General features: G+C 35.5%; 3 protein-coding genes and 1 pseudogene across 8 annotated transcripts in view; 3 read left to right on the plus strand and 1 right to left on the minus strand.

The window, feature by feature from the left end:
* The first annotated feature begins 17,069 nt into the window (after positions 1-17,069).
* Positions 17,070-20,971, plus strand: LOC147279905 (uncharacterized). 4 transcript variants are annotated; one of them, XM_086251041.1, is made up of 9 exons: positions 17,070-17,206; positions 17,658-17,708; positions 17,989-18,070; positions 18,237-18,304; positions 19,311-19,426; positions 19,731-19,837; positions 20,220-20,269; positions 20,368-20,450; positions 20,557-20,971. In XM_086251041.1, exons 1-9 carry the CDS (start codon positions 17,201-17,203, stop codon positions 20,669-20,671), a joined length of 678 nt encoding a protein of 225 aa, XP_086107167.1. In that variant the 5' UTR covers positions 17,070-17,200; the 3' UTR covers positions 20,672-20,971. The 4 variants fall into 4 exon arrangements, with proteins under 4 accessions (XP_086107167.1, XP_086107168.1, XP_086107170.1 ...); XM_086251042.1 differs by having other exon boundaries at positions 17,086-17,206; positions 17,665-17,708; positions 17,983-18,070; XM_086251044.1 differs by having other exon boundaries at positions 17,092-17,206; positions 17,665-17,708.
* A 5,589-nt stretch (positions 20,972-26,560) lies between these two features.
* Positions 26,561-29,848, plus strand: LOC147279906 (Pentatricopeptide repeat (PPR) superfamily protein). Its single transcript, XM_086251803.1, has one exon. It carries the CDS (start codon positions 26,707-26,709, stop codon positions 28,750-28,752), a length of 2,046 nt encoding a protein of 681 aa, XP_086107929.1. The 5' UTR covers positions 26,561-26,706; the 3' UTR covers positions 28,753-29,848.
* Positions 29,849-39,153: 9,305 nt separating this feature from the next.
* On the plus strand, positions 39,154-41,299 carry LOC147279907 (small ribosomal subunit protein uS14m pseudogene; annotated as a pseudogene). The gene is made up of 2 exons (XR_015123481.1): positions 39,154-39,594; positions 40,901-41,299. The product of XR_015123481.1 is annotated as a small ribosomal subunit protein uS14m pseudogene (transcript).
* Positions 41,300-43,959: 2,660 nt separating this feature from the next.
* Positions 43,960-52,053, minus strand: part of LOC147279908 (S3 self-incompatibility locus-linked pollen protein) — a 14,231-nt gene continuing 6,137 nt past the window's right edge. The window contains exons 8-15 of one of the 2 annotated variants that reach the window (XM_086250545.1): positions 51,846-51,929; positions 47,079-47,195; positions 46,650-46,735; positions 46,456-46,562; positions 45,663-45,754; positions 45,502-45,578; positions 44,301-44,625; positions 43,960-44,215 (exon numbers count right to left, since the gene is read on the minus strand). In XM_086250545.1, coding sequence (XP_086106671.1) covers positions 44,208-44,215; positions 44,301-44,625; positions 45,502-45,578; positions 45,663-45,754; positions 46,456-46,562; positions 46,650-46,735; positions 47,079-47,195; positions 51,846-51,929 — 896 coding nt within the window. In that variant the 3' untranslated portion in view covers positions 43,960-44,207. Of the gene's footprint in view, positions 44,626-45,501; positions 45,579-45,662; positions 45,755-46,455; positions 46,563-46,649; positions 46,736-47,078; positions 47,196-51,845; positions 51,930-52,053 lie in introns of both variants that reach the window. The other variant, XM_086250544.1, reaches the window with a different exon arrangement.

Below are 52,053 nucleotides of genomic sequence, written 5' to 3' on the forward strand. Positions count from 1 at the left end.
TAAGGCACGACTTAAGAAACTTTACGGTATGACTTTAAGGCATCAAAATATGACTTGAGATTTAAAATATCACTATATACAATATGAAATGCATCAAAGGTACAAAACATTTAAAATGCCTCTAGCTACGAATTGAGATTCTTAAAGAACAATTTGGAATGCCCTAAATAACGACTTGAGATTTCCTAATGAACGACTTTAGAAACTCAAGGGTATGACTTTGGAAGCGTCAAAACAAGACTTGGGAGGTCACTAAATAGTAGGTACAATTTGAAATGCATGATGGGTATAAACATTTAAAATGTCTCAAGCTACGAACTAAAATTCTCAAGGAACGACTTGGGATGCTCTTAGCAACGACTTGAGATGCCTTAAGGGATGACTTGAGAAACTCTAGGATATGACTTAGGAAGCATCAAAACATGATTTGAGATGTCACTAGGTACAATTTGAAATGCATCAAGAGTATAAACAATTAAACTGGCTCGAGTTACGAACTGGAATTCTTAAGAAATAGGCAATTTAGAATTAGATTGTCCAGAACTAGGCCATTCAGAAGCCAGTCGTCCAAACGCTCATTTGCCTTATGATATATTATTCTGGCCTAGGTGCAAAATATTATCTCAAACTATCCTAGAATTTGAAAATGGAATTAGATGACCTAAGTAAGAAACGAAGTATAATAGAAGGACCATTGATATAATTAACCTTAATAATTTTTCAGCAAAATAGTAAGAAATTAATTATTATTTTTTAAGTCATAAATCAGGTAAGAAGTGCAAACTTTTTGTTGCTGATTGATTAGAGAAATTTCAGTATTTTGGATGAAACAAGATCTAATGGAAATTCAAGTTGATGATATAGAGATTTAGAAGAAAAATTAAAGTAAGAAAGAGTTTTTAGATGATGAGAAAATTTGAGAAAATGTGAGAAAGTGTAGATTAGAGAGAAGTTAGGCCTAGATAGGCTCTTATACAAGAGTGGGTAGGCTATAAAAAAGCCCAGCCCTCAGCCCAAACCCCTCTACTCTCTCCCTCACACTCGTTGGTGTGTTTCGTTCTCTACGTGTGTCTTCCCTCTTCTCAATTCTCATTTCGCTTTTCTTTAGTTCTTCCTCTTCTTCTTGTAAGCCTCGCAACCTCACTCTTTCACTGACCCATGTATTCCTTTTTCTCTTCTATAATTTCTGAAGTTTCCAATTTAGGATTTAATTAAGATTTTAACTTTGGGTTTATTTAAACTGGGTGTGGTTTGATTTTCTCAGCTCCTCAACATTTTAATTTCCTTTGTGTTCCATGTAAAATTGAGAAGCAAATGCAAACTCTTAGCCTCACTTTGTCTCTATGTCTCTCTCATTGTCAAACTTTGACAGATAAAAGCAACAGAGGTGATATTACCAACAAAGGGACGCTGTTAACGAGTCTAAGAGTCGTTGTTGCCGTGACCACCGCTGGTAAGTCTTCTCTTTATCTCTAATTTTTCATGAATTTCTTTGTTTGTTTGTTTGCTGAGAAAAATATGCAAAATCAGAGAAAATCAAATTGCACTAATACAAGTTTGAGTTTGCAATTTTAATGACTCTAATTTCTCATAGATGATTACTGGGAAGTGTGTGTAATACGATAAATTTAAATTTTGTTAGGTCTTTTGATGCAGGGTAGCACAAGGTGGGTGTTACTTGTGATTATGGTGGGGGTAGTATGATAGAAATTTTAAGAAATAGAATATTTTTGGAGAACAAATTGGGTTTATGGCTGCTGTAAGTTTAGAGAAATAAGAGGAATTGAGAGTAATAGGAAGGTGAAGATAAAGTAAGTAGGGAAGAGATCTCAATGCACCAAGCCTTCAACAACACTTAATTTCATTTTTCCAAATCTGAATTTGATGTACATAAAATAGCCTTGTTTATAGGCTTTAATACATCTCCGAGAGACTCATAAAAATACCAAAAGACTTGCTAAAATACTAAAAGTCTCATTAAACACTAAAGACCCATTAAATTACAAAAGAACCTAAAGACGTTGAATAGACTCTTAATAGCACTGGAGTGAAAAAAAAAAAAAAATACTCATCATAAAACTTGACATTAACTCTTAAGTTGACTCTTGATTTATTGATTTATATATTTTGTATTGACTGACTCTTAAACTACCATGGACACTTCTCTTTCGACCAAAAAGGTCTTAATTTTAGAGTTGCGTCAATGAGCTTAGTCTTTGGCTTCCAAAGAGGATATTTCTTTTCTAACCAAGTTGTAGCTACTGCATCGCTCTCCCCATCCAAAAGGAACTCAACCTGGTCGAGTATGAAGTTGGACCAAGTATAGAATCATCAGCTTCGATCAATGTGTTTAAGGAGGAAATAGTCTTCTGTCCTCTTGAGCTTTAAGGGCTGCAAAGCTCTAATAGGCACAAGCTTAAACTCATAACTCCCATATGTAAAGGAATATGTATTTTATAGCTAGTGTTGCACCTTCTTATCAAGTAAAACATGACCCTTTCATAGGTAACACACAAGGTTCAAAATATCAGCTGTGGGATATTATCGAGACTCCAAAATAAGAAAATATCGATATCGGCCACCATTCACAAAAACAACATATATTGGTTTGAAAACACATAATTTTTAAATGAAACTTCAAAAAATGTTGAATCAATCATCAATGCATGTATTAAACATATAAGTGTCATAAATTAGGGTCTATATGATAAGTATATGATATGTAAGTGTCATAATAGTTTAAGTATATAGCTCATATGATAAACCTATTAACAATAGTTTATTGTATGTAATTGTAAAACCCTAATAAAAAGAAGACATGTCCAATTTACAAATATCAGTAAATAATAAAGCTCTTAAAATAATAAATAACAAACATGTAATCAAATATAAACATAGCTATTATAAAAACCAGTATATAAATACAAGTACTATTAAATTTGAAAGTTTAATACAACAATGGAGATTAAACAACAGCCAAGGTACATCAACCAATACATTCTCCCCCTTTTTGTCATGGAAAGACAAAAGGTCAGTCATAAAAGACAATTCAGTTCAGAAGCACAGAAAAATGGAGAGATATGCAAGAAAAATACATGCCGAAAGAGAAACATTCCATACAAGTCTAACTCCCCCTAAATTTTAACTCCTCTAAAGACAAACTCCCCCTAAAGACAAACTCCCCCTAAATGCAACATCTCGATACCGGGCTTGCAGAATATAGACATGTAATATGAGGGACAGCTAGAGAAGAACCTAGGTATGCAGAAAAGTCTGAAATGCCCTTAATGAACAGTGATTCAAAGTGCAGAATGGCTCTGTGAAATTGACTGTATTTGACGATTGGTAAACTAGTCAAAATGAACAAACTGCGTACTGGAGCATAAAACAAAAAAAAGATAGAGGAATCCTTAGAAAATTGGAAGCAATGACACACAAGGAAAATCTATGAGTTAGATGTGCTTCAGGGATTTTATTTTTGACAAAACAAATTTGACAAAACAACAAACACACTTGAAAAGAATTTAACCACCAATGTCAACACTCTAATAGATATGGAAAATGAAGATTGCAAATTTTGTGCAAGAGAATAAGCATATTTGGGATATAGGGAGGTCAATGCTAGCATGCAAGACTTGTTCAAGATGGTAAAACAATGTCAATGACAATCAAAGAGGTTAAATAAGTTTCATCCACTACAAGAGATTGGAATTTAACCACTCAAGAGAATTTCTAATTTGGGAACAAATCTTGAAAGCAAAGATTTTCAACTCATGACAATGGCTTTTCAAAAATTATTTTCATTTGTTTTGTTTAAGCACATCCCAAGTTAAGTGCAATGAATTGGTCCAATTTTGCGACTCTTTACCCTAGAACACCATAAAAACACCTTGTTTCTTCCTAGGGCCGTGACTTCTTTGGTCACACTTCCTTTTTTTTTTTAATTATTTTGTATGGTGCACATTTGTTCAAATGAGAAAAGTGTAGCTGAAGATGGATCACAAATGAGGAATTATATTGAAGGGCTAAATTGCATCCTCAAACAAATTGTCTTTGAAAAGCATTTAACAAGTTTGATTGATTATGACAAAGTGTTTAAATAAATCAAGGCTAACATTTCACAAGAAGGAGGGATTATGCTTATAGACAAGACTCAAGTTATGCAAGAACCTTTTTGAATATCAAAGAGAGTGTGACACATAATGTTAAGACCTTTCAAGGTGGTTATTTTCTTTAAAAGAAAAACTACTTAACCAAATAAAAGAAACTTAAACAATGAAGCACATTTAACTACAAAGACTCATGCATGTGTACAAATGCCAATTGACTTCCGAAGACTAATGTGCTTTGGATTCTCTAGAGCTTTTGTAAAGATGTCTGCAAGTTGTTGTTCGGAAGGAACAAAAGTCAAGGTAAGAGTGCCACTCTCCACAAGATCTCGAATGAAATGATGTCTTATGTCAATATGCTTGGTTCTTGTATATTGCACCGGGTTCTTGGAGATATCTATAGCACTCATGTTATCACAATAGATGAGAAAAGTTTTCTCATCAATCCCATAATCGGCTAACATTTGCCTCATCCAAATGAGTTGTGTACAACAACTCCCTGCTGCTATGTATTCAGCTTCAGCAGTCGACAAAGAGACAGAATTCTGTTTCTTGCTATGCCAAGACACTAAGTTATTCCCAACATAGAAAGCACCACCCGAGGTGCTCTTCAAGTCATCACTACACCCAGCCCAATCGGAGTCACTAAATCCAACCAATTTAGTGTTGGTATCATGGGTATACCACAACCCATAGTCAAGAGTCCCACTTACATATTTGATGATTCTTTTGGTTGCAAATAAATGGGATTCTTTGGGATCACTTTGGAACCTAGCACACACTCCTACCGCAAACGATATGTCCGGTCTACTAGCTGTGAGGTAGAGGAGACTTCCTATCATGCTTCTATACAAGGTTTGGTCCACTTGCTTACCATTTGGATCCCTATGAAGTTTGGAGCTTTTACTCATTGGAGTAGTAGCCACTTTGGAAGACTCAAGCCCAAACTTTTTGACCAAGTTTCTAGCATACTTAGATTGGGAGATAAATATCCCACTATCTACTTGCTTGACTTGAAGCCCTAAAAAGAAATTCATTTCACCAACTAGACTCATTTCAAATTCACTAGACATTACATCAATGAATCTCTTAACATGAAAATCTGAAGTAGAACCAAAAACAATATCATCCACATAAACTTGAGCAATCAAGACATCATTTTTCAACCTTTTTACAAATAGGGTCTTGTCAACCGACCCTCTTTGATACCCATTGGACAACAAGTGATGAGAGAGTCTCTCATACCAAGCTCTTGGAGCTTGCTTCAGCCCATACAAGGCTTTCCTCAATTTATAGACACCATCTCTCATGTGAGGATCCTCAAAACCTTTTGGTTGTTCTACAAAAACTTCCTCATTCAAGTATCCATTTAAAAACGCTGTTTTGACATCCATTTGATACAATTTGAACTTAAGATGACATGCAATGGCACAAAGCAACCTAACGGACTCAAGTCTAGCAACGGGTGCAAAAGTCTCATCAAAATCAATACCCTCTAGTTGAGAGTACCCTTGAGCAACAAGCCTTGCCTTGTTTCTAACTACATTCCCAAATTCATCGGATTTATTTTTGAATATCCATTTGGTTCCAATGACATTTGTGTTGGTTGGTCTCTCTACAAGAGTCCACACTTGGTTTCTCTCAAATTGGTTCAATTCCTCATGCATTGCACTCACCCATTCCTCATGATTGAGTGCCTCTTTGACATTTTTAGGTTCAACAATGGAAACATAGCACACATGAGCAAGTTCATTGGCCATTTGTTTTCTAGTCCTAACTGGCTTGTCTAAAGAACCTAGAATTACATCTTCACCATGGTTACACCTCACCCATCTTGGTTTTTCAGATCTGTCACTCAGAGTTTTGTCATTTTGTTCGCTCTCTGACTTGTCAAACTCAACAATTTTTGAGTCATCAGTAGGTTCATCACTGTCTGACTTGGACTCTTCTTTAACCAAACTAACCTCTTTAGGATCAGATTGTGGGAACAATCCATCCTTATCTGCAGCCATTTCAATAGATGCATCATGATCATCTATTTTCACATTTATGGATTCCAACATAGAATTTGTTCGCAAATTGAAGACTCTAAATGCTCTACTGTTGGAAGAATAGCCTAAAAACAGACCCTCATCACTCTTGGAATCAAATTTTCCCAAATGTTCCCTATCCCTAAGGATGTAACATGCACTCCCAAACACTCTAAAGTGTGTAACCTTAGGTTTCCTACCCTTCCACAGTTCATAGGGAGTCTTTTTGGTTCCCGGCCTAAGATAGACTCTATTTATGATGTAACATGCCGTGTTTACCGCCTCAGCCCAGAAATGTTTAGCAAGATTTTTGCTATTCAACATCACTCTAGCCATCTCAATCAAAACCCTATTCTTTCTCTCAACGATTCCATTTTGTTGGGGTGTTATTGGAGCTGAGAATTCATGTTTAATACCCATTTGACAACAAAACTCATCGAATTGAGAGTTTTCAAACTCAGTACCATGGTCTGATCTGATTCTGGACAGGGTTGACAGACTCGACATACCTTCACTTTTCTGCAGTTTCACAATCTTGACAAAATGATGAAATGTCTCCGACTTGTCCTTAAGAAATGACACCCAAGTGTACCTAGAAAAATCATCTACCATGACTAGAATGTATTTCTTTCCACCTATTGACAAGGTTTGGACCGGACCAACTAAATCCAAGTGAATTAGTTCAAGTGTCCTAGAGGTGCCTATGTCTTTGACTCTTTTGTGTGGTTCTTTGGTTTGTTTCCCCATTTGACATGGACCACAAACAAAAGTTTCGGGCTTTCCTATCTTTGGAAGACCTCTAACAACCTCATGCTTAGACAACTTGTAAAGGTCATGAACATTAATGTGACCAAGTCTTTGATGCCAAAGAGAGCTAGTGTCATCAATAGCTCTATTGCAAGTATTCTCAATTTTTCCAACATTGCCATCAAACACATAGCAATCATCCCTAGACCTAGGGGCATTCAAGATCTCCCTTCCTTGGGAGTCAACAATTCTACATCCACTTTTGGACATACACACTTCACCACCCCATTCATCACAAAGTTGGCTAATACTAAGCAAATTAGAATTTAGCCCATCAACAAATCTTACATTTTTCAATTCGGGTATACCCGGTATGTGTACAACCCCCTTTCCACTCACATAGGACTTCTCTCCTCCTCCAAAAGTCACACTACCACCATCATAAGGAGCAAGAGAGGTAAAGACCTCCTTATCTCCCGTCATATGTTTGGAACACCCACTATCTAGGTACCAAATGTTCCTCTTAGTGGCTGAAAAAGCATTCAAGGTTACTAGACATTTAGTGGAGCTCTTCACAACCCATCTTTGATGTGGACTTGGCTTATTTTTGGGAAGTGGGGTGACAAGTAAGGCAATTTTGGTTACCTCCTTGAGTAGATTGTTCACTTGCTCTTGTAGAGAAACATTTCTCTTTGGTTCACTTGATTTCTTTCCTCTAAGTTTGTTGCAATTTGGTCTAATGTGACCCTTGACATGACAATGATGACAAACCGGGACAAACTTTGTTTTTCTAAGTGAAGTAGAACAATCAATTTTTGTGACACTTGATGTGGCTTGACTTGACTCAGAATGAGATGCATTTTGACCAATATCAATGAAACCTAGACCCTTTTTGACACTATGATCAGATTCTGACTTGACAAAAATGGTCTTTGTGTTGGATACACTAGGACTATTTTCACTAAAACCCAAACCGGTTTTGTCACCATGAAGCTTTCCAATCCTAAGCATCCTATCAACCTTTTCAGCCCCAATGGTGAGCTCAACAATGCTCTCATTTGCTTCATGAACTTCTTTTTCAAGCTTTTCATTCAAAGATTTAAAGTAGATGTTGCTCTCCTTGAGCACTTTGACTTGACTCTCAAAATTTTGTTTCAAGATAGCCACACTTTCTAATTCACTCTCTAATGACTCAATCTTCTCACACAATTTCAATTTAGCATTCTTTAGTTTCTGATTTTCTTCCTTTACGCTAAGAGTTTCGGTGAAAAGTAAGTCATACTTATCACAAAGTGCAGTGTAAGACTCATCATCAGGAACAGATTCTGAGTCAGACCCACCATCTACTTGATCAATCTCCTTGATTGATGCAACAAATGCAACTTCATCACCCTCAACATCGGAAGAAGACTCACAATCATTTGAGTCATCACTCTCACTATCACTCCAAGTGATTTTCATGGCTTTATTCTTACTTGAAGAATGATTCTTTCTATTGTTTGCACATTCAATTGCTATGTGACCTATTCCACCACAAGTGTAACATTTCACATCTCTCTTGGTTGTTCTTCCCTCTTTAAAGTTAGGCTTCCTCTCTTGTTTTCTCTCAAATGAATTCTCTCCTTGAGGTTTGAATTTGAACTCCTTAAAGTTGTTACCACTAGTTCTAGCTTCTCTTACTTTATTTCTAAGAATTCGTCTAAATCTTTTAACAAAAAGGGCAACCTCATCATCGGACATGGATGATTTTTCACTCAAGTTTTCACTCATCTCTTTGACACTTTGCAAAGCAATATCTTTTGACTTCTTGCTATCCCTTTCATCCATTTCAAGTTCCATCTCAAAGGTTTTAAGCTTTCCTACCAATTTACCAATTTTGAGTTCATCCAAATTTTGGACTTCTTGTATTGCATGCTTCTTAGATTGAAATCTCTTAGGTAGAGATCTAAGAACCTTTTGGACAATGGTAGACTCCTCATAAGGTTTACCTAGGGACATGGCTTCATTTGTGAGGGCTTCCAACCTTTCATAGAACTCGGAAAATGACTCGGACTCTTTCATCCTAATTTCTTCAAATTTGGCATGTACCATTTGAAGCTTAAGTGACCTAACTTGTTTGTCCCCCTCATGAACAACCCTAAGTTTGTTCCAAGCTTGCCTAGCAGTGACACAATGTTGTATGTGTGCAAATTGTGAGGAAGACAATGCAGTGACAATAGCATTTCTAGCCTTCTTGTTGGAGCTAGAGGCCGTGACTTCGGCAAAAGACCATTCGGACCTAGGCTTAGGAGTTTCAATCCCATCAACAATCCGTGTGGGAGGAATCCACTCAACATTGAGATACTCATATGCCAACTCATCATAGGCATCAAGAAAAATTTCAAATTTTTCTCTCCAAGCAGCGTAGTTGCTGCCATCAAAAAATGGAGGAGAGTTGCAAGATCCTGCAACGCGATCTCTTTCCATCTAGACACACCTAGAAAACAAACAACACCCTAGGATCTCTCTATTTGCTTTTAGAGTAGCGCTCTGATACCAATTGAAAGTTTAATTTAGGTGATCTATTCACTCAATTAACTTGATTAATTTCACTTTCAGTGATCGGACCCCAATTTTTGGTTTATGTGATCACTCACGAACTAGTCAACCAAACACAACTCTGACGGTCCAGTAACAAAATGTGAAACTCCACATTGACTTTGAAAAACCAAAAATCACTTCAGTAAAAACAACACAAATCAAACACACCAAGGATCAAGTGACATCCTATACACTCAGAGGACCCATCACAATAGGCATCCCAGTGTTATCCACAACTACAGTGGTGTGTGATTATCTAAACAGTTATATAAAGCATATATCAATTTTATGCAAATAGCTCCAGTACAGATTTGTGTTTAAAAGATGAGTGAGTCAGTAATCAAAACAACACAAATAGGGAAGACAGAAACACACAAAATGTTCACCCAGAAAAACCACAAAGGGTAAAAACTGGGGGTCTATCCAGCTGACCAGGCAATCCACTAAATCAGAAGTTCAATACAAAAGAGGGTACTCAGCACACAAGCTCAATCACTAAGTCCTATACTAAGTGGCAGCTATCTTACCCATTTTGTGCAACTTCCATACGCAAGGCAGATGGTCATTCATGAAGAAGGCAGCTCCACTCCAAGCTCATCAACCCATGGCACCAATCCGCACCAAGCTCAGTGGTTTCATCAATGCATGAACATGATATGCAAATATAGGATTCACAAACAAAGATTAATCTTCTCAAGCTATCGGCATGAAAAGATCAATATTGAATCCTTCAACTTAAATCTAAAATGAATGTGTTTGAAGTATGTATGAAGACATTTAAGCACTCAAACCCATATAGAATTTCAGATTTAACAAAAACAATTTCAGAAAATCTCTAAGTGATTTTTCAAGAATTAAAAATCATTTTCTGAAAATTTATGAAGATGAGCACCTCACATGGAAAATACCCAGCAGTGAAAACCCAAGAATTCACGCTCTGAAATGGCTCATCGACGTACACACCAGATCTGGACAGCCAGCCCACTTATCCCCGTACACACCCACGCAAGAGGCATGTTCGCCCATGCCACGTGGAAGCCAATCAATGGCTGTCCACAAGAGACGGATTAAGGGCATATTCCCTTTGTCCTAGAGGGGTATCCTAGTATTTACTAAGGATAGAAAAAATCAGCTGTCAAAAGGAATTTTGCATTTAAAAATCAGAATGTAGAAGATGATGAATAGTGTGTGTGCGTGAATGGGAAAGAGGAAATCAGATCTGAATGCTACAGTGGAGAAAACAAGTCTTGTGCAATGCACATGCATGTCTAATACTAAATAGAATATGGGCTTTCAAAGAATTGGGCTTAAAAAGCAAAACCCGAAATGACCCACTGTAGCAACTGTAATTTAAGTAACAGTCACTGTACGTGAAAAACAGTGTTCATTATGATCAGTGAATGACTAGTCAAATAGACAAAAATCTGTTAATTTCATGAAATGAATGAAGTGCAGTATACCTTGTGACTTGTTCATTCTTGACTTCTTCAAAGCAGCAGACCTTGTCCTAAATCTAGCCTAGAGCTTGTGAGTGAATAAATACAAATTAATACAATTGTTTTGACAAGGAAAATAGCCAACATTAACAAATCCTAGAAACTAACAAAATTAAAAAAAAATCATTTCATATATATTTTTTTAATTATTATTAGAATGTCATGCTATTAAATTATAATGTAAAATTGAGATATTTAACTAATAAAAAAATAGATAATTAGGCTTAGGTCCTTTAGAAAAACAGTTTTTAGATGGAGACCGGGAGTGTTTTAAAATTTATAAGAAAATCTTTTTAATTTATAATAATTTATAAGAAAATCCTTTTAATTCATAATAAAGTCCTTTCCCGATTTGAAGGGTATTTCTCCTCCTAGGGTGTAGTGTAGAATGGGCTTTGTAGAGACTACATGTTAGGTTTTAACTCCACCCAAAATCTTGGAGTTAAAACTTAATATAAAGCCGTAAAGAAGAAAAATAAAAAGACTTAATTAAAAACCCTAAATCACTACCAGTCTTAGTCTAAGAAAAACGATAAAACAGTCCCTAAAAAAATTCTAAAAAAAACTAGTAAAATTTAGAGGAGTTAATTACACTTACACCCCCTGAGGTTTATCGTTTTTTCACATACACACCCTGAGATTTCAATAATTACACATACACTCTCTGAGGTTTCAAAACTGTTGCATATAACCTCCTATATGAGATGAAAAATGATGAGAAATTATGCAAAAAAAGTATGCTAAGGGGTGAAATGGCCTAATAAGATTACTCAAGGTGTAAGGTCCAACCTCAATACAAATATTTTCTTTTTTGTTTATTTATTTTTTTCTCTTGTAGCTAGGGGGTTATATGCAATAGTTTTGAAACCTCAGGGGGTGTATGTGTAATTTTTGAAACCCTAGGGGTATATGTGAAAAGACGATAAACCTCAGGATGTGTAAGTGTAATTAACTCAAATTTAGAGCCCAAACTTCTAATATTATTTTAAACCCAAAATCAGTGGTAACAGTTTGAGCCCAAATCTACTAATCAAAAACCTATTATAAGCTCAACACTTATTAATCAATTAAAGATTCATAAAACTAAGCCCAAACCTAACACCAAGGAGTGAAATTTCGAAAATTTTGCCGAAATTTTCGTTTTTTTGGGATCCGAAATTTTATCACATAACCCTTAATTTTCGGTAATTTTTCGGCGAAATTTGAGCCAAATTTCGACTAAATTTCGCTGTAAATTTTGAAATTTCGCTGTACCTCATCACTCGGATCTCTCTCTTTTTCATCCACACACTCAGATCTCTCCTTCTTCAGTTCTTCTCTCTGTCTTCTCCCCTGCGCAAAACATTTCTCTCCCCTTGCCTCCTCCGGCGTGACTCTCTCTCTCTTCACTTTGTCTTATCCGCCTGCGACAGCCCCTTGCTTCCTTCTCCAGCGTGACTCTCTCTCTCTCTCTCTTCACTCTGTCTTCTCCACCTGCGACAACGCCTTGCCTCCTTCTCCGGCGTGACTCCCTGCAAAGTCTGCAACTTTCTTCCCCGGCGAGACCCCTGCAAGGTTTGTACTACAAATATAAACTCAGTTAGTTGGATACGTGTGTGTTGAGTATTGAATTCAATTTGCAGTTTTGAACTGTGATCTACATTTTTGGCTTGTTTTTGCCGATTTAGATTCGGGATATTGGTAATTTGTGGAATGCATGACAACATTTTTGTAGTTTGATGTGAGTTTGAAGTGGGTTGTGTACTAAATTTATGGTTCTTCCTTTGAATAGTCGCCAGGGGTCAATCTGATTCGGAAGTGGATGTTTCTGACTCTGTGGAACAAAGTCTGGAACTTTTTTTTTTTTTTTTATTGTTTTTATGGCATGCTTCTGAATAATTTTTTGAAGTAACGAATCTGAATGTTTTGTGTAGTTTCAGTGCATTTCTCAGTTTGTATGTATGGTAGTATATGAATTGAAATTTGTTTTGTCAAAAAGCTTGATTCTATTATCGATTTTGTTTATATCATGCTATATAATACAGGTTGTGGTGGAGAAACTGGAGATATTATAATGATTTTATCGAATAAATTTATCACCTTTTTATCACTTGTTTGGTAATATAATGATTATACAGCCACTTCTTAATTTCTTATAGAAACAAATTTATTTATTTTATTTTATTTTGCTATGGCCGGGATTGTTGCTTTCATAACAAGGTTGAGGAGGCAATTAATCTTATATTCTTATCTAAGAAATGGATGATTTGTTTTATTATATTATTTTATTTCTTAATTTATTTTTGTGAAAGGATTTATTGTTAATTAAGTGTTCCACAGTTATTAATGTATATTTGATTGTGATTTTTCATATTTGATTGTGATTGTGTATTTCTGTATATTGATTGTGATTTTGCATATTTGATTGTTATTTTGCATATTTGATTGTTATTATGATTATTGTGAATTTGTGATTGTGTATGTCTTTTGTTATTAGGTACTAATATAGACAGTGGAGGAAGAGTACGTGATTCAGCTTGGGAGCATGCACTTCCAAATCCGGCTAATAAACAAGGTTCAATATACAAATATTGTGGCCTTGTAATGAATGGTGGTGGAGTGACAAGACTGAAATACCACCTTGCAGGTATGGATCCTGGAAGCAATGTGAAACGTTGCACTAGTGTCCCACCAGAGGTGAAAGAACACATTGCAAACACCTCGGGATATAAATAACAATAAAGGAACAAGAAAGCACAACAAATAGAAGAGATTCAAGCAGAACTTCGTGGAGAAGGTCATATAAACTTGAGTGACAGTGACGACGACGATGATGATGATTATAATGATGATATGGGGCCTGAAGAGCGAAGAAATTTTTGAGCTGCAATTCGACAATCCAAAGCAGCACAATGGGATAGGGAACACCTACATAAAGTCCCGAATAGGAGACAAGGTTCTGGGTCTAGTAGTGGTTCACAGTTGAGAAGAGGATCAAGCATGAGGGAATCACAACCAACACCCCCACTAGCACCAAGCCTCTACAAGTCATCTAAAGCACGCCAAAAGAGTGCTAAAAATCTCTTTTCTGGAGGGTCAATCAAAGAGAAGATGCAGGGCTTGATAGCCAAGTTCTTCATCTACGAAAATGTTCCTCCTTCAAAAGCAGCATCTCATCATTTCAAAAATTTGGTGATAGGATGTCAGCAGGTAGGAGAAGGAGTGGAACCTCCATCACCTTATCAAATACAGAATGTATATTTGGAAAAGGAATTTAATGAAATGTAAGAGCATGTCAACAACTTGAAGAAGGATTGAGCAACTTATGGTTGCACAATCATGTCCGATGGTTGGACAGGTCCAACCAAGTTGTCTATTATAAACTTCATGGCATACTCAAGAGGTAAGACTATATTCCTTAAGTTCGTTGATTCTTCAAATTGCATAAAGGATGCAATATATATATTTGGGCTACTGAAGGATGTAATGGAGGAGGTTGGACCAGACAATGTTGTTCAAGTTGTCACTGACAATGGTTCCGCATATGTCGCCGCAGGGAAGAAGTTAATGAAAAAATATAATGTGTACTGGACGTCGTGTACGGCACATTGCATTGATCTCATGTTCGAAGAGATTGGGAAGAACCAGTCGGTTGCTAAGGTGATAAAAAAGGCTCAAAAGATCACAAATTTTATTTACAACCATAACTGGTTGTTGGCAAAGATGCGTGAGATTTGTGGTGGAGATATTATTCGTCCTGGTCCCACCCGATTTGCTACCCACTATTTTGCATTGGATAGTTTGTATCGAAAGATGATTGGGTTGAAGCAATTGTTCACTTGTAATGATTGGGGCAATAGCAACTTCCGACGAGGAGAAGCAGGACAACAGGTGGAATCCATAGTACTTGATCACTCATTTTGGCAACAGGTGCTTAAGATTTGCGGTTTGTTAGAACCTCTATACCTAGTTTTACGTGTTGTCGATACAGAGGTGTATCCTACTATGGGATCCGTTTATGAGTTGATGCGTCGTGTAAAGGAAGAATTATTACTTAAACACGGTGCACGGTGGGTGGTAAAAATCATCGATGATCGATGGTTTAAAACATTACAACACGATTTGCATGCAGCAGGTAACCTAAATATGTTTAATTTAAATTTAATTCCGCATGTTTTTTCATTGATCTAAGTTATCTAACTTTAAATTATTGTTACTAAATATGTATTTCAATATTTACTTGATGCAGCTCACTATTTAAATCCTCGCTACCAATATAAAGAAGGCGTGGCAAATGATGGTGAACTTATTCGGGCTGTGCACAATGTATATAAAACATTGGATCCTTATTCAACAGAAGTTGCCCAATTTGGAAATGAGGTGAAAATAACTTGCCATAACACTTTAGTTTACTTTGTGAAAATAACTTGCCATAACACTTTAAAAAATTTAATTGTCTTAAGTTTTATATTTTGATGGATATTGTATGATTTGCATCTAGCTAACTTATTTCAAAGATGCGAAAAGAATGTTCGGAGAGCGAGCTGCAATTGCCGCTAGATAAAAAATGTCTCCTAGTAAGTATACACCGTACTTTTATTAGTTGGATCAATTGAATAGTTGAACTTACACTCATAATTTTGTACAATTCAGGTGAATGGTGGATCATGTATGAGACTGATGCGCCTACTGTAAGAAAATTAGCCATCAAAGTTCTTTCACAAACGGCGTCATCATCCGCTTGTGAAAGAAACTGGAGCACTTTCGTTCTCATACACACCAAGCAAAGAAACAGGCTTTCATATAGTAGGTTAGAAAAGATAGTCTATTGTTACTATAATATGAAGCTTGCAATTCGAGACAAACAAGCTGAGGAAGATCGCGTCGACAACTATGATCCGCTGGATATGTTTGAAAATTGTATGGGGGATGATGATGCAGAGGAAAACCAGCTTTATCAGTGGATCAGGCCCATCCATCTAGATGATGACGCAGGCAATCCAGATCCTGATGTTGCAGCTCAAGCACGCCAAGAAGGTATCAATGTGGAAAGAGTTCTTAATGAGGAGGTGGGCCCTACTGAGAGTTTTGAGAAACTTATGCGAGGTCCAATAAATCGCAACGAAAATGTTCCCACTAATCCTTCTCGATCAGGCACAATTATGACACATGATCAGACACACCTACCAACAGTGGAAGTAGAGGTGGTGGTGAGGGTGGTGGTGGTGGTAGAAATGAAGATAACACTGGAGATGATCAATACGATATCATTCGATTTACTGGCGAAGAAAACTACACTCATGCAACACAAGATGAGGATCATGGGAGTAGGCATACAGGACGGGGAATTGGTGTCATTGGAAAGGATTACAATCGCAGGAAAAGAGGTAATGTTGGTATGATACTAGAAGAAGAGGATTCGTTATCCACCACTTTTGGTTCTATGGGGGTAGCAGATGATAATTACAATTATGGGCAAAACCCTCCAATAGTCTACCCACCATATCCTTTTTACTTAGGTGAGTCTGGCAGTAGCTCTTCAAATGAGTATGGCTATGGGCAAATCCCACCACAAATACCACCTTCTGATCCATACGGTTGGCATGTTGGGAATTATATGCAAAGTTATGTTGGAGATGTATTTTGGGGTGATTATTTTTCGCAATTCACCTACTCTGGACATGATGATACTGAAGACAGCGAAAATTTTGAACCTGCTAGAAACTCTATGTGGTATTGAATACTTATTTAATTCATGATTTAAAATTGTAATATAAATAAATTTGAGGTGTTATTTATATAATTATTAATTAGTGACTCATTTTTTTAATAGTATTTACCACCAGCGCACATTATATTCATCTTATATTACATAAAACTTACTATATAATTTAGTTTCTTCAATATTTTTTATCAATATAGTAGATAATATGTTAAATAAGCATATTGTCAAGTTTCATTCAAAATTTCCATATTTTGATAGCAATTTTCGTCATTTTTATTTAATTTTGTCGAAATCGAAATTTTCACAAAAATTTCCGTCGAAATTTCTATTGAAAATTTTTTCGAAACCGAAATTTTACTCCTTGCCTAACACTAACACCCTGTATAACTTGTACGTTTTGCCCATTCAAACAAACAGAGAACAAAACCAGCGTTCTGTGCTTGAGCGAGAGTGAGACAGAGAGAGCGAGACAGCGGAAGAGGAGGAGAGACAGACAGAGCAAGACAGAGAGAGCACAAAGCTCACAGCTGCTGAATGAAGGTTCCTGCTCAAACTTTGGGTGCTGAAACTCTCATAAATTGGTGCAATTTATTGAGAGTTTTATTTTGGGTTTTGATATTCTAATGTTAATTCATTGATCAGGTTTCTTAATTAGTAGATGGGTATAGAAAATTAGGGCTAATTTGGCTTGATTTCTCATTCTTCCCTTTTTTTTTTAATTTTTTCCTCTGAATTTCGGTGAATGTCGGTATAATATCGGGGATTTCCGATATTTTCGACGATATCTTCGAAATATCGGGGGATACGGGTGAAGATTTTGCTTCACCCTCCCTATCGAAAAAGCCACATTTCGGATTGTCGCCCGATATTTTGAACACTGGGGTTTGGCATGCTTCATTTACAGGAATAAGTAAATGCCCTTTTCTCATTACCTTGGCACTAAAAAATTCACCTTCCCAATATCTTGATGAGTTTCATTCATTTTTTCAAGTTCTCAGGTGAGTCGGGCCTTTCCTTGAGTTCTAACAAACACAAAAAGAAGGTTTGTCCCTTTGCTTTTTATTTGTTTATTTATTCTCTTTTGATTAATTTCCTCCGCGTTATGGACTTCTAATGCCTGGTGAAATATGGATTTGCAAATAGCAAGTGCAGTTTTCCTAAACTTCAATACCTATAAGTTTGGAGATAATTGTAGAATAAAGTTTCTTTATTTTTATTATTTTACAAACAGAAAGGAATTATAATTTCTCTTTTTGTTTTTTTTTGTTTCCACATTCCACATTCCAGATTAAAGATTTTCAATTTTTTTTTGTTAGAGTTAGGGTTTAGTAAGAGGTGTGACGATTATGTTTTCTTCTCAAGTATCAAGAATCGGAGTTTTGATGCTGAAACAGCTCTCCAGAGGTATGCACTGAAAAATAAGATGGTTTATTTAGCTAATGTCTGTGACTCTGTGTGAAGCTCACCTTGTTAAATCCAAAAGTTTTTTTGTAAATTTTACTCAATTCGATGTTACTCTCTGTACATTGTCATATGGGTCCCAATTGCATGCTGCTTTTGCAATCTGCAGGCAAATCCACATCCACAACTAGAGCAGGATATATGAGTAGCTCTTACAGCCAATACTTGCAACCTCTGGTCAGTTACCTCTTCTGATATAAATTGATATCATCTGACTGCTCACTTCACTTGAATAGCTATCGGTGTTGCCGTTTGTTTGTTGTAAATCATCTTGGATGCTTAATTCAGTACAACATGAAGGGTTGAAGAAACAAAGGAATTACAAAAATCTTATAATTAAATGGCACCAATTGAGTTTATCTGGATCTTCTTTTGTCTACAAATAATGGGTGGCTATGGGATTAACTGGTAGGATTAATAAGATTTATTCCCTTGAGAATTATAGGGCAGGAAAGGGGAGCTGCTAACCATATATGATTTCTTCTTACACTTCTTGGTGGAGCTATATTAGAAACCATTACTTGTGCTCTTACAGTTGAGCGATTTTTGTACAGTAATGTCATATAGTGCACAGGATTCTTTGTTATATGGTATAGAATGGAGGAATATTCTTGCAGACCTAGTAAACAGTGCCTTGGAAGTGTAGGAGGTATAGGCTTTATCCTGGTAAGTGGACCGTATTCATTCCACGTTAGGTTTTATTTATAAAGGGTCGTAATTGTCCTACTTCAAGTGAGGAAAATTTGTCTACCTGGATTTTTCGTATCAAAGGAGTGAAATACCCATGTTTCCTTCCATTTTCAAATTTATGTCAGCATTTAAGAACAACGGCATACAAACAAAGTGAGTTAAATAACTATAAATTTGGCAAGCAGTTTGGGAATGGTTTTGGAGAGATTCAAGAACGGGATATTTGATTGCCAAAACCATTTTTTTAACCTAAATGAAGAAACATGTGTTATTCCAATTGTTTGGAGTGCTTTATATTTTATGAATAAATTGGGAACTGAAAACAATATTTGAATGTGATATGTTGTCAAAATTATGCTCAGTGTACATGGGTTGAAGATGATTAACGTGAAGTGCTGAGTAGCTTTAAATTATGTATTTTATTTAGAATGAGCTTGTATTCATGTTTTTGTTCTCATTTAGATTATATTTGTGATTATTTTTTTCTGAACAGTATGATCAGCAGTCTGAAACTAAGTTATTCCAGGGAGCCATCTTTCAGAAGCATCATCACCTTTCTACTGATACTGCAAGCAATTCTTCAAATGAAGAGATTGAGAAGAAAGAAAAGTAAGTTATTTTGGCTTTACATGGTTTATGGCTATGCATTGAAAATTGTAACCAGTAAAATTGTTAGGGGATGAGTTCAGAGGAACATGATAATAGTAGGAGAGTGTGGTCAAATGTATATACATACATTTTAACATATATTTATGCATTTATTTGTAAAAATTTGTTGCATTTTGGTGTATCTTATAGCAACATTTTTCCATTTGTCTATTTAGGATCACATCATGCCCTAATTTTCCTTTGAGCTGACATATGCAGTAAGATTATTTTGTTGTTTGTTCACATACAGATGAATTATTTGCAGGATATCTGTGACATTTGTTGATAAGGATGGAGAGGAGAAACATATTAAGGTTCCAATTGGAATGTCTATGCTAGAAGCTGCCCATGAAAATGATATAGAGCTTGAAGGCAAGGTTCTGGTGCTTATTTAATATAGTCGTTTTCACCTTAAACCTAAATCTGTTTCATCAATTACTGTTGTCCCCTGGATAACTGTTTTACTGGAATCATTTGTTTGAGGTTTCATAATTTTCATGCATCTTTACTGATAGTACTGATAGCCGTTTGTTCAATCAGATTGTCGAATACTTATTGCAAGCCCCTTGATCCGGAACCACCCCCCCTCCCCCTCCTTTCTCTTTTCCACATGTGTACCACCTCTCTAATAGAGGTGGTGGGACTCACTTGTATAGGTGGGCACCATCTCTATTAGAGAGGTGGTACAAAAAATGTGGTACCCCTAGCATTACTCTTTACAAAATCTGATGCTCTCTTTCTTATCTCATATCAGGAGCATGTGAAGGTTCACTTGCTTGTTCAACATGTCATGTGATTGTGATGGTAGGTTGTATATGTTTCAAAGAAATATGCTTTTAAACTTATATTTGGTTTTCATTGAACTGAAGTATTGAGGAGCTTAGTGTGGAATCATACTGTAGGACGTGGACTATTACAACAAATTAGAAGATCCAACTGATGAGGAAAATGATATGTTGGATTTGGCTTTTGGACTTACAGAAACGTAGGTTCACGAATTTTCACCTAGATTGTTTTTTTTTTCTTTCGGTTTTTTTGTTTTTTGTTTTTGCATTTGGTTCATATTGAAATTGATGTTTGTGATCTTGTAGGTCTCGTTTGGGTTGTCAAGTGATTGCAAGCCCTGAACTTGATGGAGTTCGTTTAGCTATACCTGCTGCCACCCGAAACTTTGCTGTCGATGGCTATGTTCCAAAACCACACTAGACATGATACAACAGTTCTGAAAGAGTTGGTTGAGTGTAACGTGTAACATCCCAGTTTTGTAGCTCCTGTATTATCTTGGACCAATGAACCCTAATTGGTCCCTTTCTCTCTTCTTCTTTTTTTTTTTTTTTCTTAATTATTGATTATTATGGTTGCTGGTTCTTTATAACTTTTATTATCTGCACTCGGATAAAGAAAAATAAAAGGAACCTTCTCCTTTTTGGTTTTTTTTTTTAGAAAGGGGAAATTCCAATATTAAACAAGACTAATGCATTAATGAAATTATTTTATTTTATGGTTTATGTTTTATGTTTTATCACCACTATAGTGGTATTTTCACTTTGATACATGATAATAAATCAATATCTTACCATGTGGTAATTGATGCTTGCTTCGTCTTTCAATGTCAATCAACCGTTAATCTTTCTCCAAATTTTTCATTTATTGTTTGCATGGCAGTGGGTCCCTTAAATTGGAGGAACAGTATGCCATGTGGACAAAAAATAAATATTCAAAAAAATTTGTTTTGGCCATAAGATGGTGTATGTTAAATATGAAAAAATTGACAACTGCATGCATTTAAATTGATACATATGTTCAATATGAGAGTGCAATTACAAATTAGAGCAAATTATAATTTAGTATCTCAACTTTACATGTTGTTTTAACTTAGTATTCTAACTTTGAAAACTTGCAAAAAAGTATCTCAATTTTTATTTTGTGTCAAAATAGTATCTCTGTTAGTTTTTCTGTCAAATAAACCATTATCTGCTGACGTGGGCTGGGGCTCGGGGGTACGACAGGGCTGGGGCTGCAACGGCGCCGGGGCTGGTGGGGAGGGGGTGCGACGGGGTTGAGGTTGTGGGAGGGGGTGCGACGAGAATAGGGTGGGGGAGAGGGTGGGTCGGGCAAGGAGAGGGGGAGGATGGCCAGGGGCTGGCTGGGTGGGGGCGGGGAGGAGGAGGGAGGGGGGAGTGGGGGGTAAGGGACGAGGGGTGGGGGAGGGGAGGGGAGGGGCTGGGTGGGGGGGCGGGGAAGGGAAGAGGGATGGGCGTGGGGCATGGTTGGGGAAAGGTTTTTTCTTTTTTTATGAAATTTTTTTATTTAATTATTTTTTAAAAAAATTTTAAAAAATATTATTGTTTTTTAAATTTGGAGAAAAAGACGAAAATATCCCTGCCACGTCAGTAGATAACGGTTATTTGACAAAAAAACTAACGAAGGTACTATTTTGACACAAAATGAAAGTTAAAATACTTTTTTGCAAGTTTTCAAAGTTGGGGGTACTAAGCTGAAACAACATGTAAAGTTGAGGTACTAAATTGTAATTTGCTCTACAAACTATTATAAATTTAATATTCACAAGTGGCACTATAATAGTTGGAATATGACAACGCAATTACAATATTCGGAATAAAATATTACGTGAATAAATGTTATATATGAAAAATTATTATGAATAATTATAACACTATCATATGATATAATTAATTCATATGTAATATGAGTAGACTTACATATGAATAAGACAATATTTGGATACCACTTTTATCTGCAGTTGAGGTGAATTTGCCATGTTAGCTAAAATGAACAGCTCTTAATTTATATTTTTCATTTCTTAATTTGTTAATTAGGGTAAGTACCAGCTGGAGGGAATAATAAAAGCAATTATGGTGGAAGGTATTGTGACTGTGGTACTTACCCGGGCGCCTCCCACAGTCACAATACCTTCCACCATAATTGCTTTGTGTGGATGATGTGGAGGAGGACATCTTGATTGCAGGTCTTAGGAGCAAGGTAAGGCATCAAATGATTTTACAAATACAAGGCTCACATATAACCCAACAATGATCTTATGATCTGATGGGTTATATAACCCAAAAAAATTAAAGTTTTGGAAGGAAATGATATACAAATTGGCGGGGATGGAAGAATTTGGTGGGAGAAGGATGGTGTTCACTGTGCTGGGTTGGGAGGAATCAGTTTAGGATTTGAAAGGATGCTTTAACCCCTCCACGTGCGGGCCACGTGACTTACTTTAACGGCCGTTTATGGTATTTTGACGGAATGGACTAAGTTGATAAAAGTCTGTTAATTCGTGGACTAATTTGACACTTAAAAAAAATTTGTGGACTAACACGAAAATTATGGAATAATTAGTGGATCAAACGTGAAATTTTCTCTTAATTAAAAGATTTTGGTGTATGCCACGTAATATTTTATGTCCTTGGTGTTGCATCTTGTATTACGCATTTGTCTTTTGCTAGCCTGTATTGTCCTTTTGTGGGAAGGTCCGGAAGGTATGTTTAATTGTCATACACTCATACATAATTCTTCTTTGAATAATGTCTATATATATGTGATTTTTTATGTTTATTAAATGATAGGAATAGTTTGAGAATGCCTTGATATATTTGAGAGTTTTATTACTATAACAATAATGCTAGGGATTCCAAATTTAGATTTCAAAAACATGTGTAAATGTTGCCAAGAAATTGGGTCAACAACGATGAGCACCAGCGCGGGCTGCAGAGGAGAGAGTTGCAGAGAGAGTGAGGGAGTCGGGGAGAGAGATAGTCATGTGGAAATTTTTTACATGTTTTTGTAATTTTTAATTATTTTTTTTGTACACATAGAAAAAATTTAGCATCCACGTCATTAAAAAATTCTAGTCAGTAAAGCCACATAAGCACTTAACTGACAGATAGTCATTTTTCAAATTAGATCTTAGTTCAGGTATATATTTAAAATATTCTTTTGTTTATGGACCCGATTAAAATAGTCTATATAGTTAAGTGTCTATATTGAACTTATGTGTAATTGTTAGTTTTGAAAGGGAAGGGTTAAAAAAGTTCAATTAGATTACAATAAATGATTTTAGAGTTCATTTTTGGACTCTTAATTATAAATTAACCCACCTACTTTACTCAAATGATTAAAAGGTCTACCTAATTAGTTATAAACATACCTTTTTAAAAAACAAGTGGTTCTCTCTCTCTCTCTCTCTCTCTCTCTCTCTCTCTCTCTCTCTCTCTCTCTCTCTCTCTCTCTCTCTCTCTCTCTCTCTCTCCACTATAACCCATTGCTGGAGCCTTGAAGGAGGCCGTCAACCTCCATATCGGAGTTTGTCGACCCCCGATCTTGAAGTATGGAGGCCGGAGTTTGTTGATTACGCAATCTGGTATTGTGCCGATAATTACTGCTGAACTGTGGCAATGATTTGTTAATGTTGAAATTAAGATTTTGGACTCCTTAAACTTAAATATTTGTATTTTATGTAGGTTTATGATTTATTGACATGTTTATGAAAGTTAAAGACAAAAGGGTGTCATGCATATGCCTTTTTTTAGTTGTTCGTCGCATATTGAGAATAGCCACTATCCAACAATGACCATAAAATAATTGTTAGACAATGACAATCTTATAGAACACGGAAAGAAAAAGGTAGGGTGCACTGGCTCCGTTCTCAACATTTTTTTCAAGTGATTGGACCAGGTTGGGACCAAGTTTTTAATAGTAGACCTTAAAAAAAACTTATTTTTCATTCTATACTATGTCATAACCAAGGAATTAAATTTCAAAATTTTCGGCGAAATTTCGCCAAAAATTTCATTTTTTTAGGGTGTTGAAATCAAAACACATGTTTAATAATTTTCGGGAAGATTTTGCCGAAATTTACCAAAATTTATCGAAATTATCGAAATTTTCATATTTTCTCCAACTTCAGAAATTCACCAAAAATAACTCGAGACTCTAAATAATTCACCGAAAAATTCTACGGACTCGTATTGATGAGTACTAATTTCCTATAACCTCAAAATAGTCAAATTGCTTTCAAAAAAATTATGAAAAATCCTACTCTTATAATTTAATTCTGAAAAAAATAATAATCACCAAATTCTTGAATTTTCATTTTCTAAAATTCATTTCCACACAACTAAGCTCTAGAACCACAACCAAAGGTCTAAGTTAGTTAAAATAAATTTAAAGAAATTTCTAATTCCTTTAAACAAACCTTAAAAAAAATTTGAAAAATTGAAGTAACAAAATTACCATAAGCCAAAATTTGGGTTGTTACACTTAATGAAGACAAAGCTTGGCTAGGTAAGAGACACGAGAAAAAAGGAAGGATAGATTAAAAAAAAAAAAAAAAAAAGACTGAAGAGAGAGGCACGGGGAAAAAAAGTAAGGAAAGAAAAAAAAAAAATGAGAGGGGGTTTGGGGCCTTTGGGCAATTGGAAAGAAAAAAACAAAAGGTTTGAGATTTCTTTTAGTTATTTTAAACCTTAAACTTTAATACATTTCTATATAAAAAAATAATTAAAAGTATCCTAAAGGGCTTAAAACATAATATCCTAAAGAATATAGAGTATATAGAGTTTAATGTATAGATTATAGAGTATAAAGAGTATTAGGGTATATAGAATATATAGAGTATTAGAGTTTAGATTTTAGTGTATAATTAAATTATACAGTATAAAGAATATACTAATTTTGTTTATTCATCATACTAATTTTATTTAACAGTATTTGTTCTAGCGCGCATTATATTTACCTTACATCACATGAAACCTACTATATAATTTGATTTCTTCAATATTTTTTATCAATTTAGTAGATAATATGTTAAATAAACATATGGTAAAGTTTCATTTAAAATTTCGGTTTTTTGATAGCAACTTTTGTCATTTCCATCTAATTTCTGTCGAAATTTAAAAATCTTTAAAATTTCCGTCGAAATTTCCATCAAAATTTTCTCAAAACTCGAAATTTTATTCCTTGGTCATAACATTTCCTAATAAATTTTTGTACATCCAAGGTTCCAAACAAAAAAATTTAATTATACCAAGGAACGACAAATAAGAGATGACAGGTCTCTAATCGCGCAATAGAAAGCTGAACCCCTCACCAAAATACCCTAGAATGTCCTTTTAAAGAAGGATTCATTTAACGACAAAGGCATATTTACTATTTCACCCCCTAAAAGTAACTTTAATTCTCACTTCACATTCTCAGGTTTATTTTGTATCACATTACCCCCTGAAATTAATTCTCGTGTATCACTTTGTCCACTTCATATTTTTACAAACTTTGAAAATTAATTAAAAATAGTTCCAGACTCATTAAAATATACAGAAAATTCATACAGACTCATCTTGACTAGTACTAATTTACTATGGGGTCAAATTACTAATTTTTCATCCGATTGTTTCTAGAAAATTAAAATACTCTAGACTTTTTGGAAATTCATAGGATAATTTTTCCAACTCAAAAAAATACGAGATTTGCATCGTTGGTTTTCTAAATAATAACACTATATTTCTTGTGAACACTTGATACCCAAAAGACCTCTCGGTCTTAGAGGAAAATAAATTTCCCCTCTATAAAATAAATTCTAGAAAATTTAGAAAATTTCTAGAATTTTCATAAAGTCTCGGAAGAATTCATCCGAGACTTTACGGAAAATTTATAATTTTTTTAGAGAAATTTATTTTAATTTTCTAGAAGTAAATTTGAACTTTTCAAATTTTCTGGAAACTCTTAGAGGGCAAATTAGTAATTTGACCCTATAATAAATTAGAACTAGTCAAGACGAGTCCGTAGAAATTTTCCGTGTATTTTTCTAAATTCGGAGCTATTTTTAATTCATTTCCAAAGTTTGTAAAAATAAGAAGTAGGTAAATTAATACATGAGATGATGAAAATTAGTTTTAGAGATAATATGATACAAAATAAACTTTAGGGGATAAAGTGGGAATTAAAGTTGCTTTTGGGGGCAAACTAGTAAATAAGTCTACCGACAAATGATTGTGTTATTTCTCGTGCTTTTCAGATGGAAGTGCAACGTTTGAAGTGTATGGAGATGTGGCAGCTATAGAGAGAAGCTTGGGTCGGAGCTAAAGGACCATGCGGTTTTTCACATGCTAAAACCAGTTCCAAAGATGCAGAAGCTTTTGATAATTGATAGTAGTCGTTGTTGGTGCCGTTATCATGTACTAGTCTAATGGATTCTTCAGGATTGAAATATCAAAGGAATGAGCCTTGCATTGCATTCTTTGGTTGGGATACTTACTTCCTGCAACACCCATCATTCAATATACTTGGGAAAGCAGCTCCACCTTGTTTTTCTCAAAAAGGGTGTCATAAACTCCTCCGTTACACTCGCGAACCGTCTTCTACGGATGTATGTGAAATGCGGCAGCATGACTGATGCACTGAAGCTGTTTGATGATATGCCCCAAAGAAACTGTTTCTCATGGAACACATTGCTCGAAGGTTATATAAAATCCGGGGACCAAGAGATGTCATTGAAGTTGTTTGAGGCGATGGCCGATAAGAATGATTTTACGTGGAACTTGGTTGTTTCGGGGTTTGCAAAAGCGGGCAAGCTAGAAATTGCTCGTAGTTTATTTAATGACATGCCTAGGAGAAATTGGGTGGCTTGGAATTCTTTGATTCATGGGTATGCCAAAATTGGGTGTCCTAGAGATGCTTTAAGGCTTTTCAAGGATTTGAGTTCGGACGCATTAAAATTATTACATGAATATAAGTTTGTATTGGCTACAGTTGTTGGAGCTTGTGCTGATTTGGTTGTGCTTGACTGTGGCAAGCAAATCCATGCACGAATTTTTATTGATGAAGTGGAATGTGACTCTGTTTTGGCTAGTTCGTTGGTTAATATGTATGGGAAGTGTGGGGATTTTGATAGTGCGAGTCATGTTTTGAATATGATGAAGGAACCAGATGACTACTCTCTCTCAGCACTGATTTCAGGTTATGGAAATTGTGGTAGAATGAATGATGCAAGAAGAGTTTTCAATACAAAAAGTAATCCAGATGTTGCGTTATGGAATTCATTGATTTCTGGATATGTTAACAATAATGAAAACATTGGAGCATTACTTCTCTTCAATGAAATGCTGACTAATGGTGTTCATGGAAACTCATTTACGCTTGCAAGTGTGTTGAGTGCCATTAGTATCTCAGGCATCCTTGAACATGCTGAACAAATGCACACACATGCCTGCAAAGTTGGGTTGATTGACAACGTTATTGTTGCTTGTGCTATGCTTGATGCATACTCCAAGTGTGGAAGTCCTTATGATGCTTGCAGATTATTTGGTGAACTCAAAGCCTTTGACACAATATTGCTTAATTCTATGATCACCGTGTATTCAAATTGCGGAAGAATTGAAGACGCAAAACAGATTTTTAAGGAAATGCCAAGTAAAAGCTTGATATCATGGAACTCAATGATTGTAGGCCTTAGTCAAAATGGCTGTCCAGTTGAAGCATTAGATCTTTTCAGGCAGATGAATAAGCTGGACTTGCGAATGGACAAGTTTAGCCTGGCTAGCGTGCTCAGTTCATGTGCCAGTATATCCTCGCTTGAATATGGTGAACAGATTTTTTCCAGAGCTACCATCATTGGGTTTGATTATGATGAAATTGTTTGTAACTCACTTGTTGATTTCTATTGCAAGTGTGGTCTGGTTAAAAATGGGCGAAAATTGTTTGACAGAATGATCAAGTCTAATGAAGTCGTTTGGAATACTATGTTAATTGGTTATGCTACAAATGGTCATGGAATTGAAGCACTAGCTCTTTTCAATGAAATGAGTCTTGCTGGTGTGAATCCCAATGATATTACATTTACAGGGGTTTTGTCTGCCTGTGATCATTGTGGACTGGTTGAAGAGGGAAGGAAATGGTTTTATAAGATGAAATATGACTATCATATTGATCCAGGAATTGAACACTATGCTTGCATGATTGATCTTTTCTCCCGAGCTGGTTGCCTTGAGGAAGCAATGAATGTAGTTGAAGCGATGCCTTTTAAGGCAGACACAAGCATATTGTCATCAGTCTTGAGAGGTTGTGTAGCCCACGGACACAAGGATCTTGGGAAGAAAATGGCAGAGCGAATCATTGAGCTTGATTCTGAGAACTCAGGTGCTTATGTGCAATTGTCTAACATATTTGCATGCGTGAAGGAGTGGGAAGGATCTGCACAGGTTAGACAAGTGATTAGAGATAAGAGAATACACAAAAATCCTGGTTGCAGCTGGTACGATTGTTGAACAAGACTCTTAGGGCAACATAATTCTTGGAGAAAAGTCACTTTCTTGGCTTGTAAGGTTCTAGAGAATTTCTTACTTTTTCATACAGTCTGAGCCAGATCTAGACCATGGTCCACATCGTTAGAGGTGGGCTTGAAATGCAAATGGCAAGGTAGCTTCGGCCAATTCAAGGTGGGTTCAGCTCAGAATAGGTGGGGAAGCCAAATTTGAGATACAACCGGAGACTCGGAGAGTCAGATAGCAGCACACAGATCAGATTCATTAAGATGCATATTGCCGGAGCTCAATCAATCAAATATGAGAATTGCATAGCCTAGGAATCTTGGGGAAGAGTGGCAAAGTATCAGAGTAGACCAAATATGGCCTTGAGGGTTCACCGGTAAGGCTTCTCAAGCAACTCAAGAGAAGGAGCATTAGAGAAGTTGAAGAATGTCAGCCAACGCTCCACACCAACCCCTAACACTCCTAAATACTGATAAAGAGAGCTCTTAAAATAGAATTACAGGTAACCAGGGTAGGATAAAATATTAGGTCCAGAATTCAAGTAAAATTGACGTTTCCTCTCATCTCAGGGTGAGGCAAGGAATTGAATGTTCGTTGCTCAATAGCTCTAAGTTTCAGTCATCAGTCTGTTTACTCTACTAGTTCAAGTATTACAATCTTCTAATTTCTTGTTTTATACTTTCTGTAGTTCTTTTTTCATTTACTTTAGTAGTTCAACCCTGTAGTTGGACTTTCAATTAGTTTTTTATTCATCTGACTATCTGAGCATGATCCAGTGCTAGTTCTAGTTTACTTTATATTTTAAATCCACAACTACAGTCGACCTTATAAGTAAATAAAGTCCTATGGGTGTTAAGGCACAACAAAAACCTGGACAAGTGTATTTATTTATTTGTCTCTCAATCATTATGTTAGAAGTTAAGACTTCTTTTCTTTTTGATATATTAGAAGTTAGACACAAAGACAGCTAAACTTGCTTGCACAGATATAATTTTTGACACCCTTAGTGGGACAATCAACTAGTTTTCAGAAAATGGTGATTGCCACAAGATCCCAGACTGGTGGTGCTGACAGTAGCAATGCTGCCAAACAACAGGTGAATGGCCATCAAATGGTCAAAGATGTGCAGGAACCTGTGATTTAACCTGTGATCACAGCCAATGCTGTCCAGATCTAAGAGCTATCACAATAGATTGAGGGAATCTCTCAAGAGTTTAGTAGATCGGTCACGCAGTCAATGCAAATGTTGAACCAGACTCTAACTGCCTTCATAGAAGCCATACATCCCTTATTTGGTTTGTGGGACTTGACAGATTTTGGACTGGACTAGCATTTTGAACCAGAGTCCAAAATAACTCAGGCTACTTGACCCCTTCGTGACACATGGGTCACTGCAGGTCAGAAGCTCTCTCTTCTCACGTTCTTTTGCCCTAGCTTATGCGTCTTCGTTTCAAAAACTGACTGAAGCTCCAGCTCACCTCAAATCTCCTGCTCAAGCTCGCCTCCATATCTCCTGTGCACTAGGTATTATGTCTGATTTTGCTTCGTTCATTTCTGGGTTTTCGCTCTGATTTATTTTTATCTCTGGTTCTTTTTGGATATATTTCCATGGGTTTTACTAAGATTCTCATATATTTCCATGGGGTTGATCTGTGACTTTTATGGTGTAGCGGGTGTAATTAATTTTTTCTTTTTCTTTTTATTTAATGGTTTTGAGTTGTTATTCTTGGTAATTCATGTTTGAAGGAATGTTTGTGTCTAAATGAGAGCCTTAGGTAATTAAGAATGCGACCCTTTTTCAATTTTGATCTATGGAGTGGGAGGTGTAGAACAAAGGTTTGAAGTTGTACAGAGTTATACAATTGTTCAGTTTTTGTCTAGATTTTCTTGTATTTTTCTTGATCTGAGTTTGGGGATTTTATTGGAATTTGCTTTTTTTCTTCCTAGCTCCTACTTCAAAATAAGAATTCTCCCTTTATTATCTTTAACGATGATTTTGTGTCACTGCATTTATTTGTGTATTTGTGTCTGATATTTTCAGGGTTGTGAGGTTTTACTTCTACAGAAAAATTTAATTACGTTTGTTTATGTCATATTGTCATGTATGTAATGGTAAAATTTCAAGGACTCATAGGCCATGCTATATATGTCCCATGCATGTCCCCAGGGGGGTGGGGACATGAATGGTGATCCAGTGTAGTCACTTTGATTTTATTGGTTATATCTGTAAACTTTTGAAACTGGTTCAACCTTTGATGATATTTTATATACACCTTTTCCCTTTCATTTTGATAAGTCTAATATAGAAATTTCTCCTAGAATTTGGTTGTACTTAAAGGAAATGAACATGTTCTTTTTTGCTTTTGTGCTGATATTTTATATCCTGCTCAATATAATTATGAGTTTAATTTCAATTAGATGCATTTTATTAGGCAACTATTGTTGTTGTATTTCAAAATGGTAATAATTTTAGCACAAAAATATTTTGGGAACTTCATACATGTATTTTAATTGGATGATAGAATAGTGTCCACCCTCTTTTCCTTTTGACTTCTTGCAACTAATTGCAGTGCTGTTAGAGAATCAACAGGGGAGAAACTCTGAGTAACTCCCATCTTGTTATAGAATTCCAAGTTATAGAGATGTCTTTAAGAACGTTAATATTGATTATCATGTACTCTTTGTTTACATTGATATATTTGAGAACGTTAATATCTTTTTTGGTAAGAGAACTTTAATCATGATTATTACTGAATTCTAGGTTTTCATTTTAGTTGTAGGGCTGTGTGGCAAAAGTGGAGCTTATGCTTTTGTTTACTAAACACACAAAAGGGAACACAGCCCCCTACAAGATTTGAGCGCTAATATTCCGACATTTATAAATTCAAGTGGTTAAATTAAATAAAATCAAGTGGTTAATTGAATAAAATTGAGGGAGGAATTGGTTTATGATCACCAAAAATTATCTTTTTGGGCTTTTCTCTTTTTTTCTTTTTTTAAGGGTTTATGATCACCAAAAATAAACAAACCAAAGTGCAAGAGTATAAAAGGGTAGGGGGTTTTCAGGTTTTCAGGTTTTCAGTTCTCAAGTTTTAAATTTATTATATTTATTAGCTAGTAGTGCATTAAGTTAAGAGCGAGGCTGTGCAGATCACCCTCGGCTGCTGAGTTGACTACCCTAATATATTTTGTCTAAGTTTTTTTTCTATTTTACCCTTTATTGCAAAAACATGATGAAATCATTCAGATCCATTCGGTGGTTATCTATCGAAACATCCACCAATAAGTGTTGAATAAACACAAACATTTTGGCATGTAACTGTCGAATACCTTTTTCATTTCCATTTGGTGGCTATTCACTGAATAATCTACCAATGTTCAGCAGATAACTGTCGAATAACCATAAATATTTCAGTAGATAACTGTCGAATGACTCGACGAACAAAATTAAAATTTTGAAATAAGGTAGTCCACTCAGCAGCTTAGGATGATCAGAATAACACTGGCCTTAAGTTAATTGGGTGGTTGGCCTTTGGGTTTCATGAATGAGAAGAACTTACCTACACCCCCAATGATACCAACTGGCATCTCTCTCTCTCTCTCTCTCTCTCTCTCTCTCTCTCTCTCTCTCTCTCTCTCTCTCTCTCTCTCTCTCTACCACCTATCCCCTAACACTGGGATAGGTAAGTTATTTTCTTCATGAATATGTGTGCCTTTTTTGGTTGGGCTATTCTTATTTTTGGATTGGAGCTTAAATTTTCTTTAAAAAAATATTAAGAATTGGGCCTAACACATCATATAAGGATTATAGAATTTTGGCCCTGGACATTTGGGTGCCCAAGGCAGTTGCCTCACGAGTGCTGCAAGTGATTCCAAATGATGCAGCAATGTTCATAGATTCATATATAGGTTCGTTTTGGGGATCATTTATTGTTGATTTTTTAGTTAAAGGGGATCATTTATTATTTATAATAAGTAAAATATTGACATATACACTGTCATATCATTTAAGATTCAAATTTGGGACAGAAATTTAGGATCCCAAGCATTATTAAAAAATGATGGCAGATTTGGGTTGTATTTTGTGCCATATTTTGAACTTAACTATTACTTTACTTTTTTTTGGTAAGTATTTTTTTTCTCTTGATTTTAATAAGTTACAAGTTTTTTTAATAAAACCACATTTTCCAAAAAGTAATGTCTATATCCCCCTGCCCCCCTAATCAATAATAATAATAATAATAATGTTATAAAATACATAGATTTTATGTACAAATATTTGACAAACCTCAATCAAATGCATAACAAAGATCCAATATTAAACGAACATATAGAAGTTTACATTTTGTGACTAAAACCATAGAGACAAGGCATATGTAGTTGAACTATAATATATAAGGAGTGCTGCTATTTGCACACCTTAAAATTTCTTTTTGCACACCTTTTTCTCACTTTTTCTCATTTCACACCCTCACACCCTCCCCATAATTAAATTTTCTCATACATACACCCCTCTCAATTACCATAATATCCCCATTTTATCCAACACACCCAAAAAAAAAAAACACACCCCTTCCCTCCTCACCGGACCACCTCTCTCCCTCCCCCTCCCCCTCCCTCTCTCTCTTCCCCAGCCCACCCCAACCCAGCCCCGACCACCCCAGCCCCGTCACAGCCCACCCCAGCCCCGACCCACCCACCCAGCTCCTCACCCGACAACCTTCTTCCTCCCACACCCTCCCCGCACCACCCTCCTCTCTCTCCCTCTCCTCCCGCGCGCAGCTGCGCATCCGTTCGACACTGGTCCACCGAAAATGTCACACTCGTTCGGCAGTCATCCGCCGAACGATGTGAGTGTTGTTCGGCAGGTACCCACCGAACATCAAGGACCCATTCGACAAGTGCTCGCCGAACCAGCTACTCGGAGAGAGAGAGAGCGAGAGAGAGAGAGAGAGAGAGAGAGAGAGAGAGAGAAGGGCACGCCGGTGGCTGGAAGTAGGGGTGGACATAACCCGATGCAACCCGACCAACCCGACCAACCCAACCAAATTGGGTTGGGTTGGTTCAGTTTCTAACACCCAATTTATAGAGGTCGGTTCATAACCCGACCAACCCGACCTCAAATGGGTTGGTTAACGGGTTGACGTTCCAAATAACTGATCAAACCCGACCCAACCCGACCTAAAAATTTTAAAAATTAAATTAAATATTCACATGTCTAGTTTCTCATCTCACCTTGTTTAGAATGGTCAAAGGCTCAAAGCAATGAGAACTCATCTCATCTCACCTTCCCTAGTTTCATGGCCTATGTTCTTTAATATTATAATAAATTAATATTAATCTTTCACATGGCTTTATTCTTTAATATATTAATATTAATGTTTCACATATATGGCTTTCTTGTTTTACATGTGACTGTAATTGTTCTACTGTAAAAGCAGACATGCACTGAATTGGGTTCATGTGTAGAAAATAGAGACATTAATTTTATAACTTAAAGGGAGTTTCATTCATTTATAATTTGGGCCTAAATTTTAATTGTATTTTGAGACATGCCCAAACCGATCAAACCGACCAACCCAACCCGACTTTAATTGGTTTGGTTTGGTTCGGTTGTTTCACCTTCATTGGATTGGTTTGGTTTGAAAAATCACTAACCCGAAGGCATTGGTTTGGTCTACGGTTTGGGGGCTAAACCGAACCAAACTGACCCGTGTCCATCCCTAGCTGGAAGGCGTTGCGTGCGGTGGTGCTGCAAGCAGAAGGGGCGGGGCTGGGGTGGTCGGGGCTGGGTTGGGCTGTGACAGGGAGAGATGGTTGAGAGAGGGAAGGAGAGATAGAGGGGATGAGGTTTTGGGTAATTTTGTTTTAGGTGTTTTTTGTCATTTCATAAATTAAAATTTTGGGGTGTGCAAAAAGAAATTTTGGAGTGTGCAAATAGCAGCACTCTATATAAGATCCATAGTTAAAAGGAAACACATCAAAGTTGATCTGGACTCAAATGTGAAATTATTATATAGATGCATTCCTTCTATGTAGATTTTTTGACACGAGACATAACAGGTGCAAGTCACACTCAATTTATCCAGTCCAGTACATAACCAACCTCTTGGATTCTTATACTTTTTGCAGTGCAAGTCACAATCTTTACCAAGTCGGCACGTCCTCATTGTTGTAATTTCAGCTATACATTTCCCCTTATTTTCTGAGTGGGCTGTCAAATGTAAATTTAAAATTTAAAATTGATCAAAGTACATTTACTGATTTACATACCTCAAGAACCAAAATATATTTATATATACATTTGTCAATGAGTAATATTCTATTTCCAAACAGTTTGACAATATAAGATATTTATGTTGTCAATTGTAAATTTAGACGATGCATTCAGCTAATAACATTGCAACAAAGCATTATGGTCTGTTTGAGAGTGCTTTTGTAGCAAGCGCTTTTACTAGAAGTGCTTTTACTAAAAACACATGATTTTTTTCAAAAAAAAAAAATCCAAGTGCTTTTTATAAATATATTTAGAAGCTCTTCCAAAGGAAGTATTTATTAGGTGCTTCATCATGAAGCATTTCCATGTGCTTTTACAACCTAAAAGTACTTTTAATTTTTTTGTTAAAACGTAAGCAAAAACATTTTTGACTATTTGAAAGTACTTTTAAGCCTTCTGAAACCGGGTTTCATAATTAATAATTGGATATAAATTCTTAGATAAAACTTTAAATAAGTCTTCTACAAAATTGAATGCATAATTGAAGAAAAGTCGCAAGAGTACTGAAAGAAAGTAGAGACCATGAGATGTATTGGTGTTATGGGTCATGAGATTGAGAGTTGCAGGAAATTAAACAAAAAAGTAAAACAAAACTCTCCCAAAAGCTTAGATGCTTAGTTATGCTTTAAAAAATTAAAAAAAAAATTCATATTTATATTCCATTGAAGAGTAAGTTTCAAGTAAAATTTACCTAAAGTGGTAGTTTTGGTCGTTTGGCTCAAACTTTTTATATTGTTTGCATAAGAGATAACTAAAACACAACCAATTGTGACACATGCAATGCAATTTATTCACTTTTGAAATATTTGAAGCTAAATTGTTTATATGGAAATTTGTTGATACTTGATACTAAAACAAACTAATTCAGAAATTTACCTGCATTCACAAGGAGAATGATGATAAACAAGATGAGAGTAAAACGAACATATTTAGAACTCTTCCTCATGGTTTCCCAAACTTAAGAAACAAACAAGACAATGGCAGCTAGTGGTATTTATAGAATAAGCAATGCATTTTTTTCTTTTTTAAAATAGTTATACAATAATGGTATGCACCGTATGCTTTACTTCTTGATTTACCAAGAGCCATAAAAACAGTAAGTAGCCATTTCAATGTTTATAAAACCATCTTCTCAAGAATAATAAATAATAAATCAGTATTGGACCACCAATTTCAAATTAATATAAAAGATGCGTTATTACCTGCTAAAAGATGCTTTTTTGCTTGCGGTTAATTTGTCTCATAGTTGGTAGTTCTTTCAACTTTGAATCAACATTTATTCATTTTGGGACATTGTAGTTCTTGAGTTTTAGAGAGACACTTTAAACAACTTGAAAAAATAAATAATAGAAAACCTAACTTGCAACCTATAGCCTGATCTAGCACCTCATCCTCCACCCCCAACGTCGCACCTTTCTTGGACACCGACATTTCTTTCGACCATCAACATTGTACTTTTAACATTTGTATCAAACTTGGAGATGTGGTCGTCCGAGGGAGGGCGACGGTTGGGGCTGGGGGAGATGTGGGATTTCGGGGTGAGAGAAAGAGGAGAGGTAGAGAGATGTGAGAGAGATCGAAGTGAGGCAGAGAGAGAGGATGTGGGGGGGGGGGACGGGGAGAGAAACAGTTAGGCCTAATTGCTTAAGTGAAAATGTCATTACAAGAAATGTGAGCAATGCCCACCTCATTGGTAGCATAGAATGGAGTGACAATTAGGCAATAGAGACCGAAGTGTTTCGATTTTAACAAAAATTGGTGACAATTGGGCAATAGGAACTAAAGTTCCCAATTGACACCCCATTTTATGCCACCAATAAGGGGTGTGCTTTGCTCAAATTTCTTGTAGTGTGTGTTGCTAATTGGGTTGGATCAGTTAACAGTTAGCAATGTAACAATTTATATTGCACAAAACACTCTAATAGTTGCTACTGTTTGTGGGACAGTAACTATTTTTTTGAGAATAAGGCAAATCATTGTATTAAAACAGCCAAAAAGGCAGAGAGAATACAAAATATGAGCCTAAAGGCTTACAAGAAAACAAAAACCCACAAAAGTGGAGCAGAAAAGCCCACAGAAATTCGAAGATCTCATAACATCGGCATCGAGCAGATACTATAGCCATCAAACGGAGCCAGAGAGGCACCGTAGGAATTAGCGAACTAGTCGCGTTTGGGTTCACGATCCTACCAACATCTCTAAGTCGAGGCTGACAATAGCGCAAAGTGGCGGATGTGGCAATAGTAACCGATGGAAATATGACCGGTACCGGCGAAAATAGTGACTCCCTAACACCTTGTGATGAGTGCCAGAGAAAACCTGAAAGCATCAAAACACAAAACAAACCAAAACAAACAAAATCTGAAAAACTCTCACGAAGAGAGGTGGAAAAACTCTCACAAGGAGAGATGAAAACACTCTCACTTATTGGGATGAGAGTATCCCAAAGGACAAAAATAAAAACACAGAAAAAGGAAAAGAAAAACAAAAGAGAGAGGGGCGAGGGGAGGAGCAGTCTGTGAGAACACAAGGGCCGCCCCTCCCCCATGGAGAGGTTAAGGAGAGGAGAGAGTTTTTCTTTTGGGATGGCGGCTGGGGACAGTAACTATTTAAATTGCAGAAATATTGTATTAATTATTAACAGTAGCAATCATTGTTATTGTAGGACACTAACTATTTAAATTATAAAAATACTTTATTAATTGCTACTGCTAATTGTTACTGTGAAAATTTGTTTAGTTTAAAAAAAAAATCCATAGAAAAAAAAATAACGTGAACTTATTTATACAAATGAGACCTATTTATCATTCATTTTTTAGGTGAGTTTTTTAGTAGAAAAATTTCTAAAAATAGACTTTTTAGTAATTTACTTATTATTATAGACTTTAGGAGGGTGTACTTAATCCAGATTTTTAAAGACTTTTTTTAAGTGACAGACTTTCATCGACTTTCAGAATTATGATAGACTTTCAAAGAATTTTATAGACTTTTATAGACTTTTATGAAGTTTTATTAAAAAACTTTCATAGACATTGATAGATTTTCAATGACTTTTTGATACAAATATCATTGTGAAATATTGTAAAATAATAGCATCCATATATCACAAAGGGCAATGAAAACGCAATGAAATCAAACAGAAGGGCAATGAAAAAGTAGTGAAATCAAACAAAAAATGACAAACTGATGAAAGAATAATCTCCAAGAAATCAAGATTGTTAAGAAACGTACTAATATATTGAATGATCTAAAACTGGTCTTCAATATTTGTCAAAACTTACTATTCAATGTTACATGGATAATGTTAAATTCAGGTAACGTTGACGAAAACGAGCTTCCAAGTGTGAAGACAATTAAATTAAAAAATAAAATAATACATAATGAGAAATGCATATAAGTTTTAAAATTTGAAAGAAATAATGTTGTATTACTACTTAACATATAAGTCAAAAATTTAAATAATATTGAACTAATCTCTTTATTATTGTATCTAACAAATAAATCTAACTCAAGTCATCCTTGAAACTCTCAACGTAAACATACAAAAAATAAAAGGGTGAAACAATACATTATAATTGACATGTTGTAAACCCATAAAACTAACTTCTGGAGCATTGAAGTCTGGAGTTAGAACCGTACATGACAGGTCTATTTATATGTAATGGCATAGTGATGAGACAATATAAGAAATAGGTGTATCAATGTTGGAAGGGACATACACGCGCGCATGCAATGCTAAAGGAGGCGGAGAGAGAAAAGGAGAAGCCTTTTCTCAAAAGTCTTTCAAAGTCTTGAGGGGGAATGGAAGAGAAATAAGAAGATTTGGTATGTATACTTTAATGCCAAAAGTCTTTCAAAGTCTATGGATTTGAGAAATCTGTGAAAGTCATTGACATTTTGAGTACCGTATGACTTTCATAGACTTTTAAAAAGTCTTGATTGAGTACCCCCTGACTTTCATAGACTTTTTAAAGGTATATATAAAAGTCTTGATTGAGTACCTCATGACTTTTTAATTTAACAAAAGTCTTTAAAATTTTTGATTGAGTACACCCCCTCTAGTTTATATATTTTTTAAATAATTTTAATTACCCTAAAATACAAAAAAAAAAAAAAAAAAAACTAAACCCAGACACTCTCCAGCTCCACGGTTCGACCCTCACTTCTTTCTCTGTTTCTCATATCTCACCGTCGCCGCCCGCTCTCTCTGTTTCACTTGAAACTTCCAAAACAGCATGTCAGTTTCTGAGGAAAACGCCAACATCCGAGACCACCACCGCCGGTTGCTGGCGCAGAAATTCGAGCTTCGACGAAATGTGTACAAGGCCCTCTGCAAGGACCCCAGCCTCCCCGGCGAGCTCCGCGAGGAGAACCGCTACAAGCTCTCCAAGTTGCCCAGAAACAGCTCCTTCACTCGCCTCCGCAACCGCTGCATCTTCTCCGGCCGCGGACGCGCCGTCTACGAAACTTTTCGAATGTCACGTATCGTCTTCCGTGCGCTGGCGTCCAAGGGCATGCTCAATGGGGTCAAGAAGGCGTCTTGGTAGTTAGTCACCGAAACGGTGCGTATTGGGTGCTTTCTTTTCTGCAATTCTTTTCACTATTTATTGCGCATTTTCTCTTTTCTTGAAATGGGCTTCTTGTGAATTGGAAACACTAGTGCTGAAATGGGTAATGATGAAATGTTTAATTGGGAAATGAAAATCTTGATAATTCGTAATAGCTAATTTAGAGTTGTACAAGTTTGGGCTGTGATGCCAATATTTAGGGATCTGGCTGACCTAATCAGACAAACTAAAGGTAATGTATTTGGTATTAAATTTCAAGAGAGTTGTATTGTGTTTAGAGGAAATAAAGGTTGGAGCAGTTAAAATGTCTATGTAATGGTACCAGGGTGGAGCATTTTGCAAAATAAAGTCCTGGTTTACTAGTAAGAATTTGGTTTTCTAGAATCATTGTAACTTTAAGACCACTGAAAGTTCATTCAAGAAATTGTTTGTGCCTCCAGTTATTGCTTATGGAGAAGTCTCTGGAATCAGATAATGGCTTATAATGCTATGATTTCTATAAGAGCATATTTCTATGACAGCTAATGTGCCTTGACCTGTTGGATGACTTCAGTTTGATCACACATGCTTTTTTCATACATGAGTTGTTGAAAGTAGAAAAATCTTTTATTCGTGGTGTTTTCTCTTTCGCAAATAGAATCTTGAGATTGATTTGCATTTCTGTAAATTAAGCAGGAAATAGGAAAATGGAATCTTGAGTTTCATTGGTTCATGTTTTGAAGTTCTTGTGAAGGTAGCATTAAATGCTCATGTTTACCCATGTTGCAAGAGAGGGATGCATAATAAGAATATATATTAAGACGTGCATGCTGTCTTTCAAGAAATACTAGTAGATATCAAGTATAAACTTATCAATATTGATAGAGTTTAGAGGTACAAGTTTGAGCAGGACTTTTACGCAAAGCATGTGGTATTTTGATGTCCTTTTCTCTTTCTGTTTGTCCAGTCTGGTCTGTGCTGCAGTTTAGTCCGTTCATTTATTTTGATCTTCTTGTTATTTTGCAGCTTTAGCAGTTTGGTTTATGCATCTGATCTATTCTTGGCTCTTCTGTTTGATTATGTTCTTATTTATTAAAACTAAAAGAATCCCACCTAAATAAGTTTTTGACAGTTAACAGTTCGAATTAAAAACCATGCCTTTTTCTTGCTTTTTAGTTTACTGAGAGTTTGTGCTTTACTTAGGAATTGATGATTTTACTTGCATATTGGTTTTTCAATGAGTTCACCTTTTTCTGATGATTCTTATGTACAAAATTGTTATGAAAGTAATTTCTTCACTTCATCACTTGTTTCTTTTCAGCTGCTGATGAGACTGCAAAAGTGAGTGAAAGTTGATATGTTGCTATGCTGTCCTGTGGTAATTGACCAATAGCTCATCCCCTCCTACTTTGGCTATGGGAAAAAAGTCCTGAAGTTTGCTGAAGTTGAATAAAAGTTTCTTGGATAATGATTTGAAAGATAAGCTTATTTTTGTATGATTAGGTGATATAATATTGCAATACTTATTTATTGTGTTGAGAGGAAAATATTTGGCCTTAGTAAGGGACCCATTGTGCCAAATGAATGAATTGTGTCAGGCATGGCCTCTTGAGGAGGTTTAGTCCTCCTTGGGATTTATAGGAAGAGAAGTGGTTGGTTTACAAATATACTTTGACTTTGTCTCGGTATCAAATATACACGAATTTGTCTCGCTATCAAATATGCATCAAACTTTGGCTGTATAAACCCTTTAATATTGTGATATTTTACCAATGCAGGATTACACATGTCTAATTATTGTGTAATCCTGCATTGGTATTGGTTGTCCCCTCAATTGGTTGAGCTTATTTGCATTTCCCTTTAACTACTTGGGATTGCATACATGTCTATGTTTGACATGTTTCTGTTTATGCACTTTGTCATTCCATGTCACGAAAGGGAGAGAAAATACAACAAATAGAGGAACAACTCAATTTATCTGCTTGACCTTATTTTGCACGCATGCTTTTCATCAGTATTTTGTTTGGTGTTTGCATTTACAGATTGAAAATGTGTTTCTAGACAGCTAAATACCTAGGGGTTGAATAGGCTTCAATCAAAATTTTAAATTCAATATAAATTACTAGTTAACAAACAAATATTAATTGAAAACATAACATGAGTATGTTAGATAGAGTAAGATTAAACCAATCACAAATCGAACCACACAAAATCCAGAGATTGATAACAGATGACCCTTGTATGAGATTTAAAAATTGTAGGACCTTAGTCAACAAACAGATAATCCACTATGAAATCAAAACCAAGTACAAACAGAGGGATACACGATTCAATCACTACTCACATTGGTAGCAAATGTACCTATTGCTATTATTTGGACCTTACTTGAATCATCCTTTGTTCATCATTTTGAAGGTGGCACGAACATCCTCTTGATCATCAATCATCACAAAGCACGAACCCAAAAACATGTCATCTCAATTCAATGGATGAGGCATTAGTCTCCAAATGAATGGGATTTGTAAAAAGTTTTTGATAGCTTAAGCAAGCTTACAACTACCCTGGTGTTTGGGTGCTAAGAACAAATGGTAGTTCATGGGAGAAATGTTTTTTCCACAAGAGAAGGCCTAAGAGAATTGATCGAAATGAACTTTTTATCTTCAATGTAAAATACACACAATAGGTATGTGAAAGTGTAATTCTTCTTAGGGGGTTTATAGCTTTAGTGGTTAAGAGTATTTACCCTACATCCAAAATTAGAGTTCGAATCCCCTCTCCCCCTTTGGCTTCCCTTTTAACCCAAAAATGTAATTCTTTTAAAGCCGAATTACACCTACAGTCCCAAAAGCATTTGATTGAGTGGACCCATAACCGTGGGTCCTTGCCGTGGGATAGCTCACTCTCAAAACTCCTTCAACACGAGTCCTAGTCGTTGAAATATTTCTCATAATTTTTCACTCTAGTTCATGTAGTTTCAATTTTGACCATAGAAGACTTGTTAGTTTGCAATTAACCACATTTTGCCAATTTTATCAATTGAGCAAATAGACATATGGCGTAGCTTACATGTGATAATCACCAACATTTATTTCCTACACGTGATTATCATATACAAGTCACGATATGTTTCCGTTTGTTAAGATGATAAAATTGATGTAATGTGGTTAATTGGAAGCTAAGTAAACTATAAGTTTTTATTGCCAAAATTAAAACTATAGGGATTAAAGTGGAAAATCACAAAAACTATAAGGACTGTAGAAATAGTTTAGCCTTCTTTTAATGTGTTCTCATAAAGTACATGCGTCAACTATCTTTTGAGTTCATACGAGTCTATAAAATGAATCTTATCCCAAAAAAAAAAATTTCAATAACTAAAAGTGGGAACTGAAACTGGAGATTGTTGAATTCTGTAATTAGTATTTCAAAATACATGGATTTCAATTTAATGTTGGAGACGTTTTGATTTCAAATTTTCAATGCATGGAACTTGTTTGTGAAGATGCTATTTGCCCTTACGTTTTGTCCCAACTATTTTTTCCAAACTTATATAGCATTTATACATTAAACTCTATCAATAATAATAATAATAATAATAATAATAATAATAATAATAAGAAAGGAAAAGATAAACCTATCAAATGAATGGATGCCACCTAAGTTTATATGGAAATGAAAATGTGTTGATACTGAAACAAACTTAGAAACTTACCTGTGTTCCCAAGGACGATGAGGATAAACATGAGAAAGAAATGAACTTATTTATTTATGTTTCCCCACACTTAAGGATAATAAAATTTATGGCAGCTAGTGATACTTTACACTTTGAATCTACATTATTATGACCTCGTTTGGTGCTCAAGAATGAATTGGAATGTTTAACTCACTAGATTCAAAGTACATTGAAGGCAGAAATAATAGACACTAAGGAATAAATTTAGTCCAAGTTGAAGGAAGAAAAATGGGGTTGATATCCCACATTTTTGTAAAGATTCAAAAGTAAAAGTTCTCCTCACAACTAATTCATCTTTTTCCTTCAACTTGGACAAAAGTTAGAAGTTAACCTCAATCCTGACACTAAATGTAGCCTACATTCTTTAGTTGTAGAAGAATTTCACGGAAATCCAACGCTTCACTCTGAACACCCAAATTCTTTGGACACCTTTATTTAATCTGAAATTAAGCTTTTGTTATTGTTGTACATGTGAATAAATTAATACATGGTCTGGTTGGGAACTTTGGAAGGTAAAGATTAAACGCTTTGCAGATGGAGAAATGGTTCGGTTGCAGGAAAAATGATTGAGGTGGTTTGATGTATACATCTCAAGCATCTTTGTTGGAAGAATTTCTTTTGTAAGAAACTCACATGTCATACAAATGAGAGAATCTTGAGAAGGTAAAATTGTATATCTCAATCCGATTTTTGTATTCTTAGATAAACTAACAGTATGTGACAAGAGATGGACATATACCATTTCTATACATACATGTATATCCAGCATACCCTTTGCTTCTATACTACTACTTTTACATACATTTAGATTAAGATCTACAATGTTCCAATACTATCTATCATCTTACATCTTGATTTTCTTGCCTAGGGGGTTCAGGATAAACTTGTCCTTGCTCTCTCACATCTCTGAACATAGAAAGAAAAGAGTTGAGGCCTTCAGAGGAAGCCCCTCCTAAGATCCATAATAAAAGCGAACTGAATGAATTCATACCGCCGGGGTTGGGACCATTATCTGCTTGACTCAGGTCAGCCTGGCCGGGAACCTGAAGAGGGTTTCCCACCCTGTCTGGGTTGTCATTACCTGATCGTTCTTGATGCCCAGGAACTTCAGCACCATTTGAAGGCACCACTGGATTAGATCCCGATCTCTGCCCAGGTCCAGAGGTCAAGTCAGAATTAACTAGGCCGGGATTTCTTGTGTTCAATCTTGTGATATGTAAAGTTGAGGCAAGGAACGTTGAGGAAGTAATGTGAAAATCTGGGTGTTGCTGGAGCTGTATTCGTCGATTTTGAATAAACCTTTGTAGAGTTGGTACCTGCAGGGAGTGTGCCAAGATTATAACTGATCAAAAATTGTTTCATCAAGGTAAATAACAGATCCCTACAATAAGATAAAGACCAGACTCGACTGCCAGAAATGATCTTATTTTGGAGCAGTGCCAAGGGTCTCCTGTAAAAAATAGGACAATACTTATACTAAAAAGGGTATGGTCGTTTCAACAGTAAAAGTTTTATGGAGGTAGTCTCCAGCATAAATATCAAGCAATGAAGGACTTCCCCTTGTAAAACAGAAAAGAGTTTTATAGTTTTTCCCAGACTCGAGATGATGAACCTCTTTTCCCATCAGCAAAATTTATCCGAGAAATAAATTCTCTAAAAGCAAATGGTACTGCAATCCACATCGTTTTATGACTCTTTTCAGATTTTGGTACCGAAATTTACTTTAAATAATGAAAGCGTCTGGGTTCGTATCCAATGAATAACAAGAATTTAAACATAGCTATTTAGACCTTTTTCCCTTTTTTCTTTTTGTAACTGCATTTCTATATATTTTTACAGTAGAAAATATGTTTCACAAAAGATGAAGATGCATTTACTTATTTCCCATTTGACATGTGAAGCAGGTTAAAACACCACCAAAAAAAAAAAAAAAAACCATAATAACTTCCACTTTATAGGTAAACAGAAGATGCAGGAGTAATGCCAGTGAAGTATAGCACAACACCTAGGACTGCGTGTTATCTAACCACTACGGTGACTAATTTACTCATTCTTCATCAATAACTCAGCTAGTGCACTATTTAGCTGTAACTTTCTTACCATAAGCATCGCACTAGACAAAATGTCATAAAAAATAGATTTTCAGATCTACACAACCCAAAAGACAAAATAATTTACATAATAAGGGTTACCTCAAAACGGTTCCAGAAGTATAGAATGAGATGCTGCATAAATGCTGCAGCTGTAGAAAGGGCCAAATAAGAAAAACCTGCAACATTTTTTATGGTAGGATTTTTAGCACAAAAGAAATAGTTTCCATCTCGCAGTAAAGTAAGAAGTAACGGGGGCATACCATAAGCATAGGAAAAGAAATAAATGTGGAAAACCAGAAAGTAGATCAAAAAGAAGCGGGGAAAGAATTTCATCGATATAGGCGTGCGGACACTGCAAGAAACACAATCAAATGATAAGAGCATGACACACAAACTCGAAATGTGGCAGAAGTAGGGTATGCCCAATGCAGAGGAAATTTGCCTTTCTCATTGTTATAACAAGTGCATAGATCCAGTGGTAGAGAGCAAGGCCAGAGTTCGAACCCTCCCCTCCTGGAATTCCTTGTACGGCAAAAAGAAAACAAGTGCATAGATCTATGCGGGCCATAATCCTTGCTAAGATCATGTGTTGTTACAATCAACCAGCCCACTCACAACATCAAAGCTGTTGATTGAAGCAAACCTATTGCAAAGATCACAGCACTGGTTCTATATTGGTTTTCCTACCTAACCCAGTCTCAGAACCATTCAGTACTGGCTTAGAGGTATATTCTATCCGTTTTAGTTCCTGAGCTACCAGCCTAAACCCTGCAGCCTACACACCAGATTCTAAGCAGCAATAAGTTGAGAAATCATAACAATGCCTGAACTCAATATCTGATTTATATTCTGATCAACCTATGACCAGATAAAAAACTATGAACTCATATATCGACTAGAGCATGATTCCCCACACCTCCCCCCACCCCCCAAAGAAAAAGGAAAGGGAATGACTATCTCAGACTGTCACATGCAATTTGGCCATTATGTGTACAACGAACGGCATCCCAAATCATTTGCTACATATTTAAAATGAGAGAGAGAGAGAGAGACCTGATTAGCGTAAATAATTCACTCAGCCAGACAAGTATTAGGACCATAAAAGCCAAGAGTTGATCGTCATAGAACTCAAACAGAAAAAATAATATACCGATCATAATCTGCAGAAGGAAATCCAAAATTATATCATTTGGAAGTAAACAAAAACGATTAAATAAAGATGGAGAACCAAAAAGACGTATTCTTACCGGCACAAAGACAAGTGATTCAATTACATGCACAAAAATCAACTGAAATGTTGGAAGCTGATGACGAGCATGGTGTTGAAGCTGCACTGCAATAATTTGACAAAAGAAAGCACCCATATATAAAGGAAGGATAGGAGGAGGAATGGCGCACTGAGGAACCCAAATAATTATGCTGCCACCTCACTCAATTCATAATCAATGATAAACTCATCAATCCAGGAAAAAAAAAAAAAGAGATAATAATGTTTTGGATGAACCAACCCCAAAATTTAATAGTTCCACAAGAAATATATACTATTTCTGAATTTAGGATGATCATCTCATGCATTATTTCATTGGCTTAAGGACTGAACAAGAAAGTGATGGATGCATGTACTGAGTGGTGGTAGCACCATCTTTATCTAGAATACACATAAAAATAACACAAACCTGTGAACTTCAGCATGCGAGTCTGTGTCTCTCTCAATGTGAATGACACAGACATAGTGGTTGTAAAGAACACAAACAATGACATCATAAGCACGCCACACTTTGTCACAAGATAGTCTGCATGGAAACCAAATGAAACCAGAACTTTTCTGAGCATAAAGTATATAAAATTGAAAAAGATTAGAATAAGTGTTAAGATCCTTTGTTCATAAATACTTAATTTATTAGTTATGGACCTAAGTAATTATTTTCAGTCAAGACTACATCTTGTTCGTATAAGGTCCTTGGTTAGTTTTTTTTTTTTTTTTAATGAGAAACAAAACTTTTATTGAACAGAAGAAAAGAACAAAAAAGTGAACAAGGAGTCCACAGCAGAAGGTCCTTGGTTAATTGCTTTTGTTAAATTATTCTGCATAACATTTTATACTCCTTATTTTTAAGGGGAAAATTTGATTTTTATTTTTTTATTTTGTAAAAGTAAAACTAGAAGTATCAAACCTTAAAATATCATAACTTACATGTCCACCTTTTATAAAAATGCCCTTTTGGAAAGCATTAGTCGAGATATATGAGACAAGACCCATAACCAATATTAAAATATATAAAGAAATTACTTTATCTATCCTACAACTATATTAATCAAATCATCGAAACTCCTACAACCTAGTTGCAACACAGAAATAATCTTTCCTTTCTCTACCACCTCATTTCCACAAAACCCAAACCTAGATTGCAAGCAATTTCGTTAAAGATAGACGAATATAAAAATACAATTATTGCTGTCATGTTCTCACAGTTGCATTACACCAAATTAAATAGGCTAATCTAGTATATCTATCGATCAAATTCGTTATGTATTCTTTGTTCTTTATGTATTTGTGATTATGAAACAGATACGTTATTTCTTTTTTACATAATTCTATGTTCATCATGGATTTTGTTTGATAGATCTAAATGAATGCTTTCCGAAAATGCAACTTTTACAAAGAAAAATGGGACATGTAGAAGGAAAGCTATGGTATCTGCAAATTTTTTGTGAAGAAGTCAATGGCATGTTTCAAATTTCTGTTGTTTTTTGGGTATGTAATATATGCCAGTCTTTTTCTATTTGGACTACATTTAAAAGAATAAAAGTCATTGGACCTTAGCTAATAAAATATGAAAAGAATACCCAAGCACAATTGATATGAAATTTGAAAAGAGAAATAATATAAGAATACCCTTTGTTCATAATAATCAAGGTGTTAAATTTCGAAATTTTCGGCGAAAATTTCGATTTTCTGGAGTCTCGAAATCGAAACCCATATTTGTTAACTTTTTGGGATAATTTCGTCAAAATTATTGAAATTTCGCTGAAATCCTCGAATTTTCGGCGGGTGACCATGTGAGATCGAGGGAGCAAGAGAGGATGGTTTTGGGTTTTGGAGAGGAGGCTGGGTTTTGGGAGAAAAAGATGGTTTTGGCAGCAGGGAGATCGAGGGAGAAAGAGATGGTTTTGGGAGGAGGAGGAGGGGGTGGCGGCAGGGGGCGGCGACATGGGGGAGGTGGGGGAGAAAGAGAGGAGTGAGAAAGAGGTGAGGGTGAGGGTGGGTTAGTGATGGAGATGCAGAGAGAGAGAGAGAGAAAAACAAGGGATGAAGAAGAAGAAGAATAAAAAAAAACTGGAACGTGGTGACTAACGAGGGAAAAGGTTTAGAGTTGATTGGGGTTTGGGGCCTTTGGGAAATTGTAAAGAAAAAAAATGGTTTGGGATTTCGTTTGGCTGTTTCAGAGTTTCGTTTAGTTGTTTTTAAACCCTAAACCAGTAAACTCTAATATATTTATATATAAAAAATAATTAAAAATACCCTAAACAGCCTAAACCCTAATATCATATATCATATCTTAAATAATATAGAGTATAGATTATAAAATATATAGAGTTTAGTGTATAGATTATAGAGTATAAATAATATACTAATTTCATTTATTTATTATACTAATTTTATTTAACAGTATTTGTCTCTAGCGCGCATTATATTCATCTTATATCACATGAAACCTACTATATAATTTGGTTTCTTCAATGTTTTTTATCAATTTAGTAAATAATATGTTAAATAAACATATAATAAAGTTTCATTCAAAATTTCCGTATTTTAATAGCAATTTCCGTCGTTTCCGTCTAATTTTTGTCGAAATTTAAAAATCTTCGAAATTTCCTCGAAACCTGAAATTTTATTCCTTGATAATAATAACATAACAATAATTATTGTATCAATGTAAAGTCAAAATTTCACAATTTGATGCATGGAAACCAAATGAAACCAGAACTGGTCTAAGCACAATTTACATAGAATTGAGAAACAATGATATAAGAATACGCTTTGTACAATTATTCTTGATGGGGGGAGTGTTTTGTACAGAATGCTTACGGCGTTTTGAGTTTGGCTGTTGTTTCAGGTGTCTGATGTCCATTTTTCTTGTATTTCCTTCAGTTTTTTCTTAACAAAATTTGTTTCTTATCAAAAAAAAAAAAGAAGACAATGCATTGTGCACAACACTAACACAAGAATCATAACAACAATTAATTTATCACATTAAAAGTTAAAACAGTAAAATTTTTACAATTTACCAGAAATTCTGCTATGCTATAAATTAATACTGTAAGCATGAGTCCAAGATGAAAACTAATGCAGACCGATTTCGGGAAAATATTTTGTACTTTATAAGTTCGTTTACAAATGGCTCTCTTAACGTCCAAAACAAGGGAGACTAAACAACAGCTCAAACACGACACACACCAATCAAATCCTATAAACAATAGACCCTACTCCGGGAGGAGGCAAAGAAAAGAAGGACAAATGGCTCTTTACATATTCATGGCCTGGGCAAAAATTTAAAAGTTGTTTTAATAAAGCTAATGCTACAATCTTTGAGAATAGGGCGAAGGGGGAGGTGATGACTATGTGGGATAGAATGCTATTTTGGGCTTCTTTGTGGGCATCAGCAACAGCAGGATTTAGAAACACTCCATTTTACATTCTTCATGCGGATTGGGGAGCTTCAGTTAGATGATCAGTTCTTCTGTTTGATGTTGCTGTTTTGTGTTGCTGTGTTGGAAGGATAGGATTGATAATGTTATTGTAAAAGAGATTGTTTTTGATGTATTTCAATGGTGGATTTCTTGTCCACTGCTGGACATTGTACTTCTTTGACTTGGTAATAAAGTCTATGTTTCTCCTAAAAGAAAATGGCCAAATTGCATTTTTGGTCCCTGTAGTTTCAATTTTAGCAATTTTAGTTTTGTACTTTCATAACAATTGCAATCAAGTCCAAAATGTTAACCTCGTCTATTATGAAGACGAAAATCCAACGTGGCACGCGCGCTAACCCCATCTATTCAAGACAAAAAATGTCCAAAATGCTCATGCACAAGCCAAAAATGTGCATGTCACGACAAATTTCTTGGGTTTCACGTTTTGGACTTGATTGCAATCTTTAATAAAGTACAAGACCAAAATTGCCAAAATTGAAACTATGGGACGAAAGTGGAAACTACAGGAACCAAAAGTGTCATTTGGCTAAAGAAAAGAAAATAAAGCCAATGGCTCTCAATTCAGTTAGCAGCCTTGACAAACTAGCCGTACTATATTAATAACAATTTCGCTCCAAGAACGAAATTTGGCCAAGAGTCCTGTTTGGCTTAAAACGCATACAGTTATATTAGGAAACTCAAGAATGCAATGCCATGTAAGTAGAACACAAAAAATTTAAGCTATAGATTCTTGGTTTAATACCTAAGAGAGTCCTCATATCATAAGAAACCCTTACTCATCAATAGTCCTCAAGAATTTCTGTCACCAACATAACTTCAACTGGTAACTCTCAAATAGAAATCTCGTTTTGCATAGCAAAAGAAAATTTTCTTTTAGCTTTATTAGCTTCTATCTAACGCTTGTAGCTGAAAAAATTCCAACAAGGATGAACTTTTTTAACAAAACATGAAAATTTTTACAGCATTTCACATTTGTTTTTCAATGTGAAATGCTGTAAAAGAATTTTCCTGAAATCAAATTACATCCAACATAAGTTATCGAGATTTCCAGACTTCAAACTAAAATTGTAGGGGCAGTCCTGGCTATTAATTAGGTTCAGGTTGTGCATGCATGATGCCCAGACTGAATATAACCACCAAACTATTTATACTTGAACAATGTTTAAGAAAAACTTTTAAAATATATTCAACTGTCAAAATATGGACAATTCCCCGAGTCCAGGAGTCATTCCTAGACCTGCATAAGCCAGGACGAATTTCCCAATTTTATTGAGAATATTATCAGTTTATCCACTCTTTCAAAAGAAATAAGATTTTCAGGATCTTTTAATTTATTGACAACGATCGAAATATAAAAAATTTAGCAGCATAAAAAATAAAAAAAAACGGGACAAACACAAAGGAAAAACCAGACTTTTGCCAACCCAGGTTAGGCAACTCCCTTACACAGAGGTTCAAGGCCAACCAATTGTCTTTTTAAACAAGTGAAAAAGATTAATAAATAACTAATTAGACAGTAAAGCCAGAAATTAGCCTGTTCGGTTAATACCCTGACCATGCAACTTTTGGTTTTAAAGCTACTGGTAGACAAATACGGGGACCTTCACATGCTTCCCCTTGCTATCAAGTTCACAAATGAAATGCATAAATGACATTGTACAAGTAGATATTGAAACAGCATTGAATGAGAAGCAGCACATGAATGAAAATAGAAGGCATAAGTAAACAACCTCCAAATCTAGCAGGACCTTCTGGCGGTTCTTGTGCATAACTAAGATTAAAGAACTCCTTTGTTTGAAAATTATAAAGATAACCTGCAATTGGGTTTCATAACAAGCTTAGGCACAATAGGATCATGAATAAAAATCAAACTAGACAAGTAAATCATAAACTAACCCTAACTCTAAAAATACAGATTCTGAAACAAATCAAAGTCGG

Source organism: Dryas octopetala, chromosome 7, assembly GCF_963921425.1.
Source record: "Dryas octopetala chromosome 7, drDryOcto1.1, whole genome shotgun sequence".
Classification (NCBI taxonomy): Eukaryota; Viridiplantae; Streptophyta; class Magnoliopsida; order Rosales; family Rosaceae; genus Dryas; species Dryas octopetala.

What these genes read in the sequence shown, in the direction of transcription:
- LOC147279906 (XM_086251803.1), top strand. Translation starts at nt 26,707, where the DNA reads ATGAGCCTTGCATTGCATTCTTTGGTTGGGATACTTACTTCCTGCAAC.
- LOC147279905 (XM_086251041.1), top strand. An exon ending in GCTGAAACAGCTCTCCAGAG is followed by an intron (nt 18,071 to 18,236) that starts GTATGCACTGAA and finishes TGCAATCTGCAG; the next exon opens with GCAAATCCACATCCACAACT. An exon ending in AAATGATATAGAGCTTGAAG is followed by an intron (nt 19,838 to 20,219) that starts GCAAGGTTCTGG and finishes ATCTCATATCAG; the next exon opens with GAGCATGTGAAGGTTCACTT.